The sequence below is a fragment of the Nicotiana tabacum genome, chromosome 3, assembly GCF_000715075.1.
Source record: "Nicotiana tabacum cultivar K326 chromosome 3, ASM71507v2, whole genome shotgun sequence".
In the NCBI taxonomy this organism is placed as follows: Eukaryota; Viridiplantae; Streptophyta; class Magnoliopsida; order Solanales; family Solanaceae; genus Nicotiana; species Nicotiana tabacum.
In genome coordinates, this window is record NC_134082.1 from 11,254,982 (window position 1) to 11,327,070 (window position 72,089).

General features: G+C 36.9%; 2 protein-coding genes across 2 annotated transcripts; both read left to right on the forward strand.

Moving 5' to 3' along the window:
• The first annotated feature begins 28,715 nt into the window (after nt 1–28,715).
• Nucleotides 28,716–29,180, forward strand: LOC142175667 (uncharacterized). The gene has a single exon (XM_075242563.1). The coding sequence runs from the start codon at nt 28,716–28,718 to the stop codon at nt 29,178–29,180; it is 465 nt and encodes a 154-aa protein (XP_075098664.1).
• A 7,520-nt stretch (nt 29,181–36,700) lies between these two features.
• On the forward strand, nt 36,701–41,443 carry LOC107794684 (sugar transport protein 8-like). Its single transcript, XM_016617195.2, has 4 exons — nt 36,701–37,012; nt 37,808–38,127; nt 39,632–40,258; nt 40,824–41,443. Exons 1-4 carry the CDS (start codon nt 36,883–36,885, stop codon nt 41,247–41,249), a joined length of 1,503 nt encoding a protein of 500 aa, XP_016472681.2. The 5' UTR covers nt 36,701–36,882; the 3' UTR covers nt 41,250–41,443.
• Nucleotides 41,444–72,089: the final 30,646 nt, after the last annotated feature.

Below are 72,089 nucleotides of genomic sequence, written 5' to 3' on the forward strand. Positions count from 1 at the left end.
ATAAAAATTTAAAAATATATAAAACATACACATGAAAAACATATAAACAACAAATATATAAGAAACATACACGTAATAAACATCAACATTAAAGTATCACAAACTTTTTGTAAATTTACAATGGCAGAGTTCTCGATCGTCCCTAAAAGTATGTCTAAGCTAATCATATTTTTTCTTCACACTAATATAGTTTCATATCTGGTAAGCTCTATCTTTCCAATGCTATCATCCTTATATTACTATCCAATTAATCATCCTGTTTTAGGAAATAATGTAGTTACATGAATTAATAGAATTAATAGTGAATCACAGGAGCATTGGGTAACATAATGCAAGAAGAAGTGTTGGAATACTCAATCAAATGTTGCAGACTTCGGGGAAGGGCCGCACCCCAAGGGGTGTGATGTAGATATCCTATTCTAATGCAAACATTAGCGGCTGCTTCCATAGCTCAGATCTATGACCTATATGTTGGGAAAAATGATGTCCCGCTCAGGAATAATATCCACGGTAAATAACAATAACACAAGAGGGTAACAACGATACCAAATCTTTGGATAGGATATAATACAATACCCAAGGAGCAATATAATACTATTATAATATTACAAACTTGATAGTATCAAGAAATTACTACAACTTCAAAAAAATAATACTCTTTATTTTAAATACCTCACTACGATATTACTGTCACTTACTATTTATCTCACAGACGACAATCAACTATTCTCTACTTTCTACTTCTCTCGTCTTGGTGTACTTGAAATGAGAAAACAAGGCTGGTATTTATAGTAGTGGATGGCGTTGCTTTCAGCCAATCAAAATAAGTTTTGGAAACTTGAAATTGCAAATGAGATTTGCAAATATGAGATTGTAGCCGCCTACAATTTTATTCTCCACTCACATTATTTCTTCTTTTCCTTTTATGTTTTCTTTTATTCAATATGTGCCCCACAAATCTCTCCCTTAATTTTTCTTTTTCTTTTTCATTCTAAGACTTGATCTCAATCTCTGAAAATCCTCAAATTTAAGAGGCTTTGTAAAGATATCTGCAGCTTGATCATCAGACTTCACATATTTGAGTTTGACTTTCTTCTTGGCAAGGCATTCTCTGATAAAGTGATACCTTATATCTATATGCTTGCTTCAATCATGATATATTGGATTCTTTGCAAGTGTTTGTGCGGATTTGTTATCAATACAAATCTCTGTATCTTCAATTTGTGGCAAATTGAGCTCCTTCAATAATACTCTCGTCCAAATAGCATGACATGTAAAGGATGTTGCTGCTACATATTTGGTTTCACAAGTCGAGAGAGTAACAATTGATTGTTTCTTTGAACTCCAAGAAATAATAGAATCACCCAAGAAAAATACAAAACCTGTTGTACTTTTTCTTCCATCAATATCTCCCAGATAATTACTATCACAAATCCCACAAGGATGAAATCACTAGAAGAAGAATAAATCAGCCCAAAGTCAATCGTACCTTTTATGTAATGAAGAATACTTCTAGTGACCTTCAAGTCAGTAGAGGTAGGAGCTTTCATGAAGTGACTTACTACTCCAATTGCAAAGAGTATATCTGGTTTGGTACAAGTCAAGTACCTCAAACTTCCCACAAGACTTTTAAAAAATGTGAGATCCATTTTTTTCCTTCATCAAACTTGGATAATTTTGTCGCACTCTCCATTGGTGTGTTCACGGGATTGCAATCGAGCATGTTGAACTTCTCAAAGATCTCCTTCGTATAACTTTCTTGTGAGATAAAAACTCCATCCTCCATCTGCTTCACTTCTAGGCCCAAGTAGTATGACATGAGCCCTACGTTTGTCATCTCGAACTCACGGAACATATCTTTCTTAAAAGCTTCAAATAAACTTGGGTTATTACCCGTATAAAGAAGACCATCAACATGAAGACAAATAAACGAGATATCTCCATTAGTATGAACTTTAAGGTAAAGAGCATATTCATGGAGACAACGAGTAAAACTATTATCTTGAAAATACTTGTCGATGTAACTATTCCATGCCGTAGGGCTTGCTTCGACCCATATAAATCTTTGTTCAGCTTCAACACTTTATCTTCATGGTATTTGACTACGAAGCTCAATGGTGGTTCAACATAGACTTCTTCTTCAAGATAGCCATTCAAGAAGGTTGACTTGATGTCTAGTTGATGGATCTTTCACTTCATTTGCGGTGCTATAGAGATTAGCAAACGAAATGTCTTCATGCGGGCAACAGGTGCATAGATTCTTCATAGTCAATACCTTGCCTTTGCTTATAGCCTTTAGCCACAAGTCATGCCTTGTATCTCTCCACTTTTCCATCAACATTCTTTTTTGTCTTGTATACCCATTTTACTCCAATTGCTCGATGACCCTTGGGAAGAGTTGTTAAATCCTAATTGTTGTTCTTCTCTATTGACTCGATCTTCTCCTCCATGGCCTGTCTTTATCTTTTGTCTATTACAACTTCATCAAAGTTTATTGGTTCACTATCAGCAAAGAGACAATATAAAAAATCAAAATTAGTAACTTCTTCTGTGTCATTATAGAGCTCTTGCATACTCCTCGTCCTTTGCGGTTGTTCATTTGAACTTTGTTGAGAAGAAGGAGATACAACAAGAGATGGAGTTGTGTCCTGCACAAGTTCCACGGTCTCTGGTTCTTCTTCATTACCAAAATATGGAAGAAAATTATATGAAGTTTCTTCCTGAGCTTCCCAATTCCATGTTAATTCTTCATCAAATTCAATATCACGACCCACTACCACCTTGCCATTGCTTGGGTTGTATAGCTTATAGTTTTTTGAACTCGTGTCATAGCCAACAAACACATGCTTGATGCTTCGATCGTCAAGCTTCACTCTCCCTTGATGTGGCACATGAGCATAGGCTATGCTCTTAAACATTTTCAAGTTCTTGACATTTGGCTTTCTTCCACTCCATACTTCTTGAGGGGTTTGATCTCTAATATTTCTTGTTGGAGACCTGTTGTTCAAATAAACTGCACAAGAAACAACTTCGGTCGTCCTTGGGCATACTTTTAGCTTTCAACATACATCTAGCCATATTGATAATCGTTCAATTCTTTCTCTCTGCAACTTTATTTTGTTGGGGTGAATAAGGTACCGTTAGAGTTAGAGGGCGATGAATTCTATGGGAATGACAAAAATCATTAAATTCTTTTGAAGGGAATTCGCCTCCTCTATCGGACCTTAAAGCTTTTATTTCATGGCCACTTTCTTTTACACAACTACTTTGAAAATTTAAAAACACCAAAAGCTTCAGATTTTTGATTCAAGAAATAAACCCAAGTCTTACTACTAAAGTCATCAATGAAGAGCAAAAAGAATTAACTTTACCAAATGAAGGTGGATTGATTGGTCCACACACATCAGTATGAACAAGTTGCAGTGGCTTGGTTTCTCTTGACATGGACTTTCTCGGAAAACTCCTCCTTGCATGTTTTCCAAGAAGACAAGCTTCACACAATTAATTGATGGTACCACATGCACCATCTTCTTTTCTCCCATTGATTTGAGCGCTTCAAAATTCAAGTGTCCAAATCGCATGTGCCAACACCATGATTCATCTTGCACATTAGCCTTCAAACACTTTGCATCAATTGTTATAAGATTTGGAGAAAATAATCTATTCTTTGTCATATGAACTTTAGCAATTAGAATTCCACTTGAATCTCCAAGTCAAAGATGCATATTTTCATATGGATGTCATATCCCTTTTCAAGAAATTGGCCCAAACTTAAAATATTACTTTTTAATTTTGGCACATAATAAACATCTCGAATTAACTTGTGGCCACCATTTTTACAAGAGATCAGAATCGTACATATCCCTTTCGATTTGAATCTTTGAGGTATCTCCAAAAGACACATTACCTCTCATATTTTATTGATCTCCACAAACTTCTCTTTGTATTCACACATATGATTGCGTGTCCAAATATCTCGAGCTACAATCATCCATGTCATCTTCCTTGAGTGCCAGCAACAATGTTGACTCATCTTCTTCTTTCTTGCCATCAATAAGGTTAGCTTTCTCTTCAACATTGCTACAACATTCCCAAGAGTAATGGCAAAATTTATGACAATTGTAACACACAATTTTTGATTTGTCATACCTTTGTCCATTATTTTTTTGATAGTAGCCACGTCTTCTTCCTCCTATTTGTCCACGAACACGACCTCTGAATATTAGGCAGATTTTAACTTCATTGTTGAAGTTGTTACCATTACTTCTTCCTCTTCCATGACTGTCACATTCTCATCCTCGTCCATTCCCTTGATAGGTTTTTTCACCTCTATTATCCTTAAAGGATGCATGAGTTTTAAGAAATTGCTCCAGTAGAACTTCTTGTCTCATCTTGATCTTTTCTTTATGGGCCTATAAAGAATCCTCCAATTGCTCCACCATCATAGAGTCTAAATCTTTAAACACCTCAATAACACACACCACAAAATCAAATTTAGGTATTAATGTGCGAAAGATCTTTTTTACCACACGGACATCTTCTGTGTCCTTCCCGTATCTTCTTAATTGATTCACAATAACCTTCACTTTTGAATAATAATCTGAAATGCATTCGGATTCTTTCATTTTTAGAACTTCAAAATTAGCCCTTAAAGTTTTAAGTTTTACCTTCCTCACCTTGTTAACTCCTTGGAGAGGATTTTTTGTTAAAATCTCCCAAGCTTCCTTTGAGGTGGTAGCATCTGCCACTTTCTCAAACATGTCATCATCCAAATATTGGTGGATGAGTATGAGGGCTCGTTGATCCTTCTTCCTTGTCTTTGCCAAGATATCTTTTTCATTTTGAGGCAGAGCTTCCTCATTATCGGATTTTGCATACCCTCTATCTATGATTTCCTACACATCCTGAGAGCCAAGAATGACTTTTATACGTAGACACCACCACCACCACCACCAACAACAACAACAACCCGTATAATCCCACTTAGTGGGGTCTGGAGATGGTAGTGTGTACGCAGACCTTACCCCTACCCTAAGCTAGAAAGGTTGTTTCCAATTAGACCCTCGACATCCTTCCCTCCAAGAACTTCCCACCTTGCTCTTGGGGAGACTCGAACTCACAACCTCTTGGTTGGAAGTGGAGGTTGCTTACCATCAGAGCAACCCCTCTTGTCAAGTTTCATCTAACTAGTATTTCCAAGGTGGGTATAATGAAAAGATAGTGGACCATTATTTACCATGGCTCTGATACCATATTATGGGAAAAATAATATCCCGCCCAGGAATAATATCCATGATAAATAACAATAACACAAGAGAGTAACAACAATACCAAATCTTTTGACGGGGTATAATACAATACCCAAGAGGAGCAATATAATACCACTATAATATTATAACTCGGTACTGTCAAGAGATTACTACAACTTCAAAAGAAATAACACTCTTTATTTTAGATACTTCACTACGATATTACTCCCACTTACTATTTATCTCACAGACTATAATATGTAGATTACTCTCTCTACTTTCTACTTCTCTCGTTTTGGTGTACTTGAAATGAGAAAACAAGGCTACTATATGTCGTTGCCTTTAGCCAATTAAAATGAGTTTTGGCAATTTGCAAATCTGATTCTCCAATCACATTATTTCCTCTTTTTTTATTTTCTTTTATTCAAACAGAGATAATTTATTGTTGCTTCGAGACTTCCTTTCAGAGACATATTACAGTATGAAAAGGAAATGTTAGGTAAATAAATAAAACAAAGAGAATGTTATAAATTAATAATACCTAATAATATTCGCAACATAAAGATAATAAGATAGCACTACACTAAGATTCAGACAAAGCTTGAAGTTAATGTTACTTTGTTATAATAAATTTAATGCACAACGATCGTGAACTGGCATAGATAACCTTCAAGCATGTAACCTTGCCATCAACTGTAGTAATTGTCTTTTTCTTCATTCACCACATTCTATAAACCACATTAACAAACATAAAGAAGCTATAAACAAGTGTGAACACATGATTTTTGCCCTATATGAATTACTCCCACAAATTCAAAACAAAATAATTTTTCCATTGTTTGCAATTTCGTGGATTTTTGTAACATGTTTTGTTATTGTTTGCATTTGTCTGTGCATGTTTATTTTATTTTATTCATGAAAAAATACATTGCATTTGCATTTAGGATCTAATTTTGCATTTTTGAATTAATTAGTAATTTAGTTGTTTACAAAAATAGAAAAATCACAAAAAATAACTCATTTTTGCATTTTTATTTGAGTTTCGAATTTTGGGAGTTTTTCTTTTAATTTGGTATTTTAATTATTTGTGGTAAGTGTTATTTAGAGTTAATTAATTCAACGTGGTAGGATTAATTTGATTTAGGAATTAGTTTAGTTTTTTTTTTGTTTTTGTTTTTAAAAGAAAGTAAAAAAAGGAATTTTGAAATAATTAAAAAGAAAAGAAGTGAGAGATCAGATTTTGGGCTATTTCATTTTTAATCCTCAGGCCCAATTCAGAAACCCGTCCAAACCGTTTGAGTTCAGCCCAAACCCATACCCCAACCTGGTCCGATATCTATGCTCAACCAAACGACGCCGTTCCAGCTTTTTCTCATCTCAACCGTTAGATCTTATTGATCCAATAGATCAGAACTTGATCTCCCTTAGGTATTTTACTGTTCGAACGACCCTTATCCCCTACCATTCCATTTCCCCCTCATTTCGTGTCTCTCCCAAACCCTAGAGACCGCCGCCCTAAATCCCCATCGCCTCCACCTTGCTCTGCCTTACTCCGCCCATCGGAAATCGCCTCAAAGCGGTTCCGATGGTCCAATCACTACCAAATTAATACCATGAACTCCCCTCCACCTCCCCATCCCAAATCTCCAAACAATTCCTCTCAAATCCCCCTCCGTCGCCTTGAATATGAGATTTAAGGTCATCGCCTAAAACATTAAAATTCCCAAAATCTGCCCAGAATTACACCACGAAACCCCTCATCTCCTTCCTTCCTCAAATATGTTCTTGTTTCCTCTCAAACTAGTCCGTTAGTGGTGGAGCAGAGGTATGGAACACCCTAGGTCTCTCCCTATGTTATTTTCTGGTTCAGCAAGGTTGAGTGAACCCAAACCGTCATTAATCATTTGCCTTTTGTTAAGGACAATCGATTAATGACCGTCAAAGGTTCACTTTCATCTTCAAAAGGTTATTCGAGTTCATGCAGTTTCTTGTTGAAGCAGGTTTGGAATAATTTTGTGTTGACTGGTTTCCATTTGATCTTTTCTTTTTGTTTGTTTGTTTGTTTGTCTAGTTTTCTTTCTTCAGAAGTTTCATTTCTTATTTAATTGCATTATGTTTCTAGTTCATTAGTTAACTTGTTTGATAAATTGTTAATGACAATCGATTTCATAGGGTTCGAGTTTGATTTGTTTTCAATTCGTGAGTTTCTCTTCTTTTGGCTAGATTTCATTTTATGTTTGTGAATTAATTCTAGAACTGAAGCTTTGAGATTAGTCAAGTATAGTTCCTCGCCTGCATTAATTCCTGCTTTCAAGAGCATTTTCTGAGTTCATGTTTATGTGTGTGAAGGATCTTAGGATTAATTCAGGCTAATTCTTCATGATTTCATATGATTCAACAATATTTTTGAATTTCAGTCTGGTTGAAAGTGTCAGCTCGTTTGCCTACTATTTATTATGATTGTGAGCATTCAGAACTCGGGGGGGAATGGAAAATTAGGAATTTTAGGGGTAAGTGTATAATTAGGAACTTTAAGGGTAGTTCTGGAGATTGGTTAGCTTGGGAATCTTTGGTAACCAATTGGGGAAGCTTCCTAAATGGACAACTGCCCAGATTTGTTAAGAGAGACAGGCTAGAAAATTGAAAATATCTGAAGGAAAAGGACAACTGTCCAAAAATCAGTTTTAAAAGATGCTCTGTGAGGGTATTTTGGGGAAAAGCTGATTGCCTTGCCTTGGAAGGCACACAACAGCCCCCAGCCTTATAAATGAAGCTTTTTATTTCACTCAACACACGGGGGACACACCCTAAAAGACTGAAAATTCTCTGCATTAATTTGGGGTCAAACACTGCTTGGTATCACACTCTAGGAGAACACCAGAAAAATCAAAAAAATGGCTGAGAGAGTTCATTGATATTTCTGCATCTTTTGGGTTAAAAATTGGTTCCAAATTTGCTCTTTAGTTTTAAGCATTAACTGGAATTCAAAACTTCGAAGAACTTCTGTTTTGCTGGGTAAAAATGGTTTAAGATTTGAGCCTGTTTGTGTTTTGGAGCTGCTGGTTCATATGCTCTGTTACTGCTGCTAAGTCCTCATTTTCTTTGATTTCTCTCGATATCCAGGTGCACACTTTTAAGCCCTATTGGTTGAGAAGTTGGATTTGAAAAGTGAAATGAGAAGCAGAAAGTTTAAAGTATAGTACCAGTTATTTGTGCTTCAGCTGTACCTCTTTTTGATTCTGTGTTTTGATAGTTTAGTTCTTATCATTGTATAGTATCATGGGTCTGTTAAGGTGCTGTAGCAACAGACTTAGTCGAGGCATTTGAATTTTAGCCTTACTTTAATTTCGGTTGAAATAAGTGTTCATGTTTGGTGATGATCTTGTGTTGACCTAGCTATTATGACAAGTTTAGGTTAGAGACAAACTGAATGATGTGTAGTCTGTTATTTTAAAGCATTGGGATGTATTGTTTTGCCTAGAATTAGTCGTCCTGTGATATGTGGTTGTAAACTCGTATTGAAGATAGTTTGATTTGCCTATTAGTCTTGTTTAAATTCTGGCATAAATCAGTTTAGTGTTTAATATTTTGTGAAATGAGGTTTAAACCTTGTAGCCTGAATCTTGATTTACTGCTATGAAGGAAGGGCTTAAACATATGTTGTTTGCCTCTGAGGAGACTCGATCTCAAGTCCTAAACCCCCAGCAATGGACCTTGAACATGATTTGGGCTCTTTTAGGCCCAATGTTATTTTCCTAAGTGATGCGGTCACGTGAGTCTAAGGCAGACTTGGGCCCAAATCACGTTAATAATTCAGAGATTCAGTTTTAATTGCTCTACTTTAAGTAATCAACGATCCAGAAGCTGAAATGTTAGTTTAATTATGTGTCACATATAGTTTTAGCTGATTGGTATCTAATGGGTTGTGTACAATTGTTGGCTTATGAAAGCTGGGCCTAAAGCTGGCCCAATTAATGAGATCAATCCCAGAATTGAGTACAAGTCTCTATGCTGTTTTTTTGGTCATCTATTCTCTCATCACGAGTGGGCCCATTTCGAGCCCACATCGGAAGGTATTCATAAATATGGGTCGGCACTTGTTTCATTTTCGTTAAGCCCAGTCTTCATTATTTGTTTATGATGGTCTAAGCCATTTGTTTAATTGACCGAAACTTTCTCTCTTGTGCCAGCCCTTTAGCTATGTTGAGTAAAACCCCAAATCGCTCAGTGCTAATTAATTAATTACTCGTAATAAGTCGAGGTGTGCCGTGCCGAACAAAGCTCAAAATGCATGGCCCTCGCTTAATTGAATTTCTATCCTTAGAAATCAGGCACACCATTTAGCGAACTTTCCATGGCCCTCGCAAAGTTGTAAATGCGTAGTTGCTCTAGGCGCGTTATTTTAATAATTACCTTCCTAAACTCGGATGTGCATTTCATGTGACCCAAATCCAAATCTTAACAGCGCTAAATAACATATGTCTCGGACTGCGGGTGCATTTCATGTGGCGTAGTCCAAAGACGTATTTTATATGACATTGAAATATTCCTTAAATAATTAAAAGCGGTTTTAAAGTAAAAATGCACATAGGTTTAAAAGTGTTTTAAAATCAGATAATTAGGCCAATAAAAACAGTTGAGCGACCATGCTAGAACCACGGAACTCGGGAATGCCTAACACCTTATCCTGGGTTAACAGAATTCCTTACCCGAATTTCTGTGTTCGCGGATTGTAAAACAGAGTCAATCTTTTCCTCGATTCGGGATTTGAACGGGTAACTTGGGACACCATAAATTATCCCAAGTGGAGACTCTGAATCTTTAAATAAATAATCCCATTTTGATTGTCACTTAAATTGAAAAAACCTCCCTTATACCCCCGGGGGTAGTAAAAAGGAGGTGTGACAACTCTGGCGACTCTGCTGGGGATCGAACCCAGAATCTCTGGTTCAGTGTTCAAGAATTCGAGCTTAGAATAATTGTTATATTTGGCTTTATTTATTATCTGGTTTTATTTACATGCTTGGGCCTAATGTGCTAAATGTTGCTTTTACCGCTTTGATATTTTGTGAACTGTATATAAACTGCTACGAAACCCTTCTTCTCTCTGAATCTTCTAAATCATTTGAGAATGGTGCACTTCGTGTGACTTCTCTTCTGTCTAGAGTCTTATCCAATTTTAGAACGAGGTTCGGACAAGTTGCAAAATCGGTGAAGCTTCTGTATTCCCGATACGCTGCCCCTCCCCCCCGACTCGAGTTGTCCGCTCGGGTAAGCTAGGTCTAGAACAATAAACCCAGGTTTTAAACCTAGTATAATAAAGTCTCATGCCGGATCCCTAGTAGGAACGTTTGTTTGCATCACGTGCATTTAACTTTGGAGACTCAACACAGGGGTTGGGTCTGTCTAGGACAGGTGTACCCGAAATGAAAAGGCCATCCTGATGCATCCTACTTGCTACTTGTGCATTTATTTGCTTCGAATTTGCATGTTGACCGGCTTATGAATAATTAGAGGAGAGTTGGAAAAGAAAAGTCAATGTGAGGGCTCAGAGAGATAATTATTTGTTTTTGAAAAATCGGTGTCCAAAAATATACTGAAACTCACAAAATTCTGACAAAAATTTTTTGTTTTTCTTTCTTTTAAAAAAAATAGTTGGCTTTTATTTTCGTCAAATCTGCCCGAACTACGCCAGTTTGATTCTCACCGGATGTGGGATACGTAGGCAACCCCCTCGGGTCCAACTTCCCTTTTGCGAAAATAGCCTAAAAAGAAATAAAATTTTTATTTTTATTATAAATAAGCAGGGTGATGCCATTCTTGTCTAAAATAGCTGAATGTCCTTAAAAGGGCGCCAGAAGACCGTTTTTACAAGAACAGCTGCCTTTGGTCATTTTTCAAGGTTTTGGCCGGTTAGCAAACACAGCCTTAAAATCTTCTTCCTCGAAGTGCTGAAAGGCCGTATTGGCAAAGCCGGATATTTTTATGAAAATTTTGAAAAAATAGTGATAACCTTTTCTTGAGTCAAATGAGTCTTAATTTTTCTCCTAATTAAAATCACCCTAATAAATGTGCAGGATGAGCATTGATGAAAATGAACCCTTCTCAACTCTTAAAGAGATCCCCTTACAGCTCCACATGTGGTGGAACGATTTAGGGAAAGACAGTAGAGGAACCGTGGTCAGGGTTTTGGGGTGGCCTTATCGGACTTTTGAACGTCAAGCCAAGACTGGACATGATTGAAGCCTTGATACCTTTTTGGAATACTACTCGCAATGTGTTCCGCTTTTCTGACTTCGAGCTCACACCCACGCTAGAGGAAATTGGGGGTTACGCCGGCCTCAATGGAAACCTTAGAAGTCTTTACCCTGTTTCACCAAGACCGGTATCTCCCCACAAATTTCTTGATATGTTGAGTATTAGTCGGGACGTTCAGGATGGGAGTTTGTCTGAAGGGTATTGCACTTTTCAGTTCTTGTATCATCGCTATGGTAACCCCCAAGGCTTTGAAGCACTGAACACTGGTTTGACTCATGCCGGAAATAAAGATAAGTGGGAGGCAAGGCGAGGTTTGGTTTTTATAGTAGCATTCTTGGGTATTGTAATCTGTCCACGAGATGACGACAACATAGAATTGGGCCTCGTGGGAATGGTTGATATTGCAATCAAGAGAGCTAATGGAACCTTGGTTCCCCTAATCTTGTCTGAGATTTATCGAGCTTTGACCATTTGTCGGAAAGGGGGAAAGTTCTTCCAAGGCTGCAATTTACTACTACAATTGTGGATATAGGAATATCTCTGCCACCGTGTCGGGTATATGAACCACGGTATGACCTATTTGAAATGCATCGAAGAATTTGAAAGTCGAATGGTGGGTATTGCCTTTACTGAGGGTACTGAGGTTTGGTTTGCACTCTTGAGCTCTTTGACTGCCGATAAAATTGAGTGGGCGTTCGGATGGCTTCCTGTCACCGAAGCAGTATACATGTCAGCCGAAGTGTGTTATCTTCTCCTTATGGGCATCCGGAGCATCCATCCATATGCTCTTCACAGGGTTTTGTGCTAACTGGGCAGATTTCAAACCATTCCCCATGACGAGGATTTGAGTAGACATGTCGTAGAGTTAGGCCCTAAGGCCATATTTCCGGAAGGAAGAGTTCACCAGCTGTGGAATGAATGCAAATTTCTTGAACCTAAGACCATGGTCCAGGATTTAGCTAGAGGTGAGGTAGACCCCAAGTACGTTATTTGGTTTGACAAAAGGTTTCAGATTCCTGAGAGACCTGCTAAGAGAGCTCATGTTCAACAATTCACTAACGACTCGCAAGAGCAGTGGGGCTGGTTGGCAAAGGAAGAAAGCTACAGGGCTAAAATAAGTAAGTTAGAAGGACAAATCAGGGACATTAAATTTGGTAACAATATCCAGGCGGCCGCAGATGAAGGGGAAAAGAAAAGGCTAACTCAGGAAAATGAAGCCCTCAAAGCTCAAATCCAGAAAATAAGAATAGCTGCTAGAAACCCGGAAAGAAGCCGAGCGGATGAAAGGCTTATAAGCAGTCTGAGAAAGAAAACACTTGAGTGTCAAGATGGCCTAGAAAAGTCTGAGGCCAGTCTAGCAAAAGTCTGGGCTCAATTGACAAAGAATGCAGAAGGACGGGTACATTTTGTGCAACAAATGAAAAGAAAATATGAAGGGACAACCATCAATCTAAAGAGAAAAGTAACTACCCTTGAGAATGTGGCAGCCAAACAGGCCAAGGACTTTAAAGCTGATAGGGAACATTGTTATGATTTGATGGCTCAGATAGAGGAAGAAATACAACAGTTGCAAAATCAAAACCATCACAACACTCAGATGTTGGAAGCCCAGAATTAACAGGTCGGGCATCTGCTTCAGGAAAAGGGTAGAATACAAGAGAGGGTCAAAGCCATTGCTGACTACATTGTCATGAAATGCCAAGCATGTGAGGACGTGACCCGTACCACTTTCTTCGCTGCAGTGATGACATTCGTCCGCCAGATAATGAGTGATTTGGAGCGGCTTCAAGGGGATCTCGCATGTAGGCCCGTGGCGAGATCGAATGATGTCCCATGGGCCCCAGGAGCATTTGAGGCATTGATGTATTCATGATTTTTACTCAAGTCTGTATTTTCTTTCTGTTGGAGTCTGTTAGTCTGTTTCGAGTCTGTATTTTCATCTTTCTGTTGGAGTCTGTTAGTTTCCTTTTTCGAGCCTGTTGGTTTTTATGATCAAAATTTGGTATGATGAGTCGTTGTAATTAAAACATTTTATTTTTATGAAAAATTTGAAAATCCCAAAATGTTTTTATTTATTTTGGAATTTATCGCCCAGAACTACGCTTGGTCTGATTCATGCGGGGTCATGATACGCGGGCAATCTCCACAGGATTCAATCGTAACCAAAAGAGTGATAAAAGAAAAAAAAGAGAAAAAGAGGAAAACAAAAGAGAAAAGAAGAAAAAAAAAAGGGAGAGAAAACAAGAAATGGTGGGGAGGAAACAATGGCAAAGCAAAAGAGAGAAATGAGAAAATAAAGAATAACGAGAAATCGAGCAAAGAAAGAGAAAAAAAAAGAAAAAAAAAGGAAAAAGAGAAGTTGCAAATGGAAATTGGAGAAAGCCGGGATGACTCAAGCAACCGATCAAATGCATGATAGAAATAGTTAAACTGCTTAGGTGCATTACATTCCCTAAATGTGCGGTTGCCTATCTGTTAAGCTCTAATCGCTAATAAATTTGTTGTTGATAATCAGTACAGGAAGGTGGTCAGTTTTTTTGGCATTCTGGTAACTCACCCATACAACTCCCGGTCCAAAAACAAGTCGATCATGGACAACCAGGAACTTTATGCGAGTGTTATCGATCCTTCGAGAGAGGTGGAAGAGTCGGATGTTAATTTGAAAGAAGAGATGTATAAGCTGAAACAACAGATGGCCGAGATGTATCAAGCATGGGCAAAAAGTCACCCACCACCGCTTTATCCCGCCAACCCTGCCTTCGTCCCACCATTGGCTCAGTCTCAGGAACCTCCTGCTACCGATTCGTCCCCGGGCTTTCCCATTTCCCACCACTACTAAAGCACCACAAGCTCCACCACCCAAACCAGTTCCATACCCTCCTCTACCAGTCACTCCTATCTTCGTGGCACCCCCACCTACTACACTCCACAGATCCTCCAGCGAACACTTATTCCAAGCCCACGATAACCAATATTACCCCCGGAGCCCACTTTCAAGGCTCCAGAACCCTATTCCTTCACTCCTCGTTTTGATCTCCCTATGGAAACTGAGAAACCATCTAAGAATCCCGAACATGAGGAGATGTTCAGGAAAGTTAAAAGCCTGGAATAGTCATTCAGAAACATGTAGGGGTTGGGAGGTCAGGTAAGTGTGGCTTACAAAGATCTATGTTTATTTCCAGATGTTCAATTGCCCGCAGGGTTTAAGATGCCCAAGTTTGATTTGTATGATGAGCACGGAGACCCGGTGGCGCACTTGAGAGGTTTCTGTAGCAAAATGAGGGGATATGGCGGGAAAGAAGAGTTGCTAATGGCATATTTCAGTCAAAGTTTGAGTGGTTCGGTGCTAGAGTGGTACACTCGGTAGGATCACGACAGATGGTATACATGGGATGATCTAGCCCAGGCATTCGCTTGTCATTTTCAATATAATCTTGAGATTGTTCTGGATCGTCTGTCGTTGACAAAGATTGAGAAAAAGTACAATGAAAGCTTCAGGGAGTATGGTTTTTGGTGGAGAGAACAGGCAGCAAGGGTTGACCCTCCAATGAAAGAAAGCGAAATGGTGGATTATTTTCTGCAGGCCTTAGAGCCTACTTATTACGGCCATCTGGTATCAGCTATAGGCAAGTCCTTCAATGAAGTAGTGAAGATGGGAGGTATGGTGGAAGAAGGGCTCAAGTCAAACAAAATCATGAGCTATTCAGCTATTAAAGAAACTACCCAGGCCATTCAGAGCGGAACTGGGGGAGTAATTGGAAAGAACAAGAAAGAGGATGTGGCAACGATTGATTCAGGAGCTTGGTTCGGACCCAGGGGCTCATCTCACCACTATCATCAGCTTCGACCCCACCACCAAACCTACCCCCATACCCCGTATAATCCACCCCAACATTACTATCCATCACCAGACCCCCATTTTTCTGTCCACCACGCCCAAACATACAACCAACCCCTACCCACGCACAATGGCGTGCACCAGCCCCACAAAATACCTACCCACCCCCACGATCCTACCAAAACCCTCCTAGACCAGATTTCCGGCCCAATCAAGCAGTTAAGAACAAGAGGTTGTAGAGGAAGAAAACCTTCACTCCATTGGGAGAGTCCTATACTAGTTTGTTCCACAGGCTAAGACAATTGGATATGCTGAGGCCGATCGAGTCAAAATTGTCAAATCCTTCCCCAAGAAATCTTGATTATTCTGTAAGTTGTGAATATTGTTCTGGTGCTCTGGGGCATGACACAGAGAAATGCTGGCATTTGAAAAATGCTATCCAGGAGCTCATTGATACAAATCGGATTGAAGTCTAAGCTCCGGAGGCGCCCAATATCATCCAGAACCCGTTGCCAACCCATCAGGAGACAAATATGATCGAGATAGTACATAAGGAAGGGGAGCCTAAGAAGCCTTCACAGACCGTCATGATGATTTGGTCCAACGAAGTCAAGCCGGTTGAAAAATCAACAAGTGAGATATCAGTGATCAAGTTGAGCGGGACAAACAGTGAACCATCTACGGTAGTCAAGAAGGGGTCCTTAAGTAATGTTGCAGCGAAACAAGAAAGGGCAAAAGTAGTTGGGCCAGGAGTGGCGAACAAGCCTATCGTGATTGTGGAGGGTGCCCACACAAATCCTGTCATTATCTAGCCTGTAACCCAGTTACCGATAGTCAACAACAAGGCTATCCACTGGAATTATGAACGGGTGATAGTGACTTACAAAGGAAAAAAAGTTAAAGAAGAAGTCTATGAGACCCATGGATTGACTTGTTCGGGGAGATGTTTTGCCCCCGAGGAGTTAAGAAAAGCTAAAACCTCCAAAGAAAACCCAGTGCTAGTAAAGAAAGCAGTAACTAAAGAAGAGGCAGAAGAGTTTTTGAGAAAGATGAAGGTGCAAGACTATTCCATTGTGGAGTAGTTGAGAAAGATGCATGCTCACATTTCATTGTTGTCATTGTTAATCTACGCAGACGAGCATCATCGGGCCTTGATAAAAATCCTGAACGAGGCTCACGTTCCCGACAAAATCTCAGTGAACCATTTGGAAAAGATAGCCAACAAGATATTTGAGGTAAACATAGTCACTTTTTTTGATGATGAGTTGCCCATGGAGGGTACTGAGCACAATAGAGCCCTCTATTCACTATGGAGTTCCACGTGCTAGATGTAGTTGTTTCCTACAATATGTTTTTAGGTCGACCTTGGATTCATGCCGCCAAAGCAGTCCCGTCTACTCTACACCAGATGGTCAAGTTTGAATGGGACATACAGGAAATCGTTGTACACGGCAATGATAGTTTGTGTGCTCCCAGTGATGCCATTGTTCCGTTTATTGAGGTTGAAGATGACAATGGGCCTTGGGTTTACCAAGTTTTTGACACAGTGTCGGTCGAGAAAATTCCAGAAGGGAAATGTGTTCCAATTCCGAAGGTAACCGCCGTGCCAGTCATGGTAGCCGTTGAAATGTTGAAAAATAGTTTTGTACTTGGTAAGGGTTTGGTGCATCTCTGCAAGGTATCATAAAGCGGTGTCTATCCCTAAAAACCTGGGTACATTTGGTCTGGGATTCAAGCCCACAGCCGCAGACGTGAAAAGAGTTAGAAAGTTGAAACAGAGGGCGTGGGTCCTTCCAAAGCCTATCCCACGTCTCTCTAGGTCGTTTGTCAATCCTGGCGCCAGGAAACGCCTAGTAAAAATAGTTCTTAATTCTATGGTTGATCTTGATAAAGAGTTGATTAAAAGGTTCGAGAAGTCGTTCGACGATGTGAATATGGTGGAAGTTAGAGAGGGCTCTAGCAAGGCGGATGTGCAATTTGTTGGGCCCAGTGCAAAGATTAATAATTGGAAGCTACTCCTCTCCCTACCCTGAAGGAGTTTTGGCAGTTTGCTTTGATTTACTTTCAGTTTATCTGGATTATTCCAGGGTTGTAATTCAGATTCTATGTTCCGTCCGTTTGGATGTATAAACCTTGTTATCTTTTAATTTCAATGAAGTGCAATTTCCCTTTTTCATCATTCCTGATAGATTTTATTTTTGTTTTTCTTTTCTTCCTTGTACAGTTCTTTTTATGCTGGTTTTAATGACATGACATATATGAGGAATCTTCGACCCAGTCTTAAAAGCCAATCTAATTCTAAAATAATAATTCAAAAAATAGATTGTGATGATGAATCAGAATATGATGAGGATGAGGCCTTGATGAGATTAGTAAAGAATTAAGCCATTTTGAAGAATAACCCAAGCCTAACCTGAGTGATACAGAAGCAATCAATTTAGAGGACTCAGATAATATCAGAGAAACTAAGATAAGTGTCCATCTTGAACCATAAATCAGGGAAGAGATAATTAAAACATTGTTTGAATACAAAGATATTTTCGCATGGTCATATGACGACATGCTCGGTCTAAGCACTAACTTGGTGGTTCACAAATTGCCCACTAACGTGACATTTCCTCCTGTCAAGCAGAAGTTGAGAAAGTTCAAAACTGATATGAGTATGAAGATTAAAGAAGAGGTCACAAAGCAATTTGATGCAAAGGTCATTCGAGTCATGCAGTATCCCACTTGGTTAGCCAATGTTGTGCCTGTGCCAAAGAAGGATGGCAAGGCCAGAGTGTGTATTGATTACCGTGATCTCAACAAGGCTGGTCCAAAGAACAACTTCCCACTACCAAATATCCACATTTTGATTGATAATTGTGCCAAGCATGAGATTGAGTCTTTTGTGGATTGCTATGCGGGCTATCATCATATCTTAATGGATGAGGAAGATGCGGAAAAGACGACATTCATCACGCTATGGGGAACATATTGCTATCGGGTCATGCCTTTCGGTTTGAAAAATGCTGGGGCAACTTACATGAGGGCAATGGCGACCATACTCCATGACATGATATATAAGGAGATCAAAGTTTATGTGGATGATGTGATCATAAAGTCCAGGAAGCAGTCTGACCTTGTCAGAGATTTGAGAAAGTTCTTTCAAAGGCTTCGCAGGTACAATCTTAAGCTCAATCTTGCAAAGTGCACATTTGGTGTGCCATCTGGAGACCTGTCAAAGATCAAAGCTATTCAAGAATTGCCACCCCCAAGGAACAAGACCGAGGTGATGAGTCTATTAGGGAGGTTTAATTACATCAGCAGGTTTATTGCTCAGCTTACGACAACTTGTGAGCCTATCTTCAAACTGTTGAAGAAGGATGCTGCGGTCAGGTGGACTGATGAATGTCAAGAAGAATTTGATAGGATAAAGGGGTACTTGTCAAACCCACCTGTGCTGGTCCCAACAGAATCGGGAAGACCTTTGATTCTGTATTTGACGGTCTTGGATAATTCATTTGGTTGTGTGTTGGGTCATCATGACATCATTGGCAGGAAGAAGCAAGCCATCTATTATCTCAGCAAGAAGTTCACATCTTATGAGGTTAAGTACACTCACCTTGAGAGGACATGTTGCGCCCTAACTTGGGTAGCACAGATGTTGAAGCATTATTTGTCATCTTACACTACCTACCTCATTTCTCGCTTGGATCCGTTAAAGTATATCTTTCAGAAGCCTATGCCCACAGGGAGACTTGTGAAGTGGCAGATTTTGCTCACAGAATTTGACATTATCTATATGACTTGGACCGTGATGAAGGCCCAAGCATTGGCCGATCATTTGGCCAAGAACCCGGTTGATGAAGAGTATGAACCATTGAGAACTTATTTCCCCGATGAAGAGGTGATGCACATTGATGAGTTGGAACAAGTTGAAAAGCCAGGTTGGAATCTTTTCTTTGATGGGGCTACTAACATGAAAGGCGTTAGGATAAAAGCTGTACTCGTTTCTGAAATAGGGCATCACTACCCTGTTATGGCTCAACTTCGTTTCTACTATACTAACAACATGGCTGAGTACGAGGCATGCATTTTGGGTTTGAGGTTAGCTGCAGACATGGGTGTCCAGGAAGTCTTGGTCTTGGGAGACTCGGACCTTCTGGTGCACCAAATTCAACGGGAATGGGAAACACGAGATTTAAAACTCATACCATACCGACAGTGTTTGCATGATCTTTGTCAACGGTTTCGATTAGTAGAGTTCAGGCATATACCAAGGATCCATAATGAGGTTGCCGATGCTTTGGCTACTCTGGCGTCAATGTTACATCATCCAGATAAGGCTTATGTTGACCCTTTGCATATTTAGGTCCGCGGTCAGCATGCTTACTGTAACATGGTGGAAGAAGAACTTGATGGTGAGCCGTGGTTCCATGATATCAGGGAGTATATCAGGATGGGGGTGTACCTAGTACAAGCCACAGGTGATCAAAAGAGAATGATTCGACGGTTGGCAAGTGGATTTTTCTTTAGTGGAGGAGTTTTATACAAAAGAACCCCAGATCTTGGATTGTTAAGATGCATAGATGCTAGACAGGACACAACTATCATGACCGAAGTACATTCTGGAGTCTGTGGACTGCATATGAGTGGGTACATTCTAGCAAAGAAGATTCTCCGAGCAGGTTATTATTGGCTCACCATGGAGCGAGATTGTATCAGTTTTGTGCGCAAGTGTCATCAATGTCAAGTGCATGAAGATTTGATTCATTCTCCGCCATCTGAATTGCATACAATGTCTGCACCATGGCCCTTTGTTGCTTGGGGCATGGATTTCATTGGACCGATTGATCCAGCAACATCAAATGGGCACAGGTTCATTCTGGTGGCCATCGATTATTTCACCAAGTGGGTTGAAGCTAAAACTTTCAAGTCTGTGACCAAGAAAGCGGTGGTCGATTTTGTGCACTCAAATATCATTTGTCGGTTTGGAATCCCAAAGGTGATCATCACAGATAATGGTGCTAATCTCAACAGTCATTTGATGAAAGAGGTATGTCAACAGTTTAAGATCACGCATCACAATTCCACCCTATACCACCCCAAGGTGAATGGAGCAGTCGAGGCAACCAACAAGAACATAAAGAGGATACTTCGGAAAATAATGGAAGGTTCCAGGCAATGGCATGAAAAACTGCCCTTTGCATTGTTGGGTTATCGCACTACTGTTCGTACTTCAGTAGGGGCAACTCCTTATTTGTTGGTATACGGCACTGAAGTAGTGATACCCGCGGAAGTTGAAATCCCATCCCTTCGGATTGTCGCGGAAGCCGAAATTGATGACTATAAGTGGGTTAAAACCCGCCTGGAGCAATTGAGTTTGATCGATGAGAAAAGATTGGCAGCAGTGTGTCATGGCCAGTTGTATCAACAGAGAATGGCAAGAGCATATAACAAGAAAGTGCGTCCACGGAAGTTTAAAGTGGGTCAACAAGTATTGAAACGTATCCTTCCACATCAGGCTGAAGCAAAAGGCAAGTTCGCCCCAAATTGGCAGGGACCGTTCATCGTAACGAGAGTGTTGTCCAATGGTGCTTTGTGTTTAACAGATATAGAAGACAAATGTGTAGAAATGACTATCAATTCTGATGCGGTCAAAAGATATTATGTATGATTTCTTTGATTAAATTGTGTTTGTTTGTACTTGGCATATTTTAAAGATTGGAATGATGAAGGCATTTTGTTCTGCTATCTAAACACTTTATCCTTTGTTACCCCTTTGAGCCTTATTTATTTCCTTTCGTACCCCTTTTTTGGAATCAGTAGCAAAGATCAGAAACGCAAGCGCGAAAGATAAGTAAAAGAAATGAGAGAAGAAAAAAAACAAAAAAACAAGAGAGAAAAAGAAAAGTAAAGAAAAAAAAAGAGAGAACAACAAAACAACAAAAAGATAAAAAGAAAGAAATAAAAAAAATAGAAAGAAAAGAAAGAGAAAAGAGAAAATCACAACAACAAAGTAATTCCTACTTCATGAACTACGTTTGACCCGATTCCTTTTAAGGATACGTAGGCAGCCTCACGGTTCGGTCTCATCAAAATAAAAATTTAGAAGTCCCCATGCAAAAAAACTGGGGCAGAAAGTTGTGGTTGTTGTAAGAGATCTGATTCCAAAAGCTATAATTTTGAACCCATTCAAGCCGTTTTGAGCCTTAGTGATATCCCTTCTTTCTAACCCTATCCCAAAGCCTACATTACGGTCCAAAGAAAGACCTTCTGACCAGTCTTCGAGAGATGCCAAGTAGAGCGAGTAGAGTTGATTCATATCAGGGGCAACACTCCAGTCCAAACAAGGAAAATAGAAAATAAGAGAGTCTTATTGGTGAAAACCCTCACGGGCACCGTAAGGCGATGAAAGCTGAGAGAAATAAAAAATGAGAGAGTCTTATTGGTGAAAAACTTCACGGGCACCTTGAGGCGAATGTGAGTTAAGAGATGAACAAATGAGAGAGGTTTGTTGGTGAAAACCCTTCAGGGCACCGCAGGCCGAACATGGTCTGTGATTTGTTGAAGAGATTGGGTTTTTGAAGATCTCGGGGCATAAAATACAACTACTGAAAGTTGATTGTTTGGACGGACTGGGCCGATTAATCCGAAATGCATGTCATGATCATTGGTGCCAGTTGTTCAGCTCAAATAAGTCTCTTTTCTTTTTCCCCTTCAGACAGCCTTCCAGTTTTGGATTTTTCTTATCCCTAACTCTCAAAGTCATTGCATTCCATTTCTTTTGGGTTTATTTCTCTAAGATGTTTCCAATGTCAGTTTTGTTTAAGCAAATAAAAAAAGATTTCAAAGCTCACTACCAACTCCCCAAAATTGCATAAAGCACAGGGCGACCAAAGCATTGCCAGAGATAGTATGATGTAAAATGGGATATAAAGGGTCAACGAAAGTTCTATCGGTGGAATGGTTTAGTAATTTCATGGGAGATGGAGAGGTTCAGACAGATGGGTCATAGACGTAACACAATGGTTTAGGTATAGAACACTCGGGTCATCCAAGGTCATGTGGGTGAAAGTAGTCAGAAAGTCAAACGGTTCTTGGCCGGTGCGGGGAAACCAGCCAAAGCAAAGCACGACAACAGAGAGGCCACTTTCAGCAAGAATGCCACAAACTAACCACCACATTTTAAACTGACAAGATTTTTCTTTGATTGAAACAGGGGTAGGAAATTTCGTTTGTTTTGGAGAAACCCTCCGTAAGGAAAAGCAAGCACCAGACAGGTTTGACCGTAAGTTTTCAGGACCCTCCAGAATAATGGGACTTAGCTTTAAGATTTCCATTAGATAACAAGATGTAGCAGAAGTAATACCTTTAGAAGATATAATTTAGATCTAAAACTATCATTTAACTAGGAGTTTTCAAGACCCTCCTGGATAATGGGATCTAGCTTTCAAGTTCTTAGTGATATTTGATGATATGATTCAGTTAACACTCAGATATGCCCAGCCACCAAACTGGGGCAGAAAATTTTCTTTGTTTTGTCTATTTTGTTGAAATCAGGAGCCCCCCCTGGAGAACAAAGCAACTCAAGTGTCGGTAATCAGGAGCCCACATGGAGAACAAAATAGTTCAAGTGTCGGTAATCAGGAGCCCACTTAGAGAACAAAGCAATCCAAGCGTCGGTAATCAGGAGCCCACCTGGAGAACAAAGCAATTCAAGCATCGGTAATCAGGAGCCTACCTGGAGAACAAAGCAGTGCAAGCGTCGGTAATCAGGAGCCCACCTGGAGAACAAAGTAATTCAAACGTCGGTAATTAGGAGCCCACCTGAAGAACAAAGCACCAATATTCAAAGAAAGACGTTCAAGTTCAGCAATCAAGCGCCCACCTGAAGAAAAGGGAAAGCATCTCAGATTACAATTCAAGTCGGCAACAAAGGGACTTCACCGGGAGAATACAAGTCAACAAGGCAACATGAACCACAAGATCAAGTTTGAGGATATAGATAGGATTTTTGTAATGCATACATCATAGTTTAGTCTAGCTTCTTTTTATTTTGTCATGGTGTAATAAGGAGTACAGTAAGCAGTAGCAGCAGCAGTAACAGTGAAATCACAGCTTCATGGTAGTCCCAGCTACCGAAACTTCCCGAACTACACTGACCTGATTCCTTTATAGCCAATGATATGTAGGCAACCTCGGAAATAGGGTGCGGTCAAATCTTTCAAAAAATGCTTCCCCACGGAGTATTCAAACGGGAAAAAATCGCTCGTATCCGCTCACTTTATCTTTGCACAAAAACTCTTCGTGTTTCCGAGCAAAGACGGGCAGCTGTGAGCACGTGATTTTTTCCCTATATGAATTACTCCCACAAATTCAAAACAAAATAATTTTTCCATTGTTTGCAATTTCGTGGATTTTTGTAACATATTTTGTTATTGTTTGCATTTGTTGTGCATGTTTATTTTATTTAATTCATGAAAAAATACAAAAAATACATTGCATTTGCATTTAGGATCTAATTTTGCATTTTTGAATTAATTAGTAATTTAGTTGTTTACAAAAATAGAAAAATCACAAAAAACAACTCATTTTTGCATTTTTATTTGAGTTTCGAATTTTGGGAGTTTTTCTTTTAATTTGGTATTTAATTATTTGTGGTAAGTGTTATTTAGAGTTAATTAATTCAACATGGTAGGATTAATTTGATTTAGGATTTAGTTTAGGTTTTATTTTTATTTGTGTTTTTAAAAGAAAGTAAAAAAAAGGAATTTTGAAATAATTAAAAAGAAAAGAAGTGAGCGATCAGATTTTGGGCTATTTCATTTATAATCCTCAGGCCCAATTCAGAAACCCGTCCAAACCATTTGAGTCCAGCCCAAACCCATACCCCAACCTGGTCCGATATCTGTGCTCAACCAAACGATAACATTCCAGCTTTTTCTCATCTCAACCGTTGGATCTCATTGATCCAACGGATAAGAACTTGATCTCCCTTAGGTATATTACTGTCCGAACGACCCCTACCCCTACCATTCTATTTCCCCCTCATTCCGTCTCTCTCCCAAACCCTAGAGACCGCCGCCCTCAAATCCCCATCGCCTCCACCTTGCTTCGCCTTACTCCGCCCATCGGAAATTGCCTCACGGTGGTTTCGGTGGTCCAATCACTACCAAATTAACACCATGAACTCCCCTCCACCTCCCTATCCCAAATCTCCAAACTATTCCTCTCAAATCCCTCTCCATTGCCTCAAATCTCAGATTTAAGGTCAGCGCCTAAAACCCTAAAATTCCCAAAATCTGCCCAGAAGTACACAACGAAACCCCTCATCTCCTTCCTTCCTCAAATATGTTCTTGTTTCCTCTCAAACCAGTCCGTCAGTGGTGGAGCAGAGGTCTGGAACACCCTAGGTCTCTCCATGTGTTCTTTTCTGGTTCAGCAAGGTTGAGTGAACCCAAACCGTCATTAATCATTTGTATTTTGTTAAGGACAATCGTTTAATGACCGCCAAAGGTTCACTTTCTTCTTCATAAGGTTATTCGAGTTCATGCAATTTCTTGTTGAAGCAGGTTTGGAATAATTTTTGTGCTAACTGGTTTCCGTTTGATCTTTTCTTTTCTTTTTGTTTGTTTGTCTAGTTTTATTTCTTCAGAAGTTTCATTTCTTGTTTAATTGCATTATGTTTCTGGTTCATTAGTTAGCTTATTTGATAAATTGTTAATGACAATCGATTTCATAGGGTTCGAGTTTGATTTGTTTTCAATTCGTGAGTTTCTCTTCTTTTGGCTAGATTTCATTTTATGTTTGTGAATTAATTCTAGAACTAAAGCATTGAGATTAGTCAAGTATAGTTCCTCATCTGCATTAATTCCTGCTTTCAAGAGCATTTACTGAGTTCATGTTTATGTGTGTGAAGGATCTTAGGTTTAATTCATGCTAATTCTTCATGATTTCATATGATTCAACAATATTTTTGAATTTCAATCTGGTTGAAAGTGTCAGCTCGTTTGCCTACTGTTTATTGTGATTGTGAGCATTCAAAACTCGGGGGGGTAAGGGGGGTAAGTGTATAATTAGGAACTTTAAGGGTAGTTCTGGAGATTGGCTTAACTTTGGAATCTTTGGTAACCAATTGGGGAAACTTCCTAAATGGACCGCTGCCTAGATTTGTTAAGGGAGACATGCTAGAAATTGAAAATATCTGAAGGAAAAGGACAGCTGTCCAAAAATCAGTTTTAAAACATGCTCTATGAAGGTATTTTGGGGAAAAGCTGATTGTCTTGCCTTGGAAGGCACAAAACAGCCCTCCAGCCTTATAAATGAAGCTCTTTCTTTCACTCAACACACAGGGGACACACCCTAAAAGACTGAAAATTCTCTGCATTAATTTGGGGTAAAAAACTGCTTGGTATCACACTCTAGGAGAACACCAGAAAAATCAGAAAAATGGCTGAGAGAGTTCACTGATATTTCTGCATCTTTTGGGTTGAAAATTGGTTCCAAATTTTCTCTTTAGTTTTAAGCGTTAACTGCAATACAAAAACTTCGAAGAACGTCTGTTTTGCTAGGTAAAATGGTTTAAGATTTGAGCCTGTTTGTGTTTTGGAGCTGCTGGTTCATCTGCTCTGTTACTGCTGCTAAGTCCTCATTTTCTTTGGTTTCTTTCGATATCCTGGTACACACTTTTAAGCCCTATTGGTTGTGAAGTTGGATTTGAAAAGTGAAATGAAAAGCAGAAAGTTTAAAGCATAGTACCAGTTATTTGTGCTTCAATTGTACCTCTTTTTGATTCTGTGTTTTGATAGTTTAGTTCTTATCATTGTATTGTATCATGGGACTGTTAAGGTGCTGTAGTAACAGACTTAGTCGAGGTATTTGAATTTTAGCCTTGCTTTAATTTCGGTTGAAATAAGTGTTCATGTTTGGTGATGATCTTGTGTTGACCTAGCTATTATGACAAGTTTAGGTTAGAGACAAACTGAATAACGTGTAGTCTGTTATTTTAAAGCATTGAGATGCATTTTTTTGGCCCAGAATTAGTCGTCCTGTGATATGTGGTTGTAAACTCGTATTGAAGATAGTTTGATTTTCCTATTAGTCTTGTTTAAATTTTGGCATAAATCAGTTTAGTGTTTAATTTTGTGAAATGAGGTGTAAACCTTGTAGCCTGAATCTTGATTTACTGCTATGAAGGAAGGGCTTAAACATATGTTGTTTGCCTCTGAGGAGACTCGATCTCGAGTCCTAAACCCACAGCAATGGACCTTGAACATGATTTGGGCTCTTTTGGGCCCAATGTTATTTTCCTAAGTGATGCGGCCACGTGAGTCTAAGGCAGACTTGGCCCCAAATCACGTTAATAATTCAGAGATTCAGTTTTAATTGCTCTACTTTATGTAATCAACGATCCAGAAGCTGAAATGTTAGTTTAATTATGTGTCCCATATAGTTTTAGCTGGTTGGTATCTAATGGGTTGTGTACAATTGTTGGCTTATGAAAGCTGGGCCTAAAGCTGGCCCAATTAATGAGATCAATCCCAGACTTGAGTGCAAGTCTCTACGCTATTTTTTTGGTCATTTGTTCTCTCATCATGAGTGGGCCCATTTCGAGCCCAAATCGGAAGGTATTCGTAAATATGGGTCGGCACTTGTTTTATTTTCGTTAAGCCCAATCTTCATTATTTGTTTGTGATGGTCTAAGCCATTTGTTTAATTGACCGAACCTTTCTCTCTTGTGCCAGCCTTTAGCTATGTTGAGTAAAATCCCAAATCTCTCAGTGCATAATTAATTAATTACTCGTAATAAGTCGAGGTGTGTCGTGCCGAACAAAGCTCAAAATACATGGCCCTCGCTTAATTGACTTTCTATCCTTAGAAATCAGGCGCGCCATTTAGCGAACTTTCCATGGCCCTCACAAAGTTGCAAATGCGTAGTTGCTCTAGGCGTGTTATATTAAAAATTACCTTCCTAAACTCGGGTGTGCCTTTCATATGACCCAAATCCAAATCTTAACAGTGTTAAATAAAATATGTCTCGGACTGCAGGTGCATTTCATGTAGCGTGGTCCAAAGACGTATTTTAGATGACGTTGAAATCTTCCTTAAAATAATTAAAAGCGGTTTTAAAGTAAAAATGCACATAGGTTTAAAAGTGTTTTAAAATCAGATAATTAGGCCAATAATAACAGTTGAGCGACCGTGCTAGAACCACGGAACTTGGGAATGCCTAACACCTTTTCCCGGGTTAACAGAATTTCTTACCCGGATTTCTTTGTTCGCGGACTGTAAAACAGAGTCAATCTTTTCCTCGATTCGGGACTTGAACCGGTGACTTGGGACACCATAAATTATCCCAAGTGGCAATTCTGAATCTTTAAATAAATAATCCCATTTCGATTGTCACTTAAATTGTAAAAAACTCTCTTATACCCTTCCGGGGGTAGTAAAAAGGAGGTATGACAACAAGCTCCAAACAAGAAACCTGAAAACATAAAATTTTAAAAATCTAAGGGAACCTTTCACCATAAAACCCCTTCTTCTGCTTACCAATTGTAAGGTCAAGTGTATAGTTCCCTAAAAACTTGGAAATCTTAGATTCACCGAAACATAATATTGAATTTGAGAAGAAAGAAAGTACAAATAACATGATATAAGCATATATGAAATGTGGTGGTGTAGACTATACACGCAACGTATTTACAACTGCCAATGTTCTACGGATATTACTTGTAAATTAAGTTTTTTTATTCCTTTAAATATATTTAATAGCTTTAATCATAAAATCATTGTCTAAAATTCACTCTTTAAATGTGCAATTATTTTAAAGCAAATCTTGTTTGCTAAAATTACTATATTTAGGACCAAAGAATGTATAAAACTGTCTGTTTTCTATATCTAAACCAAATTGCGTTGAGAAGGAAGGGTAGAATTGGGTTATTAGAAGGAAACAAAGCTAGTGTTTGGACATAGATTTGGTTACAACTTGAAAAAATAATTTTTGAAGTTGTGTTAAAAGTAAATTTTTAAAAGTTAAAATTGTGTTAGAACATACGATTTACTTGAAAAAAGTTGAAATTTTGTGAGCAAAAGATAAATTTTCACCCAAAAGACTTCACAAAAAAAATTATTATTTACAAAAACTGATCAAATTCCATGAACAAATAATGTTTTCAATTATTTTTGAAGAAAGGTATCTAAAATCTATAGCCGAACGTGAGTTTAATGTTTACGCTAAATATTATGAGGAACCTCATGATCCATCATAGGTTCCTGGTCATGGATTTGGAAATTATGAGGAAGTGGAGAAAGAGGGTTGTGTATGGTATTCCTAGGACCAAGTGGGGAGCTTTGACTACGGTTAGAGCCAAGAGTTAGGGGATAAAATGCTAGCTGTGGGGGCATGGAAGATCAGTGGGGACGTGATTGGTATGTGGACTGTGAGTGCAACTACGAATTGCATTAGAGAGGCTACTCGGGAGGTATTGAGGGTCTCGAAGGGCCCTTCTGGTAGCCGCAAAGGGGATTGGTGGTGGAGAACTGAGGTCCAAGGTAAAGTGAAAGCCAAGAAAGTGGCTTATTTGAAGCTTGTGGAAAGCATAGACGGGGAGGAGAAGAGGACAAACATGGAGCGGTATAAGGTGGCTAAGAAGGAAGAAAAGTTAGTAGTTACAACGGCTAAGACTGCTGCATTTGAGCGCTTGTATGAAGAACTTGGAGGCAAGGGAGGGGACAAGAAGTTGTATAGGTTAGCCAAGGTGCGAGAGAGGAAGGCCCGTGACCTGGACCAAGTGAAGTGCATCAAGGGTGAGGAAGGTAAAGTGTTGTTAGATGAGGCTCTGATTCGATAGAGATGGCAACGTACTTCCATAAACTCCTAAATGAAGAGGGGGATAAGAACATTGTGCTGGGTGACTTAGAAAACTCCGAGCGCCTTCGGGACTTTGGGTATTACAGGCGTATAAAAGTTGCGGAGGTAGAGGAGGCTATGTGTAAGAAGAGCAGGGGGAGAGCGACCGGGCCAAACAAAATTCTGGTGGAGATTTGAAAGAGCATGGTTAAGGCGGGCTTGGAATGTCTAACTGGGATATCAATGTCATTTTAAGGATGATGAAGATGTCTGATGTCGCCCAAACTCACACCACAAATATAGGTTGTGAGGTGGACAAAGCAATAATAAAAACCCAACACAAGTCGGGGTCGAATCCACAGGGAGTTAGATTTTGGATTAGGTATACACCTAGTGTGAATGTATGATGTGCCTCAAATTATACTTCCACATTTTTAATTATTGTTTCTACTTCTACTTTTAAACTATTGATTGTAATTGTAGAACTAAGAGACAATATTTTTGGTTTTGCTTATTTTTCAAGTTATGAAAGATCTAGGGTTTTAACTTCTGCCTAGATGGATACCTACTAGGTTGAGAGATTTAGGGCATGTTTGGTTGATCGAGATACAATATAGCAATCATACTCAATTACTCACTCTATACCTCTCGGTAGTTTGAATGATTTTGCCCGTTTTGGCTTTCTCAAGTCCAAATGGCTATTTCACAAAATAAGTGATATATGCTCAAGTCGGGTCTTACTATCTCTATATTTGACCCTTTAATTAGGGCCATCAATTTCTTGACTTCATCTCAATTTCTTGTTAGCCAAGTTTTTCTAGACTTAGTCTCTCTTTCTCAAGTAGAAACTAAGTCAAATAAGCATGAATCAATGTTTGCAACCATCAATTCTCAAATTCAAGCAAGAACTAGGCTAAATATCATAAACCCAATCATAAATAAACCCTAAATCAATTACTCATTTAGTACCCATACTAGGGTTGGGTCACAACCCTAACTAAGGGTTTAGCTACTCATGGAAAATGAAGAAATTAAAGAAGAAACTAAGATAGAATTCATAATACTTGACTAAGAAAAGAAAATCTAATGTTTAAAAGCTAATCTAGAACAATGTTACCCAATACAGTAAATAAAAACGGCTCAGGTGCTCCCAACTTACAAAACTTAACCTAAAAATGACAAAAAGTTCTATTTATACTAAGCTGAAAATATCTGACAAAATTGCCCTTGCGAAGGTTGTGCGGCCGCACAATTATGTGTGTGGTCCGAACATTAAGACTTGGCTTGACAAGTCCCAGTTTTGTGACCGTACAATTCTGGGTTGCGGCCGCAATCCTTCAACTTTTGTAGACCGCATATTTATGAGTGCAACCGAACTCTTGCTTCTGCTGCCGCACAATTATAGTGCAGTCCCCATTCCTTGAGCTTCGTCTTTGGCATTGTGGGACTTCTGCAGACTGCATATTTCTGAGTGCGACCGCGCTCTTGATTTTTTGTGCGGCCCGCATTTTTTCTTGACCTTAAAATCCCATCTCTCTGAACTTTATCTTCTATGGCTGCACCAGAATTGTGCGGTCCTCACTTTGTAGAGCATTTCTTGTCAGAGGCTTTCTTCATGATCTACGGCCGCACTCAATATATGCGGTCCGCACAGTGCCCTTTTAACTTTGTTTTTGTCCTTATCCAAAATTACTCCTTCTTGATTTGATTTTCATCGCTTTAGCTCATATTCTAACACTCTTGCAAGCAAGCACATTTCATTAGTTTTCGAGAATACCTTTAAGCAATTTTGAGCTTTATGCCGAAATTATCTTGTGCATACAAAAGGCGGGGCTTATGCCTCAGATATCCGCCAATGTTGATCTGATTGCTCTTTTCCTCCTTTGTAGCACCTCCAATGTGCCTCTACCTGTAGGTTTGTCAAACAAGAAGAAAGAATAACCGGCAAAGTAGAAGAAGGGCCAAGGAATTCATACCTGATATGCGGAGGCAATGACTTTAACTCCAAAGTGGGAGGCTCCTCAATTAAGGGCATTGTTGGAGGAGTCTTTCGATTTTCAAGATCCAAAGATAGCTTGCGGGGCTCATAAGTATATGACCCCATTCCTTGAAATGCATTCACATACTCCACATAACCTTCTCTCTCCTCCTCATCATCAAGGTTGAGTGAAACGACTTCCAAACTATCCTCAACATTCATTGTAGCACTAGCATCATCAACAATCACATCCTTCACCAAATCCACGAATGAACAAACTTCATTGTTATTCGGTTGCCTCATAGATTTGCACACATAGAAGACCACTTTTTCATCACCCATACGGAAAGTGAGCTCACTATCTTCCACATCAACAAGATCCTTACCCGTAGCAAGTAAAGGTCTACCCAAATTAATAGGCACCTCATAGTCCACTTTAAAATCAAGAATCACAAAGTCCGACGGGAGGATGAACTTGTCAACATGAACTAACACATTATCAATAATACCCAATGGCCTTTTCATTGTACGATCTGCCATCTGCAACCTCATGGATGTGGGTCTTGGTTGCCCAATCTCCAAAGTTTTGAACACCGAGTAGGGCATCAAGTTGATACTTGCCCCAAGATCACATAAAGCTTTGGCAAAGTCGGCACTCCCAATAGTGCAAGGGATTGTAAAAGCACCTGGATCTTCCAATTTTGGAGCTATTGAGTGCACAATAACACTCACTTGATGTGTCATCTTGATAGTCTTACAATTCATTGATCTTTTCTTTGTCACCAAATCCTTCATGAACTTTGCATATCCCGAAATTTATTCCAATGCCTCAACCAACGACACATTAATAGACAAACTCTTCATCGTATTAATGAACTTTTTGAATTGGTATGCTTTGCAAGCCTTTGAGGGTACAAAAGAGGGGGCCTTGGTATTAGTGCCTTAGCCTTTAGTACTACCGGTTCTAGCAAGTCAATCACATGTTCCCTAGACGGGTTCACTTCTTCTTGAGTCTCCTCCACATTTTCATCAATATCAATTCTCACTTCCTCATTAGCTTGAACCACATTGCTTGGAATTTCATCTTCTTGAACCACAACATCATCATCCACAATTCTTCTTTGATTTGAGGTGGTTGCATCTCCACCTTTTCCACTTCTTGTAGTCACGACCATATCATGTCCCGTATTATTTCCACCCTTTGGTTCACTACCATATCACTTGGTAGTTCCCCCTTAGTACGAGTGTTAAAAGCTTGCAAGATTTGGCCTAATTGAACTTCAAAATTGCGAATAGAAGTGTTATGAGAGGCTAGTTGAGCATTAGAGTCAGTATTCTTCTCCATTATATGTTTAAATATGTTCTCAATTCAACCCATATCATTGTTAGAAAAGCTCGAACCTTGAGTAGGATATGGAGGTGGATTGCTAGGTTGTCGGAACATCGGGAGCGTTTGAAAACCCGATCACCGATTATTGTTATTGTTCCACCCTCCTTGGTTATTGCTCCCCAATTGCTTTGATAGTTGCCACCCCAATTTATTTGATTATTGCCTCTCTAATTGCCTTGGTTACCTTGATTATTCCAATTAGCTTGATTATTGTTACCACCACTCCAATTGCCTTGGTGGCCTTGGTTGTTCCAATTTCCTTGTGACCGCCATTGTTGTTGATTTTTTCCTTGAGCATTGTTTCTTTGGCCTTGATAATTGTTGACATATTGCATTTCTTCTTCTTGCTCATCGAATGAATCACCTTAGTCATATCCACTATCATCTTGCATGAATTGTTTAGGATGGCTTTGAATTTGTTGACCTTTTTGCCGTCTCTTGTTCATCATCATATTCACACCTTCCATCGTATTCAATTGTTTCAGCCCTTGAACTTTTTGAAGTTGAGCTTTGACCAATTTATTCATTGTGGTTGTCAACTCGAGAATAGCTTGCCCATGATTATGTAGTTCCTTGTGTAGGTGAATGATATTTGGGTCACCTTGAGGAACATTGGCTCTACTTTGCCATGCTGATGAGGTATCCGCCATCTCATCCAAAATTTCACAAGCTTCGACATAAGGCGTCCTCCCCCATTGTCAAATTCCTGATGGGCTCGTTGCTGAGAGCCATTCTCGTGCCTAAAATCAATTCAAAAATAAAGTTAGTGACTTGGAAGGAAAAGAAGACAAATCACACAAAACTCTATATATATAGCTAAATCCGTTTAACTCTCCGGCAACGGCGCCAAAAGTTGATGTCGCCCAAACTCACACCACAAATATAGGTTGTGAGGCGGCTGAAGCAATAATAAAAACCCAATGCAAGTCAGGGTCGAATCCACAGGGAGTTAGATTTTGGATTAGGTATACACCTAGTGTGAATGTATGATGTGCCTCAAATTACACTTCCACATTTTTAATTATTGTTTTTACTTCTACTTTTAAACTATTGATTGTAATTGTAGAGCTAAGAGATAATATTTTTGGTTTTGGTTGTTTTTAAGTTATGAAAGATCTAGGGTTGTAACTTCTGCCTAGATGGATACCTACCGGGTTGAGAGCTTTAGGGAATGATTGGTTGATCGGGATACAATATACTATCACACTCAATTACTCACTCTATACCTCTCTGTAGTTTGAGTGATTTTGCCTGATTTGGCTTTCTCAAGTCCAAATGGGTATTTCACAAAATAAGTGATATATGCTCAAGTCGGATTTTACTATCTCTAGATTTGACCCTTTAATTGGGTTTATCAATTTCTTGAGTTCACCCCAATTTCTTGTTAGCCAAGTTTTTCTAGACTTAGTCTCTCTTTCTCAAGTAAAGGCTAAGTCAAATAGGCATAAATCAATGTTTGCAACCATCAATTCTCAAATTCAAGCAAGAACTAGGCTAAATATCATAAACCCAATCATAAATAAGCCCAAAATCAATTACCCATTAAGCACTCATACTAGGGTTGGGTTACAACCCTAGCTAAGGGTTTAACTACTCATGGAAAATAAAGAAATTAAAGAAGAAACTAAGATAGAATTCATAATACTTGATTAAAGAAAGAAAATCTAATGTTTAAAAGTTAATCTTGAACAATGTTACCCAATACAGTAAATAAAAACGGCTCAGGTGCTCCCAACTTACAAAACTTAACCTAAAAATGACAAAAAATTCTATTTAGTTTCCCCGCACCTCTAGCCTCCAACTATCTCCACAACGCCTCCCTCGGCACTTTATCATAAGCATTCTCTAAGTCGATGAACACCATATGTAAATCTCTCTTCCTTTCTCTATACTGCTCCATCAACTTCCTAACAACGTGAATAGCTTCTATAGTCGAACACCTTAGCATAAATCTGAATTGGCCTTTGAAATAGACATAATCCTCCTAACCCTCTCCCATACTTTCATGATATGGCTCAGTATCTTGATACCCCGATAGTTGTTGCAATTTTGGATATCCCCCTTGTTCTTATACAACACGATCATCGTACTCCATCTTTATTCCTCGGGTATTGATAACTAGGGATTTTGACTACTTATTTGCACTCTTTTACTTTCGTTTTAGCTCAAAATTGCTTAAACGTATTCCCAAAAACTAATGAAATATGCTTGCTTGCAGGAATGTTAGAATATGAGCTAAAGAGATAAAAATTAACTCAAGGAGTAATTTTGGGTAAGGACAAAAACAAGGCTAAAAGGCCACTGTGTGGACCGCATAATATTGAGTGCAGTCGCAGATCATGAAGAAAGCCTCTGACAAGAAATGCTCTACAAAGTGCGGATCACACAATTCTGGTACGGCCGCAGAAGATAAAGTTCAGAGAGATAAGATTTTCTGGTCAAGAAGAAATGCGGACCGCACCATTTTTTGTGCGGTCGCATAATCAAGAGCGCGACCGCACTCAGAAATGTGCGGCCCGCAAAAGTCCCACAACGCCAAAGACAAAGCTCAAGGAGTGTGGACCGCACTATAATGGTGCGGCCGCAGGGGCAATTTTGTTAGAATTCATAATGGTGAGGAGGATTGTGTCTATTTCAGAGGCCAATTCGGATTTATGCCAAGGTGTTCGACTATAGAATCTATTCACGTTGTTAGGAGGTTGATGAAGCAGTATAGAGAGAGGAAGAGAGATTTACATATGGTGTTCATCGACTTAGAGAAGGCTTATGATAAAGTGCCGAAGGAGGTGCTGTGGAGATAGTTGGAGGCTAGAGGTGTTCCTATTACATATATTAGGGATATTAATGACATATACAAGGGTGCTAGGACTTGGGTGAGGATAATAAGAGGGGACTTGGATCACTTTCCTGTTGTGATAGGGCTACATCAGGGGTAAACCCTTAGCCCATTCCTGTTTGCCCCAGTGATCGATGCGCTGACGCGTCACATTCAAGAGGAGGTGTCGTGGTGCATATTATTTGCAGATGACATTGTACTGATTGACGAGGCGCATTGCGGTATTAACAAGAATAAGTTTATTTGGAGGCTGAGAATAAAGGTAAAGGGTTAGGTGGCCAATTGTTGTCCTTGTTTGTAGAAGTAGCTTTGATACACCACTTGGTGTCTTCCGTAATTTTTTCGTATCCCTATACTTCTGTTACTACTTGCTGTTGTCTTCTTTTTTGATTTTCTAATTGCATTACCTACTGTTAGTTTTGTATTTTTGCTTCGGTCATCAAATCTGTTTGCTTGTTATTGCCCCTCTCCTCTCCCCATCATGAGCTGAGGACCTATCAGAAACAATCTGTCTACCTTCTTAAAGGTAGAGGTAAGGTCTCCGTACACTCTACTCTCCCAGACTCTACTTGTAGGACTACACTAAGTATGTTGTTAGTTGTATAGATAGATTGTTTAATTTGATAGGGGGTAAGTATTTTCCGTACACAAGTATAAAAAAACCCAGCTTGAGTTTAAATTTAAAAATCTCATTGCAAGGGAGAAAAATAAAAATCCCAAATCAGATATGAGGGAAAAATATTTATCCATTCTTTACTAGAGTTCAAGAACTAGTGGAGATTTAGAAAGATTAAGCTGTTTCGTTTGCTTAAATCAACACGTCTATCTACTCATTCATTTCCTGCGTGGCGTTGTCGTATTTCATTAAAATAAGGAAAAGAAGATTAATCCAAATCGGAAACCAACAAGTTCTGGTGAATTCTAAATTTGGTCCTTGTAATATTTGGCTAGTCACATTTACTCCTTTACTCATTAAAAGTTGTGTCTTTAGTCCCTTTATCTAAGAAATTACTTATTTTTATATTATTTTATAGAACTATAATTATCTGCAAAATATAAATATAAATTTAACATAATATATGAACAATTAAATAGTTTAACAGTTAAAAATTCATTAAATCTGTAAAATTTCACAAACATAGGGATCTCAAAAGTGCACATTTCAAAATATCAGAAGGACTAAAATCAGAATTTACCAATAAATGTGGGACCAAAAGTGCTATTAAATCCTCATTCGGAAAATAGGAACAAATACCGCGATTATGTCTCATGCAGTTACTATATTATAGTTCTAGTAAAACACAAATGCATGTCTACTTATATATTATGTTATATGTATATATTCTATCAGCCGTTTTTGTGATTCTTGAAAAAGCCATTGACAATCTTGTGAGCAGAAAGAAAGCAAGAAATTAACAAGAAGTGTGAGCGAAAGAGTCTCTCTTTTGTTTTTTGTTTTTTGTTTTTGAAGAAAACAAATTATAAAAGAGAAACCAAATATGCCTCCTATTATGGACTTTGACAAGAAGGATGATGAGTTTCCTGCAAAACTGACTGGACAGGTTGTGATTTGTTCTATTATTGCAGCCTTTGGTGGTCTTATGTTTGGCTATGATATTGGAATTTCGGGTAAATTCTTTCTTGCTTGAAATATTTGTAGGTCAATTTAACCAAATAGTGTGTGTATAAACTAATATTCTTGCAAAATTTGTTGAGAATTTATGGTCAATATAAATAATAAATGGTTTTAAGTTATACACACTTAGTGGGCGTTTGGACATAAAAATTGTAAATTTTGAAAAAAAAAGGTAGTATTCGGAGTTAAGTTGAAGAATGGTATTTGGGATTAAAGTTATGTTTGAACATGCATTTCACATGAAAAAATGTTGCAGTTTTGTGGGTGGGGAAAAAAAATTCTGAAACATTTGATGTCTGAAAAACTCATTTTCAAAAGATTTCCAAAAACTTGCAAAATTTTATGGACAAACACATTTTTGATTTTTTTTTTTAAAAAAGGATTTTTAAAAAAAAGACAAACAGGGGCTTAGTGCCCGTTTGGACATAAAATTTGATGGAAGATTTTTCCAAAAAAAAAAAAAATCCTCATTGCATAGAACATAAAATCAAATTAATTTTTTTTTCTTTTTTCACTTTTGATAAATTCATGTCAAGTGGCATGATAATGCCAATGGATTTAAGTTATATACCGTGTCGTCAGCATAAAAATTTCTTTTTATGCTAAAATTGTAACCTATGATAGAGGTATTTATCAATTTTACCAGATTACAAGTCAATTAATGCGTGCTTATCAAGAAATTTACCTGTAATTACTTAATAATTGATAGGATGATTATGTAAATATATTTTCTTACATCATCAAATTTTAATTAAACTCAACCTCTATTTCTGTATGGAATTGTGTAGGTGGGGTGACATCAATGGATGATTTCTTGGAAAAGTTCTTCCCAAAAGTCTATGTTAGAAAGCATAGGGCTAAAGAAGACAACTACTGCAAATATGATAACCAAATGTTGCAGTTGTTCACATCTTCATTATACTTAGCTGCAATTGTGTGTTGTTTCTTTGCCTCAAAGTGTTGTAAGAGGTTTGGCAGGAAAATTACAATACAACTTGCCTCTTTGTTCTTCTTTATCGGAGTTATCCTTAATGCTGCTGCTATGAATCTGCCTATGCTTATCATTGGACGGCTTTGTCTTGGTGCTGGTGTTGGATTTGGCAATCAGGTAACTTTTATTTAATTAAGTATCACTTATATATTCAACAAATAATACAGAATAAATATAGTCTAGGAATCTAATGACAGAATGTCTGTTTTGGTTGATTTTCTGTCCTTACTTGTAGTAAATGAAAACAGTGTATACGTACTACAATGTTTGTTCCGATATTTTTTGGCTGATATAGTGAAGTAATGTTATAGATGACATATATTATAATATAATATAAAAATTTGTTCCAAGAAAAATTTGATTGTTATATACAAATGATGTTATAGAGAGGTCTGATTGTAATTTAATATGTCATGATAGCCAAAGGAGCTTTACTATAAAAACATTACAAAAAATTGATGTGTAAAAAATTTAAGTTATAATTAAATTAAGGTAGTTTGCAATATATATTAACTAGATAAAGCCTTATATGAAGATGTACGTTATGCACTTAATTAGCGTTTTGCTGCATGCAATATTTGCTTTCATAAGTCTTACTTGTATTTATGACTTCCCACAAGTGTGACAATTTTTTTGTTGCTTTTAACATCTTTAATTACAAACTTTAATATTGTTAATTCAATTGTCAAAATTTTCAGTTCTTTGGCTATGTGGTCATCTGAGGACCCGACCAAACCATGTTTAACTTAGTTAAATAATAAATTAGTGTAAGAATATATATTAATTAACCATGATTCAGAAACTTTGTATAAAGATATGTCACACACTTATTATATGCAGTATGTTCTTCCAAAAGTCTTGTTTGTATTTATAATTTCTCACATGGAAATAGTGTAAAGGTGTTTTGCAACATATTAAAATTGCGCAAGAGTATTTGGACGTTAAAGTTGTCTAGATGAATTTCAATTAACAAAAGTTGAATATTTGTGAGTAAAAACCAATACTCACTCCGATCCAATTTAAATGACCGTATTTCGCTTAGTGAAAGTCAAACCGTGTAAAGTTTGATCAATATTTTAAAATATATATTTTTGATTATATTGACATGAGAAAAATTGTACTCCTACCGTTTATTTTTAGCTATCAACTTTTGACTTTACACTCTTTTTAAGAAAAAATAAAAATAAATGAAGTATGTATTTTATTATAACACTCATAATAATGATAGCATTTTAAAAAGTCGTGGGAAATGATTTTGGGAATGCGTAGTTAACGATAAGGGTAAAACATGAAAAAAAGATTGTCTTTCTCTTGATTTAGTATAATGGACAAGCAAAAGTAAAAATGTATTTTTTATTATAGTGAATAAATTAAAATGAACGGAGGGAGTAACTTATAGTAGTACTTTTCGTATAATATTCCAATATCTAAAATTTTAATTTTAAAAGATTGGGTTAAACTAATTCAATTTAACTTCAAAATTTAGTTAAATTGACTCTCGATAAGCGAAATACGTATTTAAATTGAAACAGGGCGAGTATTTACCTTGAAGTTCAATGTTTGTAAAATTTACTAATAGCCAATTTAGTCATTGCAAATACTGAAATATCATTTATTGCAGGCAGTGCCATTATTCATATCAGAAATAGCTCCAGCAAAGTACAGAGGTGGTCTCAACATTTTGTTCCAAATGTTGATCACAATTGGTATTTTATGTGCCAATATAGTCAACTATGTAACTTCAAAAATGCATCCACATGGTTGGAGATTTTCCCTTGGTGGTGCAGCAGTTCCAGCAATATTTCTTGGTTTAGGTTCTTTTCTCATTGTTGAAACACCAACTAGCCTAATTGAACGTGGCCAAAAAGAACAAGGCAAACAAGCCTTAAGAAAAATTAGAGGTGTATATGATGTTGAAAAAGAATATCAAGAGATTTTACAAGCTACTGAATTAGCTCAACAAATCAAAAAACCTTTTAGAAATCTCATGAACAAATCTAGTAGGCCACAACTTATATGTGGTACAATTCTTCAAATTTTTCAACAATTTACTGGGATAAATGTTATCATGTTCTATGCTCCTGTATTATTTCAGACGATGGGATTCGGCGGAAAGGCGTCGTTATTATCTGCTATTGTTACTGGTATGGTTAATGTGGTTTCAACCATAGTTGCAATACTTGGAGTTGATAAATTTGGAAGAAGAGTTTTACTTATTGAAGCTGCTGTTCAAATGCTTGTTGCCCAGGTAAACCATTATTTCAATATGAGTTTAAGGTATTTTATTTATTTATTTGTGTTTATGTTGACAACATGACCCCTGACGTGTGACTTGATTTTTCTAAAATAAGGGTTTTTGTAATGATATGATCTCGTATAAATGTTTAAACTGTTAGATATGTGATCTATTTATTTATTTATCTTGTGTTCCTAGCACAAACATTCATGTTTAGATCGATTTTCTTTCTTGAATCACGCATGTAAAAATAATCTTGTTGAATATTTGGTGGATCCAAGTGAGACACTCGAACCCTTGACCTTTGACTGTTTTGGCATTATATTAAATTGCTTTGTCACATCATAGTGTAAATACGAGGTCGCGGGTTCGAGCCGTGGAAACAGCCTCTTGCGAAATGCAGGGTAAGGCTGTGTACAATAGGCCCTTTTGGTCCCGTCCTTCCGCGAACCTCGTGCAGAGTCGAAGCTTTATGCACCGGGCTGCCACGTCATAGTGTAAAAATTATTTATATTGTAGGTGTGTTTTAAGTGAATCTTGTTGTTTTGCTTGTTGATTCTTTTGGTTTTTGTTGCAGTGTGTTACAGGAGGAATTCTTGCAGTGCATTTGAAAGCCACAAATGTAATACCAAAGAACTATGCATATTTTGTGGTTGTGTTGATATGTATTTTTGTGAGTGGATTTGCTTGGTCATGGGGTCCTTTAGGATGGTTAATTCCAAGTGAAATTTTCCCATTGGAGACAAGAACTGCTGGATTTTTCTTTGCAGTGAGTATGAACATGATTTGCACTTTCATTATAGCTCAAGCTTTTCTCACAATGTTGTGTCACATGAGATCTGGGATCTTCTTCTTCTTTGCTGTTTGCATTGTCATTATGGGAAGTTTTGCATATTTATTCCTCCCTGAGACTAAAGGAATCCCTATTGATGAAATGAATGAAAGAGCTTGGAAGAAACACTGGTTCTGGAAGAGGTACTTCGACGATGATTCTGCTCCTTGAGATCATTCAAAGGCCAAAATCCCAATAAATTAGGAGAATTAGTCGGGTCAGTGAGTACCGGGCACCGTAGATTAGTGAAAAAGAAAAAAAGTGAACCATTTCTTTCCTAGAGACGTTTCAAAATTTCTAGTCTTCTTTTTTGTTTTTTTTAGTATCAATATTATTATAGGAAATGAGAAACTGCAGTTACTATATGTTTAGTTTTCTACTTGTCTCTATATACATGTGTGATATACTATTGTATTGGGAAAAAACTAAATTTACATTGAATGTGACGTGGCATGACACGAGGACTAGTCAAATGGTCAAAATATGATGATCAGTTAAGAGGCACGAGAGATAATTCGATTAATACAAGTTTCGTACCTATTTAGGTCATTTAAAACAAAGAGATCAGAAGGCATTGAAGACATGGATATGATGACGAAAAGGAGTCCAAATTCAATATTAAATACCCAATACGTTAGAGAATTGGTATTAAATAGGAATGATTGTGTAACACTTATTTAATGTCATTTATTACTCATAATTGTCTCATTAAGACTAAAGTATTACTCCTTTACTTAGAATCAACTATAAAAGGAGGAGGTCTCGTCATTTGTAAGGACAGAGGATATCATCAATATTACATTGGAATACAAACCTATTTACTGCTTATTTGTCGTTCTCAAAAAGTCTATTATTTCTTTTTCGTCTCCTGATTATCAGTAGCCCGAATTTCTATTTGTCTTTAGCTTTGACCAAAGAATCATATTTTTGGTTAAACAAATTGGTTCCGTTACCGGAAAACTGATAATCTTTTCTTTGAAGCTACGTTTTATTCGTCTTTATCAACATGTCAAACAACAACAATAACAGTGATAACACATTGGGAAACCATGAAAATCAAATCCATCAAAATCAAGGAGACCTACAGAACATTGACGTGGTTCCCCCCCTCCAGATTCACCATGTCAATGTCGTGAAGGCACTCCTGCTCCTGAATCCCGTGCTGATCAACAAGAACAATCTGAACATTTTGAAGGAGGTGCAAATGAAGCTTTACAAAAGCTAATTGATGCACAGGTCGGCAAAGCTCTTCAGGCTCTAGTTAGTCGATTGCCTGCTGCACCACCCACACCAACTCCTAATAATAATACATTGGAGAATCCTCGTTCTGGTCTTGTTAATTCTGGAAATGGAGGAACCACCAGTGAACCACAGGAAGGGGAACCAGGTAATTCAAATAATTCCTATTTGCAAAATTTAGTACTAATCTTGCAGAAACAGATTAAGGAACAAAATGAGCGTATTGAGCAAATCCCTGGAGTTCCGCCTGTAATAAAAGGAGTAGACATGGACAAATACTCACAACAACCTTGGAAGCCAAGTGCTGCTCCCCTTCCAATTCCGAAAAAGTTCAAAATGCCTGACATCCCGAAATATGATGGTACTACAGACACACGTGACCACGTGACTGCATTTACAACAGGCTTGAAAGGCAACGACTTGACCAAACAAGAAATTGAATCAGTACTGGTCAAGAAATTTGGAGAAACACTCACCAAGGGTGCATTAACATGATATTCTCTTTTATCTGAAAATTCTATAAATTCTTTTGCTGAGCTTGCAGATTCTTTTATTAAAGCACACTCGGGAACTCAAAAGGTTGAGAAAAGAATGGAAGATATTTTCAAAATCAAACAAGGGGATTCAGAGTTGCTCAGAGACTTTGTTGATAGATTCCAGCGTGAAAGAATGACTCTACCCCATGTACCTAACAACTGGGCTGCAATAGCTTTTGCAAGTAATTTAAATGACAAAAGTTCTGAAGCCACGAGAAGACTCAAAGAAAGCCTTCGAGAATTCCCTGCAACCACGTGGAATGCTGTTTACAACAGGTACAGTACGAAGCTGCGAATTGAAGAAGATACCGTACCTAAGTTTCATCATGAAGAAAGGGGCGGTTCCAGAAGATCAAAAACCGAAAAAAGATCAGGTAAAAACAGGTACGATCCATATATGGGACCTGCAGGAAAAGACTCACGATCAAAACAAGATAGCCAACAATATGATAAAAAATCGAGGATCAGGGAATCTGGTTCTTCATCAAGATTCAGAAATGATCGGAACAGACAAGAGTCACGAGATGATGACAGAAGTTTAAAGGCAAGGTTCGGCAGATATAACTTTAACGTCACTACCTCCGAGCTCGTGGCTGTTTTGAGAAGCATGGGAGATAAGGTACGATAGCCAAAAGAGATGCGGTCAAATCCAAATAGACGCAATCCAGATCATTGGTGCGAATTCCACAATGATCACGGGCACAAAACTTCAGAATGTAGATTCTTGCAGAGTGAAGTGGATCATCTATTGAAGCAAGGGTACCTCACTGAGTTATTTAGTGAAAAAGGTAAACAAGCTTATATGAAAAATAGGCAAGAGCCACCAAAGCCTCCTTCACCCAAGAGAACAGTGAATGTGATAAGTGGGGGAGAAGATATTCACGGCATAACCTACACAGCTTCCAACAAGGTTTCCAAAGTAACAATTACACACAGGAAACAGGTACGGCAGGTTTTAGAAAATGAAAGTATTTTATTTGATGATGCAGATACCGAAGGAGTGATAACCCCACATAATGATGCACTAGTAATATCTTTACTTGTACATGATACTAATGTAAAACGAGTTTTGATTGATCCAGGGAGTTTCGTAAATATTATACTACTAAGGGTATTACGTGAAATGCAAGCTGAAGACAAAATGATACCCAAGGCGCATACCTTGTCAGGCTTCGACAATTCAAGTGTGGTAACAAAATGAGAGGTAATTCTAACAACTTTTGCTGCAGGTGTTGTTAAAGAAACTAAATTTCAGGTAGTTGATATAGAAATGGCCTACAATATGATCATAGGGAGGCCTTGGATCCATGATATAGATGTTGTTCCATCAACTCTACATCAAGTTATTAAATTTCCATCACCGTGGGGGATTTGTCAAATTCGAGGGGATCAGCAAACAACCAGGAGTATCAACGCTGTAACAGATACGAGCACCATAAACAAAGAAAAATAGCAATTACAGGAAACAGTTGAAGGTGTCAGCAATCAAACCTCAACTGAGCGAGAGAAAACAGATTTAGACTCGAGACCTGATACAATTCAAGAATCTGAGGAGAATGAAAATATTAAAACAACTATCGAAGAACTCGAGGCTGTGATATTATTTGAGCAGTGGCCTGAACGGAAAGTTTATGTTGGAGCTAATTTAAACTCAAACATGCGAGGTATGTTAATTGAATTTCTAAAATCTAATGTGGACTGTTTTGCTTGGTCCCATGCTGACATGACAGGGATACCACCGGATGTGATGACTCACAAATTAAACGAAGACCCATCCTTTACACCAATAAAGCAAAAGAAAAGAAAGTAAGGAGCTTTCAAAAATCAGGTGATTCAAGATGAGGTCCAAAAGCTATTAAAAATTGGGTCAATACGCGAGGTAAAGTATCCTAATTGGTTAGCAAACACAGTTGTTGTACCTAAGAAAAATAGTAAGTGGCGGGTTTGCATGGATTATACAGATCTTAACAAAGCCTGCCCAAAAGATTCTTTCCCTTTACCGCATATAGATCAGTTAATTGATGCAATTGCAGGACATGAACTTTTGAGTTTTTTAGATGCATATTCGGGGTACAACCAAATTAAAATGGACCCCAGTGACGAAGAAAAAACTTCTTTCATCACAGACAGGGGGACTTACTGTTATAAAGTAATGCCCTTTGGTCTCAAAAATGCTGGAGCAACCTATCAAAGGTTGGTCACCAAAATGTTCCAAGAACATTTAGGAAAAACCATGGAGGTATATATAGACGATATGCTCGTCAAAACCCAACATTCTCATGATCATATTTCTCATTTATCTGTTACATTTGAAATTTTACGAAAATTTAATATGAATCTCAATCCAGAAAAATGTGCATTTGGGGTTGCCTTAGGCAAATTTTTGGGCTTTCTCATTTCTAACCGTGGTATTGAGGTAAATCCTTCTCAGATCAAAGCAATAGAGGAGATCCCTGATATCCTTACAAGTAAAAAAGAAGTCCAAAGGCTAACAGGAAGAATTGCATCCTTGGGGATATTTATTCCCAAATCTTCAGAAAAATGCTTTAAATTTTTCTCCGCACTCAAAAAGCAAGATCATTTTGAATGGAACGAAGATTGCCAACAAGCCCTTAGAAATTTAAAAGCTTACTTGTCAAATCCACCATTATTGGCAAAACCAAAAGAAGGAGAGAAACTACTCATCTATTTGGCCGTGTCAGAAGTTGTAGTAAGTACTGTTTTAGTCCGTGAGGACCAAGGTAAACAATCTCCTATCTATTATGTAAGCAAGTCTTTATTAGATGCTGAAACACGACATCCACAACTAGAAAAATTAGCATTAGCTTTGATCATGGCATCTAGAAAATTAAGACCTTATTTTCAATGTCATCCCATTGTTGTAGTTACTGCTTTTCCATTACGAAACATTTTGCATAAACATGAATTGTCAGGGAGGTTAGCAAAATGGGTTAAGTGAATACGATATCATTTATCAACCTAGGACTGCTATAAAATCTCAAGTATTAGCCGATTTCTTAGCTGATTTTAGCCAGGAGATGCATTTAGAAGCAAAAAAATAATTACAAGTTTTTAATGGTGCAAACTCGGGGACTTGGATTTTATTCACTGATGGTTCATCTAATGTAAAAAGAGCAGGTTTGGGTATAGTTCTCATACCACCTACGGGTGAAACTATTAGGCAAGCTATAAAATGTCATTCTATAACTAACAATGAAGCAGAGTACGAGGCTGTAATTGCAGGTTTAGAATTGACAAGAGAACTCGGCATAAAACAAATTATAATCAAGAGTGATTCTCAACTCGTGGTCAATCAAATGCTGGGGACTTATACAGCCAGAGAAACTCGAATGCAAGAATATCTCAAAAAGGTACGGGAACTAATAAAGCAATTCCAAACTTGGAAGGTAATACAGATCCCAAAAGATGAGAATGTGGAGGCAGATGCTTTAGCTAATCTCGCATCTGCAGCTGACGTAGCAAATGACGCAAGTGCTTCAGTCATACATTTATTTCATTCTGTTCTCGAACCTGATAAAAATGAGGTAAATTTTAATTATTTAACATGGGATTGGAGAAACGAAATTATTGCTTTTTTACAGCACAGAACCGTGCCTAATGACAAAGGGAAGGCTCAAGCGCTTCGCAAAAAAGCCGCTCGATATTGTTTATATCAAGGAAATCTTTATCGAAAGATGTTCGGTGGACCACTAGCAAGGTGTCTCGGAACCTCTCAAACAGAATATGTGATGAAGGAAGTGCATGAAGGACATTGTGGAAATCACGCAGGGGGGAAGGTCACTGGTAAGAACATTGATTCGAGCAGGATATTATTGGCCTAAGATGGAAGAAGAGGCAAACTGTTTCGTGTCCAAATGTGATAAATGTCAAAGATATAACAATAATATGCACAAACCAGCTGAGTTATTACACCCTATTATAGCCTCGTGGCCCTTTATGAAATGGGGAATGGATATCGTAGGTCCACTTCCACAAGCAAAAGGTCAGGTAAAGTTTCTACTTGTACTCACAGATTATTTCACTAAATGGGTAGAAGCAGGAGCATTTAAACAGGTACGAGAGAAGGAAGTTAAAGACTTCATATGGCGAAATATAATATGCCGCTTTGGAGCACCAAAGGAGATCGTGTGTGACAATGGACCACAATTCATAGGAGCTCAAATCACAGAATTTCTTCGAAGTTGGCAGATTAAAAGGATAACGTCTACGCCATACCATCCAGTGGGTAATGGACAAGCAGAATCCACAAACAAAGTCATTATCAACAACTTGAAGAAGAGGTTACAAGATTCAAAAGGTAATTGGCCTGAGATATTACCTGGAGTACTATGGGCTTATCGTACAACGACAAAAACAAGCACTGGAGAAACACCATTTTCAATGGTTTATGGTGCAGAAGCCTTAATTCCAGTTGAAATAGGTGAACTGAGCACACGGTACGTTCAGGCAACGGAGGAATCTAATGATGAAGAGATGCGGGTAAACCTTGATTTTCTTGAAGGAAGAAAAGAAGCTGCATTGATAAGAATGGCAGCACAAAAGCAAGTAATTGAACGATATTACAATAGGAAAGCACGCCTCAGATTTTTCAAAATTGGGGACTTTGTACTTAAAAAGGTGTTCCAATCTGCAAAGGCTGCTAATTCAGGAAAGCTAAGTCCAACGTGGGAAGGACCATACAGAGTTCGTGACATTGCGGGAAAAAGAGCATACGAGTTGGAGACAATGGACGACAAAGTTTTACCCTCACATTGGAATGCCGTCCATTTAAAGAGATATTACTTCTGATAAAGTACCCACGGTCAGGTATCGCCATGTTAAAATTTTTCTTTTGAATTATTAAAGTTTTACTAACGATTTTAGATGCTAGGAAAAAACCCTAACTCGTGTCAAATGAGGAGACACGACCTGCAAGGCAAAATGGAGTATTCTAAAATTTCCAGCCCAGGGTTACAATTAATCTGATGGAAATACACACGAGTCAGGCAGTCTTCATCTATAATCGCACCTCCGAGTCCCGTATATTTTTCTGTTTCAGGAAAAGGACCAAATTGAAAGAAATAAACAAGTGCTCGAGGCTTCATACTTCATCGTTCAAACACTTGGGGGACTACATATTATACACAGATATGTGTAGAAAAACAAATACGAATATCGAACAAAAGTCGGCCACAAAGAGACAAGAGTTGAGAAAAAGTTACGAAGTCTTCAGCATTCATCATCGTGTTCAACAAACACAAGACATTCATCATAATATTTTTCCCATGGGAACAACAGAGTTATCTCTCAAACTCATAAACGATGTCACCTCTCAAACCCTTCCTAATATATAAAGATAGGGTCATGACTATGTACTGAAACAGGTTATGAAGAAAAACCTTGTTTATTTTATATTATGTAAAAATCTGTTACAAGAAAAATAGTTACGAGAAAGTTATAGATGTATTTTAATACATGTAATAGTCAAAAAACTTGTTAAAGTTCATGAATAAAAACTTGTCAAAGTTGTTTCATACAAAACATGTGTATTCCTATTTCTTTCATCGTATTATAACACCATTATGAAGTTGAGACGTCTTCTTCATTAAGTGTCGATAAAATAAAAGGGCCTTCTTTTATAAGCCTCATGTTGATAATCCATGAGAAGAATCATAAAGCATTTTCAAAGGATAAAAATGCTAAGCTATTCTATAAGTCCTAGATAAATAGGCAAGAATAGAATATACAGAAGTACCGATAAAACTTCTTAATATAAAAGACTAAGTACAAACTTAGTCAGCAAAATATTTGTTTTTTACAAATGCCCCATTATGATAACTGGGGACTTCATCAAAAGATCCCTTAAAGTTGCCAAGGGATAACACCACCAATTAATAAAAAAACAGTAAAGTTTGAAATACATTCAACTAGTCACTGAAGGGGTTGGAACATCAGAAGTTGCAATCTCATTTTCAGGGGCAGTCACAGGCACGGTAACAACTTCTGAGGGAGCAGTAATAGGAGCAGTTTTAACTGGGCCTGGAGTGTTAAAATCACCGAGGGAAGCAAGAGTCACGGGAGCTTCAGCTTCCATGGACTGTGTCATAGAAGTTTCACCCTTGGGAGCTGGAATTGCAACTCCAATTGCCGCAGTAGCCACTTCTTCATTTAAAAGCTCTTCTGCCCCAGGAGTTCCAAGTGCAGGAGAAGGAGTATCAACTGGTTGTTGGCTTTTTTCAATAGTGTCTAAGACTTTGGCTAATTCAGATTGCAAATCAAAGTTTTCTTGAGTAGCTTCCATCAAAGCATCACGGTGAGATTTTAGAAAAGCTCAACTTACCTCTATGTTGAAGTTCTCATCAAGAAGTCCATACTCCCTTTCCCACATAGCAAGATCGTTCTTCAATATCTGGTGTTCAGCTAAGTGGGAGTCAGGGGAAGCTTCAAGGGAGGCATGAGAACTCTTCAAAGCACGTATCTCGTCAGAGGAGATCCTTAAGTCAGCCTGAGCTTGAGTCAAGCTTTGCACTAACTCCCCTGCATATTCTTCTTTCTTCTCCACAAGTGCCTTAAGCTCTTTGATTTATTCACTGGCCTTTGATAATTGTTCTGAAAATGAGCACTCCAAAAGCTCTTTATCTTTTCAAATTGGCTTGAAGAAGCCTTGGCAATTGCTAGCTCAAAAGTCAAACCACGCTTTTGCTGCTCCAGGTGATTTTTACTTTCTTGCAACTCCTCTATGGTCCCCTGAGCATTCTCAAACTGTTTCTTCCAGTTTGCTGCCTCAAGCTGGGTTTCCTTGGCTATTCTCCTAGCCTCAGAGATAGCCTTCACAGACTCTCGATCCTTCTTCTCTAGAGTGGAGATTCTTCCCATTAACTCAATACCAATAAGATTATCCTACAAGGGAATGACATCAAATGTGAGAATATAGAGAGATATAAAAAAAAAATTGTAAGTTAAAAGAGAAGTACCTTCAAGGTAGAATGAACTATGTCATTCATCAGAGTCAAGCAACTGTGGCTCTCCATCTTCTTCTTCTCAATATCTCCGATTAGAGGCTTGAGCCAAACATCAGCTCCACCAGTCTTTCTCAAAAGGATATGATTGGCAGGAACTTCAAGAGTAACACTTCTCATAGCCATGCCTCTGCTGCTAGAACCAGCCTCTGTATGCTAAACAGAGGGATGGGGAACAATGGAAGGAGGAGTAGTAGAAGAGGTAAAAACAATGGGAGCTGTGGGAGTCAAAGCAGGGACAATAGGAGCAAATATGGGAACCAAAACAGGTAAGGAAACAGGAGTCGATAAAATAGGCAAAGAAATACTCGTGGTTGTCAAAGGAATAGAATGAATAGAAGAAATGAGGATAGAAGAAGAGAGGGGAGTTTCATCAAGAACTGGTCCAAACTCTCCACTCTCAAAACCACTAACAAAGAGACGTCGAATTGATTCATTAGAGCCTCTTGGAGTGGTATCCTCATCAGAAAGGATTTGAACAGGCTCGAAGATAGAGGCTCGAGCAGGAGTATCTTCAACTTCATCTCCATCAATGACGCGTCTCCTGGCTCTTGGCCTAGATATCAAAGAGGTATTCTCTTCTTCCTCATTCTCATAACTTTCTTCTACAACTTTTCTTTTTGGTAGCGTGGCCCGAGTCTTTTCCAAATCAAGTGAAGCGGTTGAAGACGCTCGAATGGCAACGACTACCTCAGCTGTCATACCCCTGATACCAAATCCTGATAAAGAGAGGGATAAAGAATTAAAATAAGAAAGAATTCAATATACGACAAAGCATAAGGAAATACATACCATGGGTCTTCACTTTCCAACCATTCAAAAGAAAAATTGATTTCCAAGTTCTCGCCTCTATAGGCGCAATCTTCAAAATTGAATCTACCCAACCACGGAAGTTAGGAACGTGTTCCACATCTCCCATGGTTGCTACAAAAAGCTAAAAAGAGATGAGATTAGAAAAGAAATCAAAATTCTTAAAAAATAGATACGGTAAAAAAAAAAGGAAAAACTTACGTGCAAAATTCAACTTCTCAGGGAAGGGAATGTTTGTTTCACCCAACAAATCTACCGTACGTACAACAACGTAACGACAATACCACCCTCGATCCTTGTCATCTTCGGGGTTTACCAAAACCTTCTTGCTTCTTGCAGTCAAGGTAAAAACTCCATGGCGGAATAATTTGGGGTGGTATAGGTGAATAAGATGGGAAAATGTAAAATTAACATTGGCTTTGGTAGACAAATACCTTAAGCAAGCCACAGCTCTCCAAACAAGAGGATCTACTTGTGCTAAGCAAATTTTGAAAAAGCGGCAAAATTCAAGTATAACTGGGTCAATGACAGGATTAAATCCCAAAGTAAAGGGATTAGTATAAACGAAAGAGAATCCAATTCTGAAAGAAGAAATTCTCTGGTTTGGGCAGGAATCATCATACGAAGATTATCTCTCCAATTACAATCTTTCCTAACAGTGGGAATCACAAGTTCAGTTATTAAAGAAGGATAGGTGTCAGCCTTTTCTAAATTTTTAACTTGTTCTTAGAGAGATCTTCTATCATTCCCAAAAGATAAATCATTGGGTACGATTTCTTCAACTAAAGGTTCCTGAGTAGGTTCAGAAAGTTCTTTACCTTTAGAAGAGGGTGTCTTTGGGATAGAACTCCTAATACCAGAAGAAGAAGAAGCAGAACCAGATGAACCACCACGAGTGGATCCTAGGCTCAAGCTCCGAAGCCTACCTCCTCTGCCTCTCCTATGTCTTATGGGGGCATTGGGGAAGTGATCTAGAATTGGAACTTTTCTAGGGTTAGGGTTTGGAGATGACATTGTTGAAGAAGGATGAACTAAAGGGGAGAAAAAGCAAAAGTGAATAATAAATTGCTTGTTGAAGGTCTATGAAGAAGAAGACAAAAGAAAGAGGGTTAAATATATTTATAATGACAACCGTCAAACTTAGAAGTGTAATGATGGAAAACCTATAATAAAGACAACAATCACTTTGTGAATAGTGGAAATGAAGAAGCCTTGAAAAAAGGGCGCAGAATTGCAGAACCAATCAGAAAGTGACATGTGTGTAGAGCATTAAATAAAAGGTGACACGTATGCAAAGCATTAATTAGAAGGGACAATTGAAGCGTCAATACTGTCATAGTATTAATTACGGCAAAAATTCCCTTTTTATGAAGATCCACTTCCCAGATATTTAATTGATAAATAAATGGAAAGTGGGGGGACTATCTGTATTGGGAAAAACTGAATTTACATTGAAGGTGACGTGGCATGACACGAGGACTGGTCAAATGGTCAAAACATGATGATCAGTTAAGAGGCACGAGAGGCAATTCGAATAATACAAGCTTCGTACCTATTTAGGTCATTTAAAACAAAGAGATCAGAAGGCATTGAAGACATGGATATGATGACGAAAAGGAGTCCAAATTCAATATTAAATACCCAATACGTTAGAAAATTGGTATTAAATGGGAATGATTGTGTAACGCCTTATTTAATGTCATTTATTGCTCATAATTGTCTCATTAAGACTAAGGTATTACTCCTTTACTTAGAATCAACTATAAAAGGAGGAGGTCTCGTCATTTGTAAGGACAGAGGATATCATCAATATTACATTGGAATACAAACCTATTTACTGCTTATTTGTCATTCTCAAAAAGTCTATTATTTCTTTTTCGTCTCCTGATTATCAGTAGCCCGAATTTCTATTTGTCTTTAACTTTGACCAAACAACTATAAGGATTTAATAAAATAAGGATTTAAGTTATATGCATTAGCAGTGTAAGAATTTTTACACTAGTAGTAATTTCTTTTGTCATGTTACTACTCTATTTTTTAAGTTATCATAAAATGTTTACTATGAAGTACCTGTATGTTAAACTAACTTGATTGTGTGAAACAATTATTCATTTTGTCTGGAAAAATGCAATGTTTATACAACCTCAGATATTTTACCAAAGCTCCTATATTCCCATTTGTTTTTTCCACCTCTTGTTCATTACATACAAAACATATTTTAACCGCAAACTCTTAAGTATAGCTTGTAGTAACTGCATGTCAAATGCTTAAGCTGGGCTTGTAGTCACTCACTTCTCACTTTAAAAAAAAGCATTAATACATAGAATTCTACACTATATACGATATGCGCTGTTACAAAAAAGTATTGACAATACGAGTAACGAGTTTAAACTAAGAAATATGACTACGTGGATGCAATTAATGTGTTGTGTTGAGCTGTGTATTTTTGAAAATATATATCACTCACTCGTAAACTATGCCTTCATACCAATATTATACTCACTCTGTCCCAATTTATGCGACAGTGTTCAGAATTCGATAATTGAATTTCGTAAGTCAAACGAATTATACTTTGGTCGTAATTTTTTATATACTTTTAAAACATTTTGAATTATTACTTATTGTGATTTATAATAATTTCTGAATATATAAATTTTAGTATTTCGAAAAATTCAAAAATATTATTTCCAATTGCACATACAAAATTAAAGAATTTGAATCTCAAAAACCGAAAAAAAAACACATAAATAAAAACCTAGGAAGTATTAGGTTTTCTACAAATTGTGACCTACCTGGAGTCTTGTGCTCCCCCATTGCCACCAAACTTTGGTAAATCAATGCTAACTTGTTCAGTCTCCACAATTCGGAACATGGTGGAGTCTATGACCTCTCCATGAGCAATAAATATTTCCTTGATTGCACCTTTCAGGATGTAACTCCATTCAGATCCACCGGAGCCTCCCAAGGGGCGAATCAACATAATATGGGCCCCAAGTCGAAATAAAAAGTGAGGCGTTAAATTTTTTATAATTATTTTTTTTGCTCTTATAATTTGTAAAGAAGTTATAATTAGTTTTAATTATTGCTAATGTTTAACTAGTTTGTTTAATCTCTCTTGTGTTATCACGTTGAACTTTATTGAAAAACATTTTCAACCGAGGTAACTGATACATAAATTGTTAATGGTAATTGAATTAACGCTTTTTACCTGATTGAGTTTACCAATTAGAGTATTCTTCTACTAATATATAGTTTCTCTTAGCACTTTTATTTTTATGTTTCAAAAGTCATTCAATGTTAAGGATTAATTTTAATAATTACTTATCAAAGTAACTTGAAAACCATCTACAATGACACTCAAAGAACTAAGAAAAATTATTCTAAACTAACATCATAAGAAGATCAATTTAAGTTGGAACGAATTAATTAAAGACATAAAATAACTAGTAACTACAATTTAAGATGATTAAAAGTTTTAGCTATATATATATCCCTCCGATCCATAATAAGTGGCATTTGGAACACCCTTTAAGAAAATACTACCTCTTACAGAATAATTTTTTTTGACGAAATTACCCTTAATTAAAATTTACTTATTGTTAACTTGACACTTTAGCTTTTCCAGGTATATTTTCTGACTCTTGACTCGTTGGTACTATCTTTATGGTTATGTTGTTGTTACTATTCTATTATCGTATTTCATTTTCTTGTGTCGAGAGTCTATCGGAAACAGTCTTTCTTCCCCCAGGGTAGGGGAAAAGTCAGCGTACACATGCACGGCTCTCCCCAGATTCCATTTATGGGATATACTAGGTTGTGGTTGTTGCAGTTGTTGTTGTAACTTGACACATTAGATTATGTAAATAAGGGCATATTTCGGAAAAACAAAGTTAATATCTTATTGATTATGTAAAAGGGCATTTATTTTGGACTAAAATTAAGAGGCTAAAAAGTCAATTATTATGGACCGGAGGGAGTATATATTATTTATAGATTTTGGGGGCCTAAGACCATTGCGTTAGTGGCCTTAGGCTCCAGTCGGCCTTGGCCTCCCCATGGCTCCACACAATGACGGAGGTAGGATTTTCGCTAAGAGGTTTAAAAAGTTAAAAAATTAAAAGAGATCCTGGCCAGTGAGAATTAAAATAGTAATCTCACAAAAGTTTTGAACCCCCTTAACTACTGAACTATATTTTTGAGATAAGTCAAAGAGATTTAAGATATAATATATAGAGGTACAAAATAAATTTTGCTTTATATGTTACATACACTGTAAATTTTGTAATGGAAAACAAGGAATAAACACAAAGAAATAATACAGAATGCAGTGATCAAAGAAAGAGAAGTCATGGTACCATTTACTGACGTTGTTGTTTCAAATTGTTTCAATAGTTTTACTTCTCTAATATATCGACGCACACAGAAAGAAGTTATACCTAGAAAATATAAAAGGGCTAAATGTATACTAATAGCTAATTAATAACTGGCAAGTACCCCAAGAGTCAAATCTAGAAACATGAGAATATGGAAACTGAAAAGCCAAGCTTTACATGTAAGGCAAAGTCGAAAAGATCATGCCTTGATACAAATATACAGATGTGTCACTGTGGTACTCAAATTTGGCTGTGTGCTAACTTCTAATGGCAAAGAATGAGTTGACCATCCGCCACTTCTTAAATATCTTGGTTCGTTAGTACTTGACTAATTGGCCAAACAATCGAAAATGAGGTAGTAAAGGACATGCATAGCATAGCTAATCGTGAGTCAAAATCCATATGTCCAGTTATTAGCACTATATATATATATATATATATATATATATATATATGAGATGTCATGACTAATTATTTTATTTTATTTTATTAATCCATCCACCCAGGTTTTCATCTGCTCATGTGGTGGGGGTTTGGCCGGACCTTTACCTTGTTTATTTGATGAGCAACAAAGATACAAAGGAGGGGAAATAAAACCAAAACCTCCGGAAATAAATAGCCAAATACATGTAACAGTAGTCGACTAAAACCGAGGATTTGGGTTGTGCGAGCACATTACAAAAAGGAGAAGGAAGAGCTACGGGAGGAATGAGGATTCGAGTATATTGTAGCTCTTCCGATGGTGCTTATGGTGGTTCGAAGAACCAACTAGAATGTTTTTTTGCCCCTATCCTAAAGGCTAAAATTTGCATTCTGTTCGAAGGGCGCCTCTGGCTTCATTAGGCAAATTAGTTTCATTGAAGAATAATTGGCTATCAGAAATCGAGATCGCATATTTGGATAGCGAGTTTGCCACCTTGTTTCCTTCCCTGAAGCAGTACTTTACAGAGATGCCATATTGAGATACCTTGTTTTGGATTTGGGAAATGTCATTGTGTAGATTCCATGAAGGGTTGAATTTCTCTTGTATCATATTGACAACCAACAGCGAATCCATTTCAAGGGTGAGGTTAGTGCAATTTTGATTGCAACACCAAAGGATTCCTTTTAGTGCCTCTTGAACCTCCGAGTGGTTGTTAGTTAAGAATTGGATAGGTGCGGCATAGGCCATTACCATTTGTCCATTTCTCTTCCTAACAACACCACCAACACCGGCTTTACCCTTATTAACCATGTAACTTCCGTCTGTGTTCAGCTTCTACGCATCCCCTTCTGGCATGTCCCATTTAACCATCAAACTTTGAATTTTATGCATGTAGGCTTCTACAACTTGACATACTTTTCTCCAAGGCCATTTCCAATCCATTTGACTATACTTTTTTCCCAAAGAGACCTTTGCCTGAAACAACCCTTGTTGGCATATCCTAAAAGTTGATATTAATTTGTTTCCATATCTTTGTTGAAAATAGCAAACTCCCACATCGGAGGGAGACTTAATTTGGAAAGAATTTCTCCCTATAAAAGAAGGCCTAATGTTTAGGATTTAAACACATCTCTCATTTGCCTTGTTATCTTCTTAAGCCATTTGTATCTTCTCTCTTTAGTATTATTTTACTTGTATTTTTGGAGTAGAATAAAATATTGGTTGTGTCCGAGGAAGTAGGCAAAATTAGCCGAACCTCGTAAATTCTGGTGTTCCTCTTATTGTTGCTTTATTGTCTTATTTATTATTTGGTGGCTGTTATAATTTTTTGTACATTAGTTGTGACTCATTCACACTATATACATTTGGCTTCCGCAACAATTGGTATCAGAGCCAAGGTACTGTCTAAGTATGCTCTGTGATTGCAGCATAGTCTGATCTTCCACATCATAAAAGATTTATCTTGGTAACTGAGTCAAGGTTCTGTTTGAGTATGCTCTGTGGTTGCAGCTTAGTCTGATCTTCCACACCAGAAAGGAAACAATCTTGATTTGTGCGTCAGCTATTTAATAATATTTGTGTCAAAGATGGGAGACAATAAACAATACGTCATCATTGGCATCTTCGCTTATGATAAGAATTGTGTCAAATGCGAAATTTGCGGTAGAAAGTTTTGACGGGTCAGGACATTTTGGGATATGGCAAGGCGAGGTTCTAGATGTACTTTTTCAACAAGGGCTAGATCTTGCCATTGAAGAAAAAAGACCAGTTGTTATTGGAGAAGACGATTGACGAATTATCAACCGTGTTGCTTGCGGTACCATTCGATCCTACCTTGCTAGAGAGCAGAAATATCCATACACAAAAGAAACTTCTGCAAGTAAATTATGGAAAGCACTGGAGGATAAATTTTTGAAGAAAAACAGTCAAAATAAATTGTACATGAAGAAGAGACTGTTTCGCTTCACCTATGTTCCTGTTACCACGATGAATGAACATATCACTAGTTTTAATAAGTTGGTCACAGATTTGCAAAATATGGATACAACTTTTGATGATGGTGACTTGGCCTTGATGTTGTTGGGGTCACTTCCTGATGAGTACGAGCACCTTGAAACTACTCTACTCCATGGGAATGACGAAATTTCTCTCAGAGAAGTTTGTTCGGCTTTTACAGCTATGAACAAAGAAAGGGAGAAAAACTGAAGGGCGGAGCAGGAGAAACACTGGTTGTGAGGGGTCGTCCTCAAAATCAAACGAGGACAAAGAAAGGAAGATCCAAGTCAAGATCTAGACACAGCAAAGATGAATGTGTCTTTTGTCGAGAAAATAGGCACTGGAAGAAAGACTGTCCGAAGTTGAAGAATAAGGCCAAACATAACAATGGAAAGGCCATTATGGATTCAAATGTAGCTGATTGTGATGATTCAGACTTCTCATTAGTTACAACAGAACCATCAACATCATCAGACATATGGTTGATGGACTCGGCTTGTAGCTATCATATGTGTCCCAACAGGGACTGGTTTGTGGATTTTCAAGAAGGAGAATATGGAGTCGTCCACACAGCGGATAACAACCCTCTTACCTCATAAGACATTGGTTCAATACGATTAAGGAACCATGATGGAATGATCAAAACATTAACAGATGTTCGATATGTACCGGGTTTGAAGAAAAATCTCAATCTCTGTGAGAGCCCTAGAATCAAAAGGTTTCAAAATCATTGCAGAAAATGGAGTGATGAGAGTATGCTCCGGTGCACTAGTGGTAATGAAAGCCAATCGAAAGAACAATAACTTGTACCGTTATCGCGGTAGTATAGTTATTGGGACAACGACAGTAATATCCAGTGACGAAAAAGAGGAAGAAGCAACCAAGCTATGACACATGCGCTTGGGACATGCTGGAGAAAAATCCTTGAAAACTCTATCGGGCAAGGATTGTTAAAAAGAGTAAAGACTTACAACTTGGAGTTTTGCGAACATTGTGTCAAAGGGAAACATACAAGTGTTAAATTTGGTACAATGATCTATAATACTAAAGGCATTTTGGATTATGTACACTCTTGATGTTTGGGGTCCTTCCAAAACACCTTCATTGGGTTGGAAGCACTATTTTGTAATCTTTGTTGATGATTTTTCCCGAAGAGTGTGGGTGTATACAATAAAGAGCAAAGATGAAGTGTTGAGAATTTTTCTCAAATGGAAAATGATGGTGGAGAATCAAATAGGCAGGAGGATCAAGTATATTCGCACACACAATGGAGGTGAATAGAAAAATGATCATTTTAATAAGGTCTCTGAAAATGATGGCATCGTCCGACAATTCACTATCAGACATACACCACAACAGAATGGAATGGCAGAACGTATGAACCGGACCTTGCTGGATTAGGTACGGTGTATGTTGTCCAATACTGGCTTGGGCAAAGAATTTTGGGCTGAGGCAGTTACATATGCATGCCACCTCATTAATCGTCTACCATCTGCTGCTATTGACAGCAAGACACTATTTGAAAAATGGGATGGAAAGCCTGATGTAGATTCTGACTCTTTGCACGTGTTTGGCTCAACTGCATATTATCATGTGACAGAGTCAAAATTGGATCCAAGGGCAAAGAAGGCTATTTTTATAGAGATTACTTCTGGAGTCAAAGTATATCGCTTCTGGAGTCAGAATAGACAAGTCATTGTCACTAGGAGAGTGAGTAAACAAGCTGCTAAAGTGTTGTATTGAAGCATTGGATATATCCTGATTTCCCTCTACCACTCCTTGGTTGTTTTTTATTCTATATAAATGTGATCTTCTTCTTTTCTCTTTAACCACGCTGTAAAAGTATGTAGAGTTGGTATCACCCTCCTATGCCCATGTAATCCTTGCTTTTGGCTTGAGAATATCTTCTTGCATCTTGATCCACTTAGTGTATTCTGCTTGAGCTTTATGCAAGGCCTGTCTATTAGAATCACTGTTGTTGGATTCGTAGGTCAGCTCCAATTCTCTAATATCATTTTCCATTTGTTTTCCATTAGTAAAAACATCACCAATGGACTCTTTGGACCATTTGCTCAATCCTTTCACCACTGCTTTGAGTTTTTGCTGTAGAATCCATTGGAAATTGCCATGTACCTCTCTATCTACTCCAAATGAGCTCAAATTTGAAACATAACTTTCAAATATCATAAAGAACAAATTCCAATCATCGAATTATTAAAACAACAACAAATATAACAAAACGTATTTTGCAACTAATAATAATAAGAAGAAGAAGAAGAAGAAACCCTAGTCATATATGAAGTTACCCAAAAATTAGGAATCAATTAAACTTTTTTTAAAAAGTGGATACAGGTTAAATAAGGGTAACAAAATATTCGATTTGGTTCTGTAATTTTTTTTTTTGGAAACTTACAGTTTTATCAAAAAGAACCTGACAATCGCTATTGACACTCTAGTTGCAAGTAGTTATCTTTTGGTTGACCTAATGGTGTAATATTTTCTATCTAAGAGAATATATTGGTCGTAGAAGTACTCCACAATCATATTATCTGTAGTCAGCTCCAGTAGCGGAGCCACAATCTTCACTAAGAGATGTCAAAATTTAAAGAAATAGATACACGAAAAAGTCAAGATGATTCAATACATAATATATATATATATATATATATATATATATATATATATATATATATACTTTTACCTATCTAAACACTATATTTTTCCGGCTAAGTGGTGTCGGTTAACACCCGTCGGAGCTATGTAGCTCCGCCATTGTGTCTGCTCAACTCTCATAGTGACAACGGAATTAAGAAAAGGAAATCAACTAGAAAGAGATGAGAAACAATACAAGGAAACCAAATACTTTTTTCTTTCGGTGATAGTTTTCTACATGGTAACATGTGTTACTCTTAAATCTTAATGTTTGCATTAAATATTAATGAATAATCTGCTTTAACCAAAAAAGTCCATTATTATTCATAAGTGCATGCATATATAACAGCGATTGAAGTATGAGATAGGGTTAATCAATTCCATTATTGTAGAGAAAATAGTAGAACAGTACAATATATAGATACATATACATAGCATAAGTTTTGTTAAGTCAAAATATACTTAAACTGCATTTTGACTAGCTTCCTCTCTATTTGCTGTTTTATTTAGTAATTCATACAATACAGAGCTCGATGATTTTTCAAGTTACATATTTCCCTAAATAATAAGTCACATACGATGCATAACGTAAACGTGTGATTACTAGAATTAAAAAGACAATTAAATGGTTGTTTGTAGTACGCAGAGTAACTCTTTTTGTTAGCTCGAAAAAAATTATATAATGTTATTAATTAAGTTGAAATATATACTACGCAATTCTGGCAACTATTTGAATCGGCTCAATTGTTTTATATCTTTATAGTAATATAAATTAGGCAAATTAAGTCTCAAGCAATAACATTTGTAAGGTAAAGTATACTATTCTTACTCTTAATATACGAAGGAAAAAAAGTAGCTAGTGACTATGGAAGTATATAAAACATGAAGTCCCAGTAATAAATAATTATGAAATTCCTGCATCCCTAAAATCTAAGATTTACTCGAATCTAAAAAAATTTGCGGTAACTAACACCATGAAGATCCATCAATTGGTCTTCGAGCTTGCTTTCTTTATCCTTCAACTCATAGAGACGATTTGTGGCTTCAAATCTTTCTCTTGTCGTATCATGATCATGATCTTCTTGCATCTTACGTAAGTGATCAATGTAGTTTGTCATCTCTTGTATCTGGTCTCTCACTTGATCCAACATATTCTTCAAGTTCTCTTTGCTATTGCTTGACGAAGACATTCTTGCTTTTGGTAAACAGCTGCAATGCATAATATAGTTAAATAGATTAATTGAAAACTAAACCAATATACGTTAACAATTTCTTTACTTTTCTTATGTCAAAACATATTGATTATGTTTAAGCTATAATTCTTTTGGAACTAAATTTAAGCTAAAATACTTTCAAATAAATTTTTGAGAGCGTGGTATGAGAAAAAGTAAATGCAAAGAACTAAAGAACAACGAAGAGGTAACTTACGATTAAGAAAGCCTAACTCAGCTTATGTCAAAAGAGGGCACTTCATTCCTTGCATATACGCTATTTTTGTTTATATAGATGTCAATGTTTCAATTCTTTCCTTATTATTTTTTTATGTCTTACTCTTGCCAATTAAAAATATTATATTAAAAAGGAAAATTACCATATTTTAGACTAGTAAAACATATTATACCAATGAAAAAACGAAATCCTAGGAAAACACTTGGAAATTTAGGAAAAGTGAACTCCAAGAGATTCAAGAAAGCAAAAATAAAAGGAAAATTTTAAAATGAAAAAGGAAATAAAAACATACAAAAAGTAATGTTTCTTCCTCGTGGCAATTCCCTTTCTGTCTCTCCACATGTATATTTTTTGCTCTTTTTCCTCTTCAAATTTTCCTTTTATTTTCCTCTCTTTTCCAAAATTTTAATTATTTTTCAAGGCTGTTTTGTTTCATTAGTTATTTTCCTCGTCTAAAAGGTTATTCTCATTTTTGGTAGTATTTTTCCAATTGGTAAGAGTAAAGAGAAAAGAAAAAAAAATAAGAAAAGAATTAAAGCTTTCATTTGGTAGTTTTTCCCTGTACACTTAATTTTTAGTAGTAATATATATATATATATATATATATATATATATATATATATATATATATATATATATATATATATATATATATATATATATAGAGAGAGAGAGAGAGAGAGAGAGAGAGAGAGAGAGAGAGAGAGAGAGAGAATTGAATGACTAAATTAGCCTCTACTTAAAATTAAAATTATCTTTGTCACGACCCGGATTCCCCACCTTCGGGAGTCGTAATTAATTGCACAATTTATCTTTTCACCCATTTGATATTCATTAACAATTGCGAAGTAATAACATTTAAGCAGCGGAATTTAACATAAGCGGAAGAAAAACAATAAGATAACTAAACATGAATATCTCATACAGCTGTTTGAGTCTCGACTACCCATAACTGGTGTCACAGTTTCACAGACGGTCTAAGAATACTACAAATAAAGGTTTGAAAGAAATAAATATAATACTGTCTCTAGAAATACATGTAAGAAACAGGAAAGTAGATGGAAGGAGACGCGAAGGCCTATGGACGCCTGCAGGGCTACCTCAGGTCCGAAGTCTACAACACTAGGGTCTGCATAAAAGAGTTCAAAGTGTAGTATCAACACAACCGACCCCATGTACTAATAAGTATCTAGCTTAACCTCGGCGAAGTAGTGACGAGGCTAGGACCAGATCACCAAATAAACCTGTGCAGTTATATAATATACAATGGGAAGTAAAGCAGAAATAAACAAGTAAAGATGGGAGGGGGAAACATGCTTCGGGAAATAACAGGTAAAAACAGAATATCATGAGAATTATTAAGGAATCAAAATCCAACCACTAACAAGAATAAGGAAAACAAAGGCAGATTTCACTTTCTTTTCACATCTTGTTGCAGGCGTGCAACTCGATCCCATTTGTTGTATCTCGTGGCAGGCGTGCCACCCGCTCCCATTTCATGTATCTCGTGGTAGACGTACCACCCGCTCCCATTTCATCATATCTTGTGGTAGGCGTACCACCATCTCCCATTTCACTATATCTTGTGGTAGGCATACCACCCGCTCCCATTTCATCATATCTTGTGGTAGGCGTACCACCCGCTCCCATTTCGTCATATCTTTGTTGCGGCGTGCAACCCGATCCATATATAATATTGATGCGGCGTGCAACTTGATCCATATATAATATTGTTGCGGCATGCAATCCGATCCATATATAATATTTACAATTATAACGAGAGTCTCGACAAGGGATCGATAAGGTCTACACTATCCCGGCAAGGGATTCGACAGCATAAGTAAATACGTCCCGGCAAGGAAGAAACAACTATAACCAAACTTGTTACAACATCTAACTACCTCAGTTATAATCAAACTCATTACATCATCTAACTACCTCAGCTATAACCAAACTTGTTCCAACATCTAACTACCTCAACTATCACTCAACTAGTTCCAACATCTAACTACCTCAACTACAACTCAACTAGTTCCACGAGAATAACCATAATCCTTACCCAACACAAAGAATCATCAACCTAAGCATCCGTAATATCCATTAAGAACACAATGCCAGAGAACCACAACTAAACAATAGCCCGGCAAGGGGGCGACATAATGATCTCCCATCTTTCTCACTTTTACTTCACAATTCACTTCATAACTCGAGCCAACACTCTAGAGGTTCAATTATTACTTGTACTTTCATAATTAGTTATACAACTGAAGCCAACACTCCTCAATGTTCATAGGTCACAATTCTTCCACAACTTTACACAACAAATAGAAATCTTCACCAAGGCATGAATAATATAACGAAGTCATGAAAATCACAATATAAGACTCACGGTCATGCTTGACACTAACATATAGATACTCGTTACCATGCATATACGTCGTACTCAACAAGAAGCAAATAACAAATAGGACACAACTCCTAATCCCTCAAGCTAAGGTTAGACCAAACACTTACCTCGATGCCAAGAACACAATTCACGATTCAATTATAGTTTTACCCCTTGATTCCACCACCAGTTCACTCGTATCTAGTCACAAGTTACTTAATTACATCAATAAACGCCAAATGAATCTATTTGAATGCATAAAAATGAGTTTTCCAAAGTTTTACCCGAAAAGTCAAAAATTGCCCCCGGGCCCACATGGTCAAAACCCGAGGTTCGAACAAAAACCCGATTACTCATTCCCCCACGAATCCAAATATATAATTTATTTTGAAATCGGACCTCAAATCGAGGTCCAAATCCCCAATTTTTAAAAAATCTAGGTTCTACCCAAAACACCCAATTTCCCCCATGAAAATCATTGATTTTGAGTTGAAATCATGTTAAAAGATGTTAAGGAGTGAAGAAAATGAGTAATAAATCACTTACCAACATTTTGGGGAAGAAAAGTTGTTTGAAAAATCACCTCTTATGTTTTTGGGGTTTTGAAAAATGAAAAATAACTGAAAATCCCGTCTAAATATACCCCTTTCAGACCCCCTGTGCGGACCACACAAAATCGACTGCGGCCGCACAGCCCTTCCTGTGGACTGCAGTGACATGCTTTAGTATTTTGGCTATTACTTTCTCTGCAGATGTCTAGATTATGATTTCTTAACCTTTCTGGAAACTAGACACGAAGGGCTACAACCTTTGTTTTTGAATCATCTCAAAATTCCTTGTAGATCAAAAGATATAGGCTTCCCAAGTCAGACTAGTGAAATGTTCTTCACCGCGGACCACACATAATCTATTGCGGCCGCACAGGCCCCTCCGCGGCAGCACTCCATTTTGTGCGGACCGGACTGGTTTGCTCAGAGACCTTCCACTTCCCTGAGCCTGCAACAGCTATGTTTTAGGCCCAAGACATCCCGGAACCTACCCGAAACTCACCCGAACCCTTGAAACTCCAAACCAATTGTGCATACTAACTCAAAAACATCATATGGATCTACTCGTGCAATCACATCATCAAAATAACATGTAAAAATCATGAATTAACCTCAAAATTCAACATTTTCATCAAGAACTCTCAAAGTTCATAACTCTTCAACCGGAAGTCCAACTCACGTCAAATAAACTTCGTTTTCACCAAATTTCACAGTTATCTTTCAAATACTATAACAAGTTTGTACCGGGCTCCGAAACCAAAATACAGGCCCGATAACAATAGTTTCAAACATTAATACTTTTCTTCATTTCTTAGAAATTCAGTAAAACAATTTCTTTCAAAAAATGATTTCTAAGGCTTGGGACTTCAGAATTCATTTCCGGGCATACACACAAGTCCCATATTTTACTGCGGACCTCCCGGGATCGTCGGAACACGGATCCGGGTCTATTTTCTCAAAATGTTGACCAAATTCAACCATAATCAAATTTTTAACTCTAAAATTTCTATTTCTCATATTTTCACATAGAAGGCTTTCCAGATATAGGTCCGGATCACGCACATAAATCAAGGTGGGGGTAAAAAGGAGGCTATTAAACCTCGGAACACTGAATTCACTTGCGACACAACTTCCATATTTTGTACTTAATGCCATGGTAAAAATATTTACAACATTAATATAAAAATAATTCCAATAATGGGTGTTGTTGTACGTTCTGGCTGTTATTGATATTATGGAGGATTCATTAACAATAAGTTTTATGATATTTTTACACTTTCTTTTTATTCTTTCCATCCTTCAATTTCCTTTCTCCCTTTAAATCCTTTATAACATGAAGTATCAGTTATATTTTTTTTATATTCTTTTCAGTTACAACTTTATGTATGCATCACTTAATTATGGAATTTGAAAGAATTCTTTACTATTAAATTTTTGATCACCATTATAAAAACAGACACCTATATGCATTCACTATCTTACTTTTGACGTGATCAAATTCAAACATTTGCAGTGCCAATGAATAGAAGCTAACGCAAGAATTGGATGAGGTCAAGACCAAGGCTTTAATAATCCAATACCATTTTGTAATTTTATGGCATCATCAATACTACTACTATCTTAGAATAGTATTTCATGGTCTCTTTTGAAAATCTTTGTGTCACTTTATAAAACTGTACAATAATAAAGAGTTTTTATGTCAAATATTACTATTAAAATTCTTTTTTCTCATATCATTGTTCTTTTAATTTGGTATACTTGCTCAGCATGTGAAATAGATAGGCAAGTATAATTCTCTTTGATGTTGTTCTGGCTTCATCTTTTCTAAATTGTTTTTTGAGGATATATTCAAGTTAAATTATTGTATTATAGTTATTGTTGTTTAGAGAGCATAAAACTCTTGTTCACTCCCGTGCATAATCTTTTTTAAGTTTTTTTTTGGTTTCTTGCTTCTTACTTATCGTATAATAATTAATTTTAATAGTTTACATTCCCTCTACGAATTAGCTATCCAACCATGTGGATCATTGTTAAGAAAACTTTCTCGATGAAAATCTAATAAAATTGAAGCAGAAAGAAAATGTGAAAAGATTTGAAGAGAAAACTAATGTTTAAAACTACGAAGGAACGTGGAAGATAGAAAAATGACATGACAATTTTTGCATTTCTACTCAAATAATCAAAACACTCTTGTATGGGACACATGTGCAGCGCACGTGTCCAGACACTAGTATATATATATGGAATTTGAATTAAAATATAATTTTAAATTTATAGATAAAGTTCTAAAATTCGAATTTAAATTAAAAATAAAATTTATCTTTTTGTATCATGTTATTATACTTAATTCGGTTAATGATCATATGCAATCATGTTAGAAACTTTTATTATTTTTTATAATTATTTAAATACTACTTCGCCTCTAGCAAAAAAAAAACTATTCCATATAATTATAAAACTCTCTAACATTTAAAATCCTATAAGTATAGTTCTTTGAAACACTGTAGCTAGATTTGAATAAAACGAAATTCTTTTAAAATAAATGTAATATATAGGGTAGTCTATGTTTATCAAAATAACAAAAAAAAAAAAAAGTTTACAAAACCAAATAAAAGTTTACTTACATATATAATAAAGTAAACATACATGCTGGAGAAAGAAACATCACAAAATCAGTCAAAAAGTTATTTCTTTTTTCTTCTTGAAGAATATATGTTTGTAGAGTCAATTTGCATAAATGGACATCAAACAAATAATAAAACTTTGGCTATACAATTGCTATCACTAATTTTAATTTAGCACATTCAAGGAATTGAAGGGTATAAGCTGAAACCCCTTCATTTAGCTGTTGTCAAGCCAATATTGCAAGGGTATACTATTTTTTTCGTTGAAGAATATTAGTTTTGAATCACTAGATTATGTGAAAGGTTTTTTTTTCAAACTCAACAAGAGATAAATTGGTTTCTAATTGATAGTTGCTATAGCGATTTTTAAGTGTAACAAAGAGTATATATAAAGAAAAAATTTGTATGGCGTGATTTTTTTTTTTTAAATGTAAACAAATTATTTCGAAAAATCTCTTTATAATTTTAGTTCAAAGATAATAAAAAAATAGGATATTTTTGAACATTAGTAGAGAGTTTTAAAATTATTACAATAGAAGTTATATCATGGATAAACTCAAAAAACTAAAATCTTATGGACTATTTACATAATATCAGCCATATTTATTGTTTATATATAGCTAATATAAATAGATGATATATCGACAACACACGATTATACACATATTATATATGGATTATATATAAATTACACATCATTCAATTTTTTAATTTAAGTGGTCGGGTGAGCACCTATTTAGGCTGATTAGATAAAGCCAAAAGAAAAATATGAAATAATTTCAACCAAAGACTAAAAATATAGTTAAAGTTCATATATAGACAATTTTTTTAAAACTCATCCTTTTATAGTGAAATAAATTAATTTTTTGTAACAACAGAAATAATGACATAAAAAATAAGATAAAAGAAAATAAATATTGAAAAAAAATGCTAGAAAGATCTAAAAACGAGAAATAAAATATGACAATAAATTTCTTCTTATGTTTCATCTTTGTTGAGTATAAATATTTTGAGAGTTAATCTCATTGATTTCAAATATTTGTTTTTCAACTTAATTACATACATTATAAAATAAAGATATCTTCGAATATATTTTTTAAATTTACATTATGTGTCGTTTTTAAAAAATTACTATTATTAACAAACTGATATGATATTCGAATTTGAATTGGAATGCAATTTGAGTAGTTTGTATTGAGGTTAAGCCAAGTATGGTGTCGAAAAATAAACTACTTGACAATTTTAAGACAATATATGCAATGTTTTATAATAATAATCAACTAATTTAACATTTAATGATTCAAAGAACAAATTTTTTGTATATATAGGGTATTAAAAATTTAAATTTTGGGACTAGAGATATCAATAAACTTAAAGTGGAGTCATACTGAAATAAATCCGGTCAAAGAATCATTTAAATTTTTAAATAGCCGAATAAAGTAAATTTTCAATTAAGGATAATATCTTCGCTTGCATCATTATAAAGATAATCATTATTATAATATATATAAAGTTTTAGAAATTGAAATTTCAAAATAGATATAATTGATAAGATCATACCAATTAAGAGTTCAAGTCGTAGTATAAGAGTCACGTCGTAATCAAATAATCGTTTATATCGTGTCAACCTTTGTGCTTTGCCGTAAATATGAGTTATTATTTCACTTTGTGGCTATTTTTAGGTTTCAATGACACCTATAAGAATAATGCAAAAATAAAATTATCACTACAAGAATTGAGAAAATGTTAGTGTTTTTCATGTATTATTTCTTGATTAATATCTGACGATTATCTATAATTATTTAGAAGGTTTAAATGTTAAAGTTATTTACATACAATTCAAATAACTCAAATGTTTAACATGGTTAATGTCAAATATCAAAATAGAGTAAAAAAAATTCACTAGCTAAAGAATTTTTTATATTTTTAGATAGCCAACTAAAATGAATTTTGAATTAAGAATAATATTTTCAATTACATTATTATAAAAATAATTATAATTGAAAAATAATATTTTAGAAACTGAAATTTTAAGAAAAAATATTTTTTAAGAGATATCAACACACCAAATAAGAGTTCAAATAGTAATAAAAGAGTTAAGTCTTATCACAGAGTCATTCATTGTCTCAACATTTGATTGTTTTGCCATAAATAGGAGTTATTATTTTGATTCCTGGCTATTTTTAGGATCCAATGACACCGGCAAAAATGGTATCAAGAAAGAAAAATAGAAGAAACTGTTAATTTTTTTCATGTAGTTAATATCCAATGATTATCTATATTTACTGAAAAAGTTTAAATTTTAAAATTATTTACATACAATCTAAATAACTTAAATATTTGACATGATTAGTGTCCGCGTATCCGCGCGGGTACTAATACTAGTTACAATAAATTGCACGAGTAAAAGAGAGAAGAGAAAATAAGGATAGAACATAAGCTTTCTTTCACTATTTTAATGTTACTGTCTTTGTTGTATAATCTTCACTTTTTATACGTTTATAGACGAAATCAATGTCTCTATACATAAACAAAAGAAAATAATTTTTAACGTAGTAGAGAAGAATCTACTTTTTAACAATCTTCGATATTATTTGGCTTAGTTTTTCATTAATCAATGAGGCTATATTGGCATTAGCATCTCTAAGAGTAGAACTAGTTTAGTTGGAGGCACCCCACTGCTGCACTAGGGAATTCTGGTACCAGGGGACTTCCAAATGACCTCGGAGCAGGAGGTTCATGTGATGAAGTCAAGGGATCAATTCATATGAACCCTAATCAGATATGAAGAGCAGTGAGAGACGAGAGAGCACTGGGAGTTAAAGAGAGAAAGGAAATTGGGGAGCAGAGATAGACTATTCTACCCTTCTATAACTAGTCGCCTTTATATAATACCCTTCTCAATACTCCCCCTCAAGCTAGGGGGTGTGAAGAGATCAATGACACCGAGCTTAGAATTCAAATGTTCATGATGTACTCTATTCAAGCTTTTTGTCTATATATCAGCCAGTTGACTTCTTGTTGCCACATACTCTATTTTGACTAACCCTACTTGAATTTTCTCCTGGTAAAGTGACAGTCTATGTCAATAGCTTGGTCCGTTCATGAAATATAGGATTTACAGCAATCTGCAGTTCTGATTTGCTATCACAAAACACATTTCTGATCTCTTTGATCAGTCCCAATAACCATGTTAGTTCTGCAACTGTGATGCTAGACTTCTATATTCAGCTTCTGCAAAGCTTCTAGATATTGTACTTTGATTCTTTGACATCCAAGATACAAGAGAGTCACCAAACCTAATAAGAAAACCCGAACAGATTTCCTGGTATGAGGGCAAGCTGACCAGTTTGCAACACAATATGTAGTAACTGTGTTCTTGTTGCAACTTGACAATAGAATGCTTTGCCCTACATAATTTTTCACATATCGTACAACCCTTAAAGCAGCGTCCATGTGAGACTACTTAGGCTTTGTAAAAATTGGCTAAATGTTTGGGCACTATATGTTATGTCAGGCCTTGTTATTGTGGGATACAAGAGTTTTCCTATCAATATCTAGTAGCTTCTTACATCAGACAATAGTTCATCCTGCTCTTTATTGTTAGTACCCACTTGATCATCAAACCCCTTAGTAGTGAGTTTGATATATGTCTCAAGAGGTGTAACAATTGGCTTGATGCGCCTAACCCGACTCCGGATATGAGTTCTAGAGCATATTTTATCTAATACATCTGCAATCCCTACTCTGACCTAGCAAACTCTAGTACCCACTTGATCATCAAACCCCTTCATCTTGAAGGCATGTTGTACTCTTTTTTAGTCTCAGTAATGAGGCTCAAATGTGTGCCAGTGATCAACAAGTCATCTGCATACACTTGACAAATAAGGAATGATCATGCTGACTCTGCAGGAAACCAAAGCTAAGTAGTGCTTGTGTTAATTTGGCATTCCATTGCCTTAGTACTTGTTAAGCTCATATAAGGATTTTATGAGCTTGCTAACTGGTCTTGACTCCATATGGCTCTTAAATCCTTTGTTAGCGAAAACGTAAAAGAAAGAACACAAGATTTAACGTGGTTCGGATCAAAATAATCCTACGTCCACCAGAGAACAGTTGCCTTTTTAATATTAAAAAAGGAAGGAGAGAGTTCCCAATTACACTTAAGAGAATTTCTCTCTTAACTCTCTACTCACTACAATCTGTTGTATTATTTTTGGGATGGTTTGTACAAATAAAGGAGTGCATCTATTTATAGAGGTAAAGACCTCCTCTTGATGTCATTGGTGACATCAAACTACCTCCTCTTGATGTCATGGGTGACATCAAAGGAGGAAGCTTCCTCCTAGCATCCACACTAACTCTTTCCACCAACTCTTCCAATTGGCATGCCATTGTTGACTAAACATAAACCAACACCTTCAATCTCCACCTTGGTTTGCGTTTCGAGCGTGCGTGTGAACAACTCTGGCCAAAACTTCTAAGCTTACTGGGCAACCCCATTGTAAGAAACAAGAAGAATCAAACCATTGTTGAACATACCACCTCCACCTAACAACTGTTCTCTTCGAAGTTGCATCAGTTGATGCACACCCCCGCCAAGTCCTTGTAGTGTGCAAACTTAGCGAGTGGGACTATCTTGGTCAACATATCTACAACATTATCGTCTGTGATAACCTTCACGACCGTGATAGTTCCCTCTTCAACAACATCTCAAATAAAATGAAATCTGACATCAATGTGTTTAGTGCGCTCATGAAATCTCTGATTTTTCATTAGATGAATAGCACTCTGACTATCACATCTAAGAGTTGATTCAAGCTGAACCAAACTGAATTCTGCTACTAAACCTTTCAACCAGATAGCTTCCTTGACCGCCTCCACTGCTGCCATGTATTCTGCTTATGTCGTAGACAAAGCGACAATCGACTGCAGAGTCGACTTCCAACTAACGAC

Bases quoted from the DNA above. Each gene is read 5' to 3' on its own strand.
- LOC142175667 (XM_075242563.1), top strand. From the start codon at position 28,716: ATGCTAGCTGTGGGGGCATGGAAGATCAGTGGGGACGTGATTGGTATG.
- LOC107794684 (XM_016617195.2), top strand. From the start codon at position 36,883: ATGCCTCCTATTATGGACTTTGACAAGAAGGATGATGAGTTTCCTGCA. The intron at 38,128-39,631 runs GTAACTTTTATT...CATTTATTGCAG, and splicing joins GTGTTGGATTTGGCAATCAG to GCAGTGCCATTATTCATATC. The intron at 40,259-40,823 runs GTAAACCATTAT...TTTTTGTTGCAG, and splicing joins TTCAAATGCTTGTTGCCCAG to TGTGTTACAGGAGGAATTCT.